At 41.2% G+C, this 72,089-nt stretch overlaps 1 long non-coding RNA gene across 1 annotated transcript; it reads left to right on the top strand.

Annotated features, from left to right (window-relative positions):
- The first annotated feature begins 31,300 nt into the window (after positions 1-31,300).
- On the top strand, positions 31,301-34,637 carry LOC117360546. The gene is made up of 3 exons (XR_004539444.1): positions 31,301-31,407; positions 32,310-32,364; positions 34,210-34,637. It is a non-coding gene; the product is annotated as an uncharacterized LOC117360546 (long non-coding RNA).
- Positions 34,638-72,089: the final 37,452 nt, after the last annotated feature.

The following is a 72,089-nucleotide window of genomic DNA, read 5'->3' as shown; positions in this document are numbered from 1 at the left end:
CCCTTTTATCACGCCGCGTTAGGGTTTTTTTTTATCACCGGCCGCTTTGGTCAAATTCCTATGATTGTTGGAGCTTTTACCACCATGGCCGGCAATAAAAAACGCTAATGCATCTTGATAAACGAGGGTCTTCCTGTTCAAGGTATTAGAACTTTAACATTTCATGAACATTATCAGTTTTAAACTTTTATTACATATGTGCCAGCGACTAATATATTACTCATAGACTTATTCTTTTTAGTTAAGTTCCGTTTTTCCAAAATTTGACCTTGAGGCTCCTACATCTTTTAAAAATGTGTTATTCAAAAGAAATCACATTGGGGTCACGTGATGAGTCTGGAGTGAGAGGACGTGTTTTTTTTGAGCTCTCTGACCTCGGGTCTCCACATACCAGCTTTACTCACTTTAAAATACTGGCTGGCTAACTTAGCCCCCACCGGATCTGTTGCCACGGTTGGGAGAGTGCGGGGGGTGTCTCGTAGGGTCGTTGGGACCCGGTATGCCGGTCCGGTTAGCAAAGACACCAAAGCAGAAGTCGGCCCTGTCGGGGTCTAAGATGGCGGCGTCCCCGACTCCAGTTTCGGCACCGGCACAGTGGGGTGAATGGGCCCAGGAGATCTCCCGCATGGTTACAGCGGCCCTGGAAGATCGGTTGCACAAACTGCAATCTGCAATGGAGGGCATAAATGAGCGCTTTGAGTCCCATGCTACCCGCATCGCAGAGGTGGAGCAACGCATATCTGATGGGGAGGACGCGGCTTCACAAGATCGGGAAAGTGTGCTCGCCCTGAAGGCTCAGGTGGCCACCCTAACCGGCCGGCTGGATGATCAAGAGAATCGCCAGCGGCGAAATAATCTGCGGGTGGTGGGTCTGCCGGAGCTTCGGGCAGACCTGGAGCTGTACAATTTTTTTCAAGTTTGGCTCCCGACGCGGCTGGGCCTCGAGCCGCCGGTGGCGGGATTTCTGTGCGAGAGGGCACATCGCCTGGGGCAGAGATCGGGAGATTCTAATCGCCCCCGAGCAGCGATAGCGAGGTACCTGAACTGGAGGGAGAAAGAACTTATTCTTCATGCTTACAGGAAGGCCGGCCTGCTGGAATATGAGGGGCGGAAGTTGCTGATCTTCAATGATTACTCCCTCCACGTGGCGTCCCTCCGCAGAGAAATGGCGCCCCTGTGCACAGCATTCCATCGGAGAGGAGTGCGCTTTGCGCTAGTCTACCCAGCGTCTTTGCGTGTCTGGAGGGAGGGAAAGCCTTACACCTTCCCTGATCGTGCGGAGGCCCAGCGCTATTTGGATTCCCTTCCTGTGGCTGACAACGGAGGAGTCCCTGCAGCGGATCGGGTGGCTTGAGTAGCATGGTCGGGGAGTCCTGCATCCGGTCTTTGCCTCTTAATTATCTGCTTGCTGACCAGGAGAAGAGTCTGTGACACCGTGCTTCCCGGTGCTCTGCTGACTGGTTTCGGCTGGTGTGAGCGGGGGAGGATGGTGGGACAGGGGACTAGCAGGGTTTGGTGTTTTTGCCGTGCTCCCTTGCTGTTGAGATGAGGGCTGGAATGGTTTCAAAGTTTCTAGCCTTCTTATTCGTTCAATATCTGGCTGTTGTTTGTTCTTCTATTTGGGGTAAAATGGGCAGTGTCGTTCCTCCTGTGGTGGGTGGGCTTTCTTGTTGTATATCTGCCAGTATTATTTCTTCTTTTGTTTAGGGGGATCCGGGGGTTTTGAGAGCTCTGTAGGGGATATTGGGTTGTTTCTGTTTTTGGGTGTGCTGTACATTGTTGTTTCCTTCACCTTGTTCTGTTTGGTTAGGGGTAGGGTTTTTGGGGATGCCTCCGGGGATGGTTTCCTATGGGGGATGGGGTGGGGCTGTTCCCTTCCTTTTCATTCTGGGCTGGGAGGCCCTGGGGATGGCTCTGGGATAGTGCTTTTTCAGGGGGTGGGCTGTGGTTGGAGGGTAGGACGGGTTGGGAGAGGGGGGGCAGGGGGGGGGCGGTTGTGTTTGCTTGTGGGGATGGATGGCTGTGGGTTGGAAGGGCTGGGGAGTAGTCTGTGTGTGTGGGGGTGCAGTGACCCCGGGGGTGGTTGCAATGGATTTTTTGCTCTGAGTTCCTGCTTGGGGAAATTTTGGTTCTCTGGATTCCAGATGGGAGGCCTAGCTGGGGGGCAGCCCGTCTCTACTACTTTCAAGTATACTGCTCTTCTGATTGGGACATTTCTTTCATCATGACTAAGTTGACCATATCTACTTTAAATGTGGACGGGATTCATTCCCCTATTAAGAGGAAAAAATTGTTATCTTGGTTCCGGAGGAGGGGGACGGACATCGCTTTTGTGCAAGAAACCCATCTTTCGGCTGCGGAGCATCTTAAGCTGCGGCGAGAATGGGTGGGCGAGGTCTGTTCGTCCTCCTTTGGCGCCCGGAAGCGAGGGGTTGCCATTCTTATTCATAAACAGTTGCCCTTCCATGTTCATAAAGTTCTCCAGGATCGGGAGGGCCGCTGGGTTATTGCATTGGGGGAACTTTGGGGTCAGAAGTGGCTATTGTGTAATGTGTATGCTCCTAATGTGTATAATCATAAATTTTTTTCAGATTTGCTAGCCAAGATAGCCATGTACCCTGAGTACCAACCGGTGGTAGGAGGGGATTTCAATATTACCGCAGATCCTGCAATGGATTGTCGACCGGCCAAGGGTGGGACCAGGGACCACGGAGCCAAGGGGGTAAATTTTTTGCTTAGCCAGTTGCAGCTGTTGGACACTTGGAGGATTCTGCATCCCGCGGAGCGCACCTACACTTTCTATTCGCACCCCCACAATGTATATGCCAGATTGGATTACTTGTTGGTGTCGCCCTCTCTGCTCTCCAGGGTGTCTGGGATTGATATTGAGGAGGTTCCCCTGTCGGACCATTCACCAGTCGTCATGGAGCTTCAGTTCACGCCGGATCCTGGGGAACGCCATTGGAAATTTCCGTGCTCTTTATATCGGGATCTTGACTTTCATAAATATCTTCGGGAACAGTGGTTGGAGTATAGTACACACAATAATACCGAGGATGTTGGTCCAGTGACATATTGGGAGGCCTCTAAGGCGGTCCTGCGAGGGTTTATTATTGCTTATCTGTCTCGTAAACGGCGATCCCTGGACGCGGAATTGTTGACTCTATCGGGGGAGCTTCGACAGCTGCGGGCGCGCCATTGTAATTCTCTTTCACTGGATGACAAACTTCGGCTCTTGAACGTTCGGCGGCAGATCGACGCCATCCTGACGCAGAGGGCTTCCCGCGATATATATTTTCAACGGTATAAATTGTATGCCTGGGGAGGTAAGACAGGGAGGCTATTGGCTAATTTGGTCCGGCCTCCGCGTACCAGGCAAGTTATCCTCTCCATTAGAGACCCCAAGGGTACCTGTTACACGCAGGAACGCCAGATTCAGCAGCAATTTGTTCACTTTTATGAATCTCTGTACGCGAATAGACCGTTCTCGGACGCTGACCGGGATGCTTTCTTTCAGGGGCTTCGGCTCCCTCGGTTGACGGATGCCCAGTTGGGACAATTGAACGCCCCTATTAGTCCAGAGGAAGTGCAGCTTGGTATCAAGCAGCTTAAGTTAACTAAGGCACCGGGCCCGGATGGGTTTGGATCTGAGTATTATAAGATTTTGTCAGATCAGATCTCTCCGGCTTTGGCGGGAGCGTTTAATGCACTCTCTGAGTCCCGCGGTTTGGGGTCTCCGAATTTGGCCCATGTGGTGCTGCTGCCTAAGCCGGGCAAAGATGCGGCCCAGGTGGGTTCCTATCGACCTATCTCCCTCCTTAATCAGGATGCCAAACTCTTTGCCGCTCTTCTGGCGCGTCGTTTGAATGTTTTTTTGCCGCTCTTGATCCACGAAGACCAGGCGGGCTTCGTGCCGGGCCGTTACGCGTCCATGAATTTAGTTAGAGCTTTGATGGCCCTCCATTCCAGGCGTGGCCTGACTGGAGAATCGGCTATTGTAGGCCTGGATATGGAAAAGGCCTTTGATAGTATCTCCTGGCAATATCTCTTTTGGATTCTGCGGCAGTTTGGCATAGACGGTACTATTCATCATTGGATAAGTAGCTTATACATCCAGCCGCAGGCCAGGCTGTTGGTTAATGGTCAGTTTACTGCGCCGTTCGCTTTGGGTAGGGGGACGCGACAGGGCTGTCCGCTGTCCCCATTGCTTTTCGTGTTAGCTATTGAGCCACTGGCGGCTAGGATTCGAGCTGATCCGGACATTCGGGGCATTCGTATTGGAGACCAGGAGAGTCGCATTAATCTCTTTGCCGATGATATTCTTCTTTATCTGGACCATCCCCGGAGGGATTTGGGGCGGGTTCTTGCTTTGGTCCGCTCCTTTGGCGATATTTCTGGGCTGCGAGTTAACTGTGATAAATCTGAACTTCTTCCATTGCAGTCTACTCGGGTGGAGGATTGGCATGCGAGCCTTGAGATTCCTCCGGTGAAGGGGCCGATGCGATATCTGGGGGTGTATTTAAGTCCTGATCTCAAGCTTCTGTATCGATATAATGTGATCCGTCATTTGGAGGAGATTCGGCGTTTGTGTGAGAAATGGAGAGAACTCCCCCTGGGGGTTTGGGGTCGCGTGGCTTTGACTAAGATGGTCCTCCTTCCCAAGATTTTGTATCCGTTGCAGGCTATACCGCTCTGGGTTAATGCTAAGGAGGTGCGTCTTTTTCGTTCGCTTGTCTCCTCTTTTGTTTGGCGTCATAAGCGAGCCCGGATTAGCTCTGCTACATTGGCCTTGGATAAATATAGGGGTGGTTTAAACCTTCCTGATCTTCGCTATTATAATGTGGCCGCTTTGTTCCGCTTTATCCATGAAGGCTGGTCGGGGTGTTACAAATTCTCGTCCCGGAGATGGGTGGAGTCGTGGTGTGCTCCGCACTCGGTCTTGTCTCTTTTGCATATCCCATCGTCGGTTATCCCGGGAGGGGGAGCTAAGTTTGCTTATCTCTTCCCTATGAGGCGGGCGTGGCGGTGGTGGAGACGGCGGCAGGGGAAATCTCCGGCTGCATCCCTTTTGTTGCAGTTATATGGGAACTCCGAATTCCCGCCGGGAGTGGGACACGCCTGGTTCCGGCAGTGGGAGCAGAGAGGGGGAAGAACACTTCATGATATTGTCTCCGTGGGGGGGGGTCGGTTTCCTTCTTTTGAACAGCTGCAGACTCACTGGCACTTGCCTCGGACTCACTTCTGGGCTTATCTCCAGGCTCGGCATTATTACTTCTCTCTTGACCGTCGCTGGGGGGAGGCTTGGCTCTGTGGTCCCTTGGATGTTCAGTTTTTTCAGGTTTCTCCAGCTTCCAATAAGTTGGCTACTTGGTATCGGATTCTGAAGGCCGCCTCGGATCTGGGATCTATTGACCGTTTGGCCTCCCGGTGGCAATCGGAGCTCGGTATTGACCTGGACCGTAAGGCCTTTCTTGATCTTTTTGCTACCGTGCACGCCATGGGGGGTTCCACAGACTTTAGGGAAATGCAATTTAAAATCTTGCATCGGGCTTATTTATCTCGGGCTCAGGGAGCTCGTATGGGCCTCTGGGGGGACGCCGTGTGCGTTAAATGTAAGCGTTTCGTGGGTACCCTAACCCACCACTTTTTGGAGTGCCCTTCTTCGGCTATCTGGCTGCAGGTTCTCCCTTTTTTGGAGCGCCTTTTTCACAGAGCTATACCATGGTCTTATGGTTTTCTGCTCTTGGGGGATCAGAGGGATTTGATTGAGGGGGGGCTCACGCTCCCTCAGCGCAGGGTTCTTTACATGGCTGTCTTGGTAGTAAAAAAGCTCTTGTTGCAGCATTGGATGGACGAGTCTGTTGCATCCTTTCAGCAGTGGCTGGCTCGTTTGGCAATGGTGGGACGCTATGAGCTTCAGCGTCTTCCTAAGGCTGGGAGTTTGATTCACCGCTGTTATCGAGATCTGTGGCAGAGGGTGTTGCAGCGCTGCTCCGGGTTGGAGTTGGAGGGCATGTCTTCATCTTCCTCTTTTTGATTTGATTTGGTTCCTAGGGGGGTGGTTGCGATATTTCCCTCTGTTTTCTTGATTTCCTTGATTTTGCTTTTGCTTTTGCTTTTGTTCTGGATCATTCTCGGGGGGCTGCACCGGTGTGGATGTTGGGGGGGAGTAGTGGGCGGTTTGGATGTTTGGCTGTCTAGTGGTATGTGTGGGGGATGATTGTTGTGGTCTGGGTTGCGTGAGTGGGATTGGCGTATGTTTGCGTGGTGGGGATTGGTATTTTAAAATGTCAATTGTGAAGGGAACCCGCACCTGGGGTTTTTTGTACTGCGATTTTTGTAGTTCTGATATCTTGTACTGTTTTTGGATGCTCTGTTTTCTGATTGTTCCACTCGTGGTTGTGTGTTCCTTTGCAGTTGTCAATAAAGATAATTTACAAAAGAAATCACATTACTTTTTCCATTCTTTTCCTATTCTAACACTTCCAGTATCGGCAATCTTGTTGTCTGAAGCACAATAAATTTTATTCAGATTTTGCCTTTTTAAATCCAGTCTTGATAATTTCATGACAAATAGAAAAGATTATGCAAAGCAAAACATTTTCACTTATTCAATCCCACATAAAGGTAACTAATGTACTTATCACTGTTATTTTTCCTCATACTAAAGAAAATCATTTCTTTTCAACAATTACGCTACTAATCCAGAAGGAAAAAAAAGAAGCTGGAAATAATAGATAGGCTGGAATCCAAGAAATCATTTTAACATTATGGGGTTATTTTACTAAAGGGCATTATGGCTAGTGATGTAGTAAGCGCATCCGCGCATTCACAGATGTGACGCAATGGAATCACACGCACGTAGATGTCCTCCTGTCCGACGCAATTTTGAGAAATCTGGACATCTGGTAACCCTACCTAAACATGCACTAATTGCATAGGGCACAGCAATGGAGCTGTGCTAACCAGTTAGCGCAGAACACACCCATTTGTTGGCCCCAGTCACACTCCTTGCACCAAAACATACCACAGGATGCCTCGAAGTACCCCCTTAGTCTGCTATTTTTTGCTGTGGTAAGCACATTTTAGTGCTTACTGCAGCTTTCTAAAGAGGTCCCTTTATGCGGAGCCCTTAGGCCTTGATTCTATAAACAGCGCACAGCTCCTAGATGCCGTTGACTGTGGCTGTCAATCACCCATAAGGTGCCATTTATAGAATCACACCTAGCAGCGCCTAAGGCATTAAAACCTTGAGTGCAATGCCATTTAGTTCAGGGTTTTCTTGGCCTAAATTACTGTGCCTACGTGAAACCACACCCCAAATCCACCCTGAATCTGCCCCAAATCCCCCCCTAACCACACGTACGTGCCAGTAGGCGCCTCAGTGTTGATGCCTACCTCAAAGTGGTAGGCGCCTACCGGCTAATTCATTTTTTATACAATGGTTTTTAATGGTGCTTTCAATTATCAGTGCTGATTAAGCCAATTAAAAAAATAATTAACCCCCCCCTTTTTACAAATGTGCGGAAGAGGATTTTAGCGCCGGCCGACATGCTGACTGTCAAAGCAGCATAGATCATTCAGTATGCCGGCCGGTGCTAAAAATCTCTTCCGTGCTTTTATAAAAAGGGGGTGGGGTTTAGTTAGATGCCTAGATGGGCTAGACACGCCGATCTTGGCACGTAACTTTAGGCATCTTTTATAGAATCAGGGCCTTAGTGCCCCCAGTTAATTTTTTTGCAAATCCTGCATACTAATAGAAAATTAGCATAAAAAGTATATTTTAAAAGGCCTAAATACTTCAACATTTGATCTGGGCTTAGCACATGTGAAACTCTTGCATTAAAACACATTAAACCAAGATTTTATCACATTTTTGTATTTTTCTTGCTTTCAATGGCATAATAGCAAGTACTGTACTCTGCCAGGAGGTGACTTAGGTTCCTATTCCTTGGACTGACTTTTATTCTTAGAGAAAGCTTGAGCTAGGAATACCATGCCAGTATCATGCAAGCCCCTAAAAGGATGCACATCACAAACAAACAGCATCACAATAAATATACCAGCCATCACTCAATAGTAACATCTAAAGGTCAGGCAAGGGTCCTTGTGATGTTCTGTAGGGAATGTTGCTCTTGATCAATGCTCGTCACTTCAACGGCTGGGCTGAGTTGGAAGAAATCCTTGGGTGGTTGAGAATGATGCTGGAATCCAGAAGAAAATAGTTATGATTGATCTACAAGCCCAAAGGAGAAGGAGGAAACTTCCAGGTCAAAAAATATATGAACTAATAGTAAAGCAAACTTTGCTGTCTAAAAGAAACTCTGAAAAAATGGGTTATACCATTCAAATAGCTTTCCTTTATAACTCAATATTTTAAGTCTGTTAGAAAGATGCCTAATAGTCTTTCTCTAACGGTTCCTAGAGCACCACCTAGCCATTCTGGTTTTCAGTATATCGATAATCCATGTATGAAATAGATTTTTATGCAACGGAGGCAATGCATACTAATGGCTCTTATGCATGTTCACTTTGGATATCCTGAAAACCTGAGTCATCAAGGAAGTGTTCGCAATCTTATAACCCTATGATTTCAGTCAAATAAATTTGTGTGATACCCCCCCTCCCCTTCAGAGATTTGGAATAATGATGTACTTATTCAGAACCCACCTTGGTTGTGACCCTAAATGTGGGTTTTGCAGAGTTAATCAAGTTCTATTGGGGCTCTAAGCCCTTAGGCCCAGATTCTCTAACTGGCACCATTGTTGGTGGCCGCCAATCATGTGCCAATCATTTCTGGTGCCTACCTTTGATTTGAATCATGCCTCCTTGGTACTTTATGGCGTATGATGCCACTTCCATCATTAGCCATGACTACAACGGCATTAGGCACTGTAAAGTGCCTATGGAGGCACGATTCCTGTGCCGGATTTTTAGACGCTGGTAGGCGCCTTGAAAATCAGTCTAAAACATCATTTAAATGGCATTTTCACTGAGCTTGGGTGCATACCAGCACCTAACAAAATGGTGCCGTTTAGAGAATCCAGGCTATAATGTGTGTTAAAGGATTCTGGCCCTAACATAGCATTATTTTGGTTTCATTGTGAATTATAGCAATGACACATAAAATATGCAAATGCGTGGAAAACAGCTAATTACAATAATACCAACCTGGCTTTGTATGAGCTTACCTGGTGGTAAGGTGGACAGTGGCGTACTTAGCTTGGTTGCCACCTGGGATAAAGCACCCGCCCTCCTCCGGTAACGGGATACAGCGAGCAATCACAGAACTGAAGCATACAGACATGTGGCTGTCAGCATTGCTGGCTCCCGCCCCCTCTGATGCCAACTTCCTGCTCTGGGGCAAGGGATTGGAAGAGCTGAGAGTTTCGTGCCTGTGTACTGTGGCTTCAGGACCCTCTTGCTCTCTGCACCTGGGGTGGACCGCACCCACGGCCCTGCCCTGGGTACGCCAATGAACTTGGGAACAACCTCACAGTAAATGAAAAACTTTATAAACTTAGGGGGTCCTTTTACCAAGGTGCGCTAACCGATTTAGCGCGTGCTAATGATTAGCGTGCGTTAAATGTTAAGGCGCCCGTAGAATATAATGGGCGCCTTAGCATTTTGTATGTGCTAATCGTTAGCATGCGCTAAATCAGTTAGCGCATCTTAGTCAAAGGACCCCTTAGTCAAAGGATCCTTTAATTCTTTTTTGAAATGCATTTAAAATACCGGGCTCCTTTTACTAAAATTCCTATGAGCATCAGAGCATTTACCTTGACGGCCCGCGCTAAAAACCTCTAGTGCTGTTTAGTAAAACCCAGCAACCATGGGCCTCTTCTATTAAACTGCGCTAGCAGTTTTTTAGCGTGGGGAACCGCGCAGGCCATTCAGCGTGTCTCTCTGCGCTAAAATCTGCTAGCGCAGTTTAATAGATGAGGGGGTATGTTTAAAGAATAATAGGACGATTATGATAATAAATATGAAATTGGAGTATTTAGTAAAGGTTCATAAACACATGTGTAGCCTTCATATAGGTGTAATATATGCATCTGTGACCTCTGTGCATTGGTACCTGTTGTAAAGCAATCTTCCTTGTGGATTTTTATGTTCTAATATTGCATTTTCTATTTTGTTTTATATTTCTTCAATAAACCTTGTAAAATATATAGTTAGTGCTCATATATGCTCCTCCAGAGGCCATCAAAAGCCTCATAAAGTCAAATTATTCATGACAATGAATACAGTAATTTATAGATGTGTCAGTGAAAGATCTCCCTTGCTTTTGAAAACAAGCAAAGCTAATGGGTACGAATTTAACAGCTGTAGCAGGTAACCCTGTCATTCAGTATTTTCCCACAACTGTGATTTCAGACAAAAAGAAACAACATTTTTGGATTTATTTTGCATGTTAGTGTGCATTATTTAAAAACACGACCCTGCCAAAACACAATAATTTATTATAAAATGATTTCAACAGCTAACCTCAGGTAACTATTTCATAATCAAGAGGAATCAATTAGCCAACCTCTTCATCTGTCCTTATTCTTTACTTTTTTTTTTTTTTTTTTCAAATTATTTAGATTTTCATAGTTTCCATCTATCATTCTTTAATTCTTTACTTTACGTACTCATCTTAATTCTTGTTGGGTAAAACGGGAACTCCCAACATGATTTCAGATTTTGCCACTGCTGTATCAAGGAATGTTCCCTGTAATAACAATAAACAGAATTCAATTTCTTATACAAAAATCTTACATATTTACCCAACCAAAAACCAAACTCAGAGAAATGTACCTTAACTGCACACTGAACATCTTCAATGAGCATTCATCATGAAGATGGCAGCGGTTTGTATTTTCAGCATTTAAATAGCCAAACAGTTGATTCCTTTTGACCAATCACATTGCACATTAATGCCAATGTCATTCACTCTATTTCTGCAATCAGACCAAAAGGGGACACAGTATTAAGTTGATATATCTAGTTTTGTTCACAATAATTTAATCTGCTTTCTAAATTGCCATCCTCCCACCCTACCTCAATCTGTTATCCACCATTTAATATCAATAATAGAATGATTCTTTTCTAACCAGTGTTGACACAAGTGCAGCCAAAATCACCTTAGTTGATATTCTAGACTTATGTTCTGTTAATTTTAAATGAATTGAATGGCCACTCCTACCAACATATATTAGGCTGCTGAGCCGAGCGGTCACACCCATCACATATCAACCCCCAGGCACCTTTGTTCTCCAGGTCTCTGTTAAAACACAACATACAGGGTTTTACATACGTACATCATACATTCCATTAAAATCTCTGACTTTACTGCACCAGGCCCTCTATCACTGCTGGTCAGCAATGGGCTTCAGGGCTTGCCGGGAGTTAGGCCAGAGGCCAGCATTTCTCCTCCCAAGGGTCATCTGAGCTCTCTGTGCTGGGACTTGTTCTTTATAGAACCGCAATCCACTCAGGGTGAGTGGACAGCTCCCAGCAGCATTTGCAGCTCTTATACAAATTAACTAGGCTCAAGATTTACTATTAAACTGTTCTTTTTACAAAGCTGCGGGTCAGTGAGGCAAATTCTGTGATGCTCTTTGAGATCAGATCATTTACCTCTCCAGCTCATGGTAAAAACCTCTACCACAGCTTTGTAAAAGCCAGCAAAATTTTGTAAAAAATTGATTCATTCAATTTTCTATGCCATTCTCCCAGGGGAGCTCAGAACAGTTTACATGAATTTATTCAAGTAGTCAAGCATTTTTCCCTGTCTGTCCTGGTGGGCTCACAATCTCTCTAATGTACCTGGAGCAATGGTACTTGCCCAGGGTCACAAGGAGCAGAATGGGTTTGAACCCACAACCTCAGGGTGCTGAGGCTGTAGCTTTAATCACTGCACCACTCTAGAAATAAAAATGTAGTAGAAGTGAGCCAAGTATAGGACAATTACGCCATAGTGACATCACTGATGAGGTTGGCTCTTAGGCATTGGTGGAATGAGACATTATGATGTCACAATACCAGCTCTGGTTATCAGAGGCTGAAACTTTTCACACTATTTATTTATTCCGTTTTGTATACTGTTCTCCTAGAGGAGCTCAGAACAGTTTACATGAATTTATTCAGCTGCTCAAGCATTTTTCCCCTATCTGTCCTGGTGGGCTCACAACCTTTCTAATGTACCTGGGGAATGGGGGGATTAATCCCCTCTTTTACAAAAGCGCAAAAGAGGTTTTTAGTGCTGGCCAGTGTGCTGAATGCTCTGTGTTGCTCCGATGGTCATAGAGTTTCAATGAGTGTTGGAGCAGCGCAAAGCATTCAGCGTGCCAGCCAGCGCTAAAAACCTCTACCACGCTTTTCTAAAATGGAGGGTAAGTGACTTGCCCAGGGTCACAAGGGAGCAGCATGGGTTTGAACCCACAACCTCAAGGTGCTGAGAGAGGCATAATCAAAAGGGACGTCTAAATCCATTTGCATCTAAGTCGCAAGTCGTCCAAAGTAAAAAACAGCCTAGGACACATTTTTTTTTGTTTTGAAAATCGTCTAATTATACCAATCTGCCAATCTGATTGTCCAAGCCGCTAAATCGTCCATCTTTATACCACATTTCCATCCAACTTTTCATCCAAGTCCAAAACGCCTAGAACAAGCCCTTTTGGATGTGGGAGGGGTCTGCAATGTGATGAGCTGAACACCCAGACATGGCACCTAAATAGTGGGGTACCTTACAGGGCACTGCTGTGAACTCCACAAAAAGGGTGCCATGGCATCATCTCACTACAGCTCCCTTAAAGGTCATGGTGAGCCCCCCAAACCACATCCAGAATCCCCTAGACCCACTTATCTACCACCCTAATAGCCCTTTTGGCTGCAGGAGCCACTTATATGCCAGTAAAAAAGGGTTTATAGGGGAGTGCACATGTTTAAGTATCAATGCAGTGATTACAGGGGCTTATGGGCATGGGTTCTCCTCTCCATAGGTCCCTAACCCACCCTCAAGACGGCTTAAGCCACCTCTGCGCTGGACGACTAGGCTTTCCTATGCCAGGCGGCCAGGTGATGATGGTCTAGAAGCTGAATTTTAAAGGTGTGATTAATATTTTTATGGGGGTGGGGGGAATCCCTGGGATAGTGTGTGGGGATCTGTTTTATGTGTTTGCAATGCTTATCTGGTGACTTAAGGTGGGTTTCTGTGACTTAGACCATGTTTTACATGATCTAAGTCACAACGTCCAATTCCATTGATCCTGGGCTGTATAACTTTCGGCTATACATGCTGTACGACTAAGTCTAAGCCGTCCCACGTCCAGCCCAATTCCCCCCTTGACACTCCTCCCGAAACGCCCCGTTTAGCTTTGGTCATTCAGCGGCACAATGAAGGCCTAGGTAGTTTAGAAATGAGTCCAAAACCTGTTTTTATTATCGGCACTTGGACGTATTTGGGAAATGTTCGTCCTAGTGCCGACTTAGGCCGGTTTTTGGACGTTTTTCTCTTTCGATTATGAGCCCCTGAGGCTGTAGCTTTAACCGCTGCGCTCCACTCTCATTTTTTTTTTCTTCTCAATTAAGCACTCAATCAGATTTACTCATAACATCTATCTCAAACATTAAAAAATATCCTGTTTGCTGCCAGTTAAATCTTTTAATCTACCAGCACAAATCTCTCCCTAAAAAGATAAATTACTGAGTAGTGCTGACTTCCTGCTAGTTACTCACCACTTCCATTTATAAATATTTCAGTAAGTTCTCATTAAAAACTCAAGCTTTGAAAATTCTACACTGTGATATTTTAAGTTTCTTAATAAAAGAATCCTTTTAAATTTCATTTCAGCCTGTCCATTTAATACATCTACTACTTACTCATTAAAAGTTTCCAAGCTTTTTTTTATTTCCAAGTTTATTTATTATTAGATATACCACCCATCAGAAATACCACCTGGACAGTTTACAACTATGCAATTTAAAATATAAAATGGGAAAGAAATTACAATGATAATTTAGAGAACAGAAAACAGAATCCTTATCTTCCTGTGTAATTACATTCCTTACTGATATGCTGTTGCCAAAGGACCGTGGCGGCAGCATGAGTCAGAAGCCAAAGGATTTAGCAAAGAAATGGGTTTTCAGACCAATTTTAAAAAACTTTTGATAGGATGCCTCCATATGCAAACAAAGCAGGAAATTATTTAATAAGGAGAGCCTAACAATGCAAAAGGTAGTGGAATGGGTGTTATCAAAACATATGAAAGGATGAAACCATAAGAAGGAATCCTCCCAAACGGGTGTTAACTGTTTGTTCCGGCTTGGAGCCGGTAGCTGCGGAGCCCCTACCCTGATATTTCTTCTTGATGGGGCTGTTGCGCTCCTTTGGCTCTTTTTCTTTTTGTTTTTCCACAGGATGGCTGCACTGGGGTGTGTGCGGGTGTGAGTCTTTGGGTGGTTGGCTGTATGGAGGTAAGCTTGGGGAGTGTTTGTTGTCTGTTAGTTGGGATTTGCTGCCGTATGTTTGAGGTCTGGGTGGTTTTGCTTGGGGGATTGGATATTTCAAAATGTCACTTGTGAAGGGCATACTCCCATTGGGTTCTTGTACGGTGCATTTTTTGATGTACTGGTTTTCCAGTGCTGTTTTTCTGGTTGATTGATCTGTTTTTATGCTTACTCTGCTCCTGGTTGTATGGTCCCTTTGCAATTGTTAATAAAGACAATTGAAAAAAAAAAAAAAAAGAAGGAATCCTCCCGATTCCATCAAAGGAAGGGCATAGCTACCCCTTCCTAATGTACCATCCATTTCTGTTCTGTCCTATTCCAATTGTAGTTCAGTCCTCCTCTTCCAGTATGTCGTGTTATGTCTTATGTCCTTGTTCTATCCCTCAAATTTTTTATATTGTAACTTTGTACACCACTTAGACAGCTATTATACGGTATATCAAATTTTAAAAACTTGAAACTTGATGGGATGATTGTAAGGAACTTGTAGGTGGGTAAGTTGTTAAAAATGAGATAAAACATGTTTTTTTAAGCACCTTCAAGGCACTCGCAAATACAAATCACCTTCTTAAAAAAAAATAATTATATTCCTCATATCCTACAATTCTACGCAGGTTACAAATTATTCAGGTACTCAAGCGTTATTCCCTAACTGTCCCAGTGGGCTCCAACTCTATCTAATGTACTTGGGGCAATGGGGATTAAGTGACTTGCCCAGGGTCACCTTTACTCATCATAAAACTATGGGCTCCTTTTACTAAGCTGTGATAGCGGTTTTAGCGCGTGCGCTAGACGCTAACACCAGCACTGAACTGGCGATAGTTCTAGCCGCGTAGCACGGGTTTAGTACACGCTAAAATTCTGTGTGCGCTAAAAACACTATTGCAGCTTAGTAAAAGGAGTCCTTTGTTAATCTTTCAACTACTGTAAATTGTAACTTGTACATAGTGCCAGATTCAACTCCAGCCACCATGTTGGGGAGCCAAGTCCTTTACCTGCCCACTACTGTTACTTTTAAACCATCTGAGCTCAACCCCATTGCTGCTTCTGCTTAATCTGCATTTTCTTAACTGATTGTATCAACAGGTGCTTACTTCAGTCTGTGCCACTCTCCCTGTATTCCCAGGCTCAGTTGTGCATGACTGTACAGGCAGTCCCCAGGTTAAGAGCGAGTTAGTTTTTAAAGCTGTTCTTAAATTGGATTTGTATGTAACTCAGAGCGTGTAGATTTTAAGATTCTTGCTGCTTACCTTTGCTCCCAGCTGACAAACGGGCCAACCGTCCCAACCAGTGTTCCCTCTAAGGTAGAGCATGCACAACCACACACTTCTTGATGTGCCATGCATCACTCCTAAATCTACTGCAGGAGAAGTGTAGGAGTCTATGCCACTGGAAATACTGCTCAGTGAAATCAAATGAAGCTGCAACCGCGTTCTTAAGTATGAGTCATACTTAGGGCGGTCTGTAACTCGGAGACTGCCTGTACATATTTTAGGCCTTGCAAACTTTCAAACACAGCTTTTCTTTGACTCTTCTGCTCATTGAAACCCAAATTCACCATATTCCATTAAAGAACATACATTCATAAATGTTCCTCCAGGTGGCTTATTGTTCACACTTCACCCTCACATACTTCCATTATTCCCTCTATTTTCCTGGTTTACATAGGCTACCGTCAGCTGTCTCTGTAGGACACATAGTGCTACCCATTATTTCACCAGGTCTCTGAAACATTTAAACTCCTCCTTAATACCTTGCCAGGGTCTCTGCTGCTCTGATCAGCTTATCAGGTCTCTCATCTTATCAGGCCTATCCAGGGCAAGCTTAGTTTGGGGTTTGGAAAAGCCCAGGCGAGGCCTATTTTCAGAAACTGCTGGACTGTGAGTGCACAGTGGTGTTTGCATACCATGAAATGCTGACAATAATATTCTGAATTTTGTACAAGTTTTTTTTTTTTTTTTTTTCTGTTTTGCTTTGGACCACTATGGAATAAAATCCTGAAGAGTAAACCTTCAAGACTTTGAAACCAGAGTTGTGTTTGTTGCTGGGTTAAAGAGTTTGGTTTTATTTTCCTTTATGAACTACTTTACCTGTAGGGCTGAACTCCATATTGAGCAGCGCACCTGTTGTAGTGTAACCTGTGGTCCACTAGGGGCGCTAACATCCTAACATGTGGCTACATCTACACATGTGTCTTTGCTCCACCAACTCACGGTACCGATGCCTGTTGAGCTCCAGATCATGTCTCCCACCAATGCAACCAAACTTCTGAGATAGTCCATCAGTTCTCCCTCTGCTCAATTTCACATTTGTGCCAATTACTTAAAAACATGGCTACTTCTAGGTTCACAGCTGTGAATGTCAAGCTCCTGCAGTCACGCCATGTTTAGATGGTGGTTTTCCTCTCTTAAAAAATTATGTTTGATCATAGAGACTGATTATACCAATTCTATGGTTATGTATTTATCTACTCAGTTATTAAGGACCCTATATACTAACACATAAACATGTTTGTGAGTTAATATCCATTTTTACAACATTTAGCTGAGAGGCACAATCAAATTAGAGGTCCCACAGGCCCCCTCACCAGTGCATCAGCCACCATGGGGATGCAATATTGTTAAACCCCTTCTCACCAAAGCCTACATATTAATTGTAGAGACGGTTGGGCCAGGTCAGTCAACCCAACTGCATCCCTCTTTTCCTATTCCTCCATCCATCAACATTCTGACTCACCCAAGGGGTCCAGAGATAATGGAGGGGGGGGGGAGAGCAAAAATCTATCACTGACTTTTACAAAGCTGCAGTAGAGATTTCTACCATGGGCTGGCGAGGTAATTGTTCTGATGCTCATAGAATTCCTATGAGTGTTGGAGCATTTACTTCACCAGCCCATGGTAGAAACCTCTACCATAGTTTTGTAAAAGGAGTCCTACGTTCTATTCCTACCTTGTAGGCATGGTGATACCATGGTAATACCACCAGGGGTCAGATTGTAAAATAAATTGTATTATGAGCCTACTGCAAATTAACTTGGCTAAATCATTTTGAAGAAGACAGCTTCCAGGGTGGAAACAAGGGGAGGTTGTTCCTGCATTCATTGCCTCTGGAAACCTAGGGGTGAATTGTGATACCATTGAGTGGGGAGGGGGCAGGTTGACCCAACCTAACTTAAGTTGACCCTTTCCATATTTGAGGGATAAGGCTCTGGGTAAGTTTTTATTTTTTAATGTTTTAGTTCTACATCAGGGCTTGGGAAGGTGGACATTGGTATGGTTCGGGGTAATGGGCCCTTTCATTTTCTGCTACCATCTCCACATGAAAGATATTTGTTTTTTTTCTAGCTCTGGCAGCTCTCTTTATAATGACTACTACTTTCTTGAATTAATGAGCCTTATTTGCATGATTTTGCTTAACAGCAGCTCATTAATGCAAATTTATGTAAAGTGTCATGAGACATGGACTTCCCATGAAGGATTACTATTGTGAAGTGATTCACAAGTGCCCTTTGTGTGAAAGATAACACAACACACTTGATCATTTATATGTTTCTGTATTTCCAGGCATTTTGTGCTATTTTCACTTGCACTTTTGTAAACTCACTTCGCACTTTAGAACATAGAGCCTAAACTAACTAAACAGTACACAAGATATCTGAAAAAAAAAACCCACAACATGTTTGGTCAAAAATTAGAACAATTTTTAGTCTAAATAGAAATGGTCAGGCCTAATAAACCAAGGGGCCTTTTTACTAAAGTGTATTATAATCTGGGCTTAATGCATTGTAACACATGATTTTACTGCAACCAAGTCCAGATTTAATGTGGCGTCTTTTGAGTGTGTTCTCTTTATTTTATTACAGATCATGAGAAGGTAAACATTAGTGCATAGTTTCTGCAGGACATTAATATCGGACTACATACCGCCTCTTATTTAGAAAACCACTAAGGGCTGAATTCAGTAAACAACACCATTACCTAATAAACAGCTGCCGATCATGTCAATCATACAACAGCACTGTTTACAGAATCACAGCTTTCGTCAAAGGTAGGCACTGGAAATGTAGGCCAGGGTTTTAAAAACCTACATTTCTGGTGCCTACTTCTGACAAGGGGTCGTGTCTATGGAGGTATCTTAGAACACTTAAGATAATTTCCGGTATTAACCTTGGTTACTTCGATCTTTGATGTTCTAAGGTGCCTCCATAGACACGATGAAGGTGCAGTTTTTCTAGGTGCCAATAGGCACCTACATTTTTCTTTTAAACAATATTTTAATAATTTTTAAATTGTTTTTACCAAAGTTAGGCACCAGTAAGGTACTTACTGGCACATAATTTAATGCAAATATATTCAAAAAATCAAGAAAAGGATGCCCAAAATAAATCACAAAAAATTGCACCCTCCAAAATACAGGACAAGAGAATCACCTTTCCTTACAAAAAGGGAGAAAAGACCTCAGTGTCTAATAGGGGCTCTTTAAGCTTCCCATATAGACAGGCTAGTTTTAAACAGAATTTAATCCTAGCAGACACATCCTTGGTCAGAAAAACTCCCAATTAGTGCGTGAATTTCTATTCTAATTTTCTTATAGTTTTATGTATTTTCTTATAGTTTTATATATTTTTTTTACTTTTCTTCAAACAGCAATTGTCAAAAATAGAAGTCACTTATCTGAGTACTTTGATATTCAGGTGTGGTCCTGGAGTAAAGAAAGCAGGAAAAACTGCTCTATGGAAAAAAGCTATCAATCAAACATTCTTCCAAAATATCCAACAGGGGCCCCTGTTTCGCAACAAGATGCTTCGTCAGGGATTTGCTGTAAAACATAAAAGACACATTGTAGAAAGTTTTCAAAAAACTTGAGAAAACAAGCAAAAAAAAGGATAGCTATACCCACAGCGATCACACACCCGCTTCCACTCCTGTCATAAAAATGGCCCCTCAGCGTTCTTACTAAATAGGCACCTCACAGCGTCACCACGTCAAAATGTGATGATGTCATATTTATGCAAATCATGCAAAAAACGTGGTGACATCATATTACTGCAAATCTTATTGTTCTCATTGCAGACTATCAAAACCAGGCTTTCCAATCCACCCCACTATTCAAACCCATAGGGGTAAAAGTTTGCAAAGAAAATATCCAGCGTTGTTCCCTTTTCAATAAAATTTGTTTAAAATCACCACCCCGTGCAGACGGTGACACTCTCTCCAAAACCCAGCAGCGCAAATCTTCAAAAACATGTTTATAGTCCATACAGTGCTGTACCATAGGAGCCTCAAGCCTTTCTCGTGCAAGGCACGAGCGATGTTCAATGAGGCGTGTTTTCAAAGCCCTTGAAGTCTGACCCACGTACAATTGCTGACACGGGCACTTGATGATATAGATAACTCCACTAGTGGCACAATCAGAAAAGTGATGTAGATAATACACTTTACGGTCTGCTGGATTCACAAAGGATGAGCACACCTCCATAATATCACAGACAGAGCAATGTCCACATTTATCATGTCCAATGTTCATATTCCCATTCATGCATTCATTCACAGGTACAATTGCCACACTACTCGTGGGACATAGCTCCTCTTGGATGGACTTGTTTCGTGAGTAAGAAAACATCATAGTACAGTCACGAAAACAGGGGTGCACTGACAAGCACTCCCAATATTTCTTCAAACTGCGACCATAAGCACTCCCCTGCTGAGAATAGGGTAGTACACAGGTAATCTTAGAGTCCATATCTTTAGATTTAGAGTATTCTAACAGATGTTCCCTTGGATTATATAGTGCCCTAGTGTAGGCATTCTTCACACATTTTTCAGAGTACCCTCTGTCATGTAGTTTTTGTTTTAACACCACTGACTGACGCTTGAATTCATCCTTAGTAGAACAAATTCGTCTATACCTCAAAAATTGAGAATGGGGTAAACTTTCTTTTAAATGTGTGGGATGGGAACTCGAATAGTGTAGAAAAGTATTTCTGTCTGTGGCTTTACAATAGACAGTAGTAAAAAAGTTAGAATCTCTAATTTCCTACTAGGACATCCAGGAATGCAATTTGCTTCAAATCAAAAGAACATGTAAATTTGATAGTCTGTGTATATCGGTTCAACTCATCCACAGCATCCATACACAGCATAAAGATATCATCAATATACCGACACCATAACTTGGTATGGAGGAACCAGTTAGATGAATACACAAATTCAGTTTCAAAGTGGGACATGAAAAGATTAGCTAGCGCGGGAGCACATGACGCCCCCATTGCAGTCCCACTGCACTGCTGATAAAAAGCATTCTGAAATACAAAAAAATTTTGTTTTAATGAAATGGATAAGAGCTGAATGATAAATGCCGAGGGGACAAAATGTGGACGAGGACGAGATTCCAAAGCAAGATTTAATACTGCCAACGCTTCATCTTGTGGAATATTAGTGTACAGAGATTGTACATCAAGCGTCACTAAAATAGTGGATACAGTCGGATGATACTGCTGCAAAATCTTTAAGAAGTGTGTGGTATCCTGAATAAAAGATTTTGAAAAGGGGACAAGCGGATTCAAAAAAAGATCAACATACTGATTCACCCGTTCCAGCAATGATCCTTTGGCAGATACAATTGGTCTGCCCGGTGGACAAGATAAATTCTTGTGGATCTTAGGAAGGGTATATAGAAAAGGGAGACGAGAATATTTGGGTGTCAAAAACAGAAATTCATTTTGGTCTTTTCTCCCTTTTTGTAAGGAAAGGTGATTCTCTTGTCCTGTATTTTGGAGGGTGCAATTTTTTGTGACATAATTTAATGCGCCATTTATAGAATATGAGGCTCATAATCAAAAAACTTAAACACATCTAAAAACCCGCCCAAGTCAGCACTTGGATGACCTAAAAGACAGGTCGTCCAAGTGCCGATAATTAAACCTATTTTTTAATGTATCCTGTGACTTTTTAGGCCTCTGAATGCCGCTATGTGCCCAGAGCTAAAAGGGGTATATTTTGAGGACTGGTTGGGGCAGGATGTAGCCAACCTAGACTTAGTTGTCCTGCAGAGATAATCAAATGTTTTACTATACTTCCTGGACAGAACTTATACGTTGTGAGTTAGACCACTGTTTTTCAACCGCCGGTCCGCGGACTGGTGCCAGTCCGCAGGAAATTTCTGCCGGTCCACGGAGGGCCGGCAAGATTGCTGCTGCTGCTGCTGCTGCTAAACCCAACAGGAAATCTTCTTTCCGACGTTGGAGAGGACGTTCTGGGCCAGCCAATTGCTGCCTGGCTGGCCCAGAACGTCCTTTTCGACGTCAGAATTGACGTCGGAAAGAAGATTTCCTGTCGGGTTTAGCAGCAGCAGCAGCAGCAGCAGTAGGGCGGTAAGAGCAAGGGAAAGGAAGGAGGGAAGCTTTTTTTTTTTTTTTTTGCTGGCAAGGAGGGAAGGAGGTAGTCAGGCAAGCAGGCTGGCTTTGGCCAGGGAGGGAGGGAGGAAGAGAGGTAGACAGGCATACAGGCTGGCTTCGGGGGTGGGGGTGGGACAAAGTGTGGAAGGCAGTGAGAGGGACATAGGAAGGAGGCACTGGGGACACTAAAGACAGGAAGGGGCACTAAGGATATGGGAAGGAGGCACTGGGGGCACTAAAGACATGGGAAGGAGGCACTGGGGGCACTAAAGACATAGGAAGGGGCACTAAGGACATGGGAATGAAGCACTGGGGGCACTAAGGACATGGGAAGGAGGCACTGGGGGCACTAAAGGCATGGGAAGGAGGCACTGGGGGCACTAAAGACATAGGAAAGGGCACTAAGGACTTGGGAAGGAAGCACTGGGGGCACTAAAGGCATGGGAAGGAAAGAGGGAGAGAATAGAAAGGGACAATTGTTGGGCCTGAGTGCAGAAAGAAAGAAATGAAAGATACACAGACAGAAGGAAACACAACCAGAGACTCATGAAATCACCAGACAGCAAAGGTAGGAAAAATGATTTATTTTCAATTTAGTGATCAAAACATGTCAGTTTTGAGAATTTATATCTGCTGTCTATATTTTGCACTATATTTGCCTATTTTTCTATAGTTACTTAGGTGACCGAGCTCGCGGAGATGGGGCGGAAACGGGGTTTTTAAATTTTAGTCCTAGTAGTGTGCCGGTCCACAAAATAATTTTTTTATTTCTGCTGATCCATGGGTGTAAAAAGGTTGAAAAACACTGAGTTAGACAATGTAAAAGCAGGTATAAGTGCCAAAAAGGTATTCAAAGAGACCAGATAACCACTGCAGAGACAAAGTAAAAAAAAACGCACACACTCCCCCAGTGTTCACTGACCCCCCTCACGCCCCCACAAAGATTGGAATAAAAATGTAGGGAGGGAAACAAGATTTTATGTATGTGGTATGGAAACCGTATAGTTGTATGCAGTATATAAATTTTTAAATAAATAAATAAATAGTATAGGAAAGCCTAGTAGAGTTGCATACAGGTCTCTTAAATAGCCTGGGGGTGGGCTAGTGAACCATAGAGAGGAGGACCCAGGCCCATAAGCCCCTCTAACCATTACATGTGGGTGGAACATGTGCGCCCCCTTCCCCAAACCCTATTGTACTTCTATATAGGTGGTACCTGCAGCCATAAGAGCTACAAGGGTTGTGGACAGGTGGGTATAGTGGGATTTGGGGGGCTTACCATAACTTATAAGGGAGTTCTGGTGTGGCACCCTTTTTGTTGCACCCTTTTTGTGAAATTCACAGCAGTGCCCTGTAAGGGACTCCACTGCTCTGTTGTCATGTCTGGATTGCCAATCCATCACAATGCTGGCCTTTCCCACATCCGTGATGTCTTGTTCTGGGCGTTTGGGACTTGGATGAAATTTTGGTCGAGGATATGGTATAAAGATAGATGACCTGGCAGTCTGAATGAACAATAGCCTGGATGTCACGATAGACGATTGGAAAAAAAAATTTTTAGGCATAGAAAAACACCCCCCCCCCAATCAAAGAAGTAAAACGGAAAAAACTATACAACGGACTACTGGCCACTCAGGCAGCGAAGATAGACAACCAAGTCTCCAACCTATTGACAACAACCCCAGACTACAAGATGTTCAGAAAGGAAATAAAAACTATACTCTTCAAGAAATCCTTTAATAAAGCTTAATACCATGATAAAGCTTAACCCCCCTCTTACCATCCCCTCCCTAACCCCAGATCCTACTTTTCCCTCTCTTGGAAACATTTTCTGATCTAACGTTGTAACCCTTCTTCCATAACTCTTTTTGTAATCCGCTTTGAACCGAAAGGTAATGGCGGAATAGAAATCTGTAATGTAATGAAATGTATTTTTCGAGAATGGACATTTTCCTGCTTCCGACTTTGGGCATCTAGCACCAAGTATCCGAATCAGACTTAGACGTATCTTTTGATAATGTCTTTCCACAGGTCTAAATGTTCTCACATTAACTCTACATTTTAGTGCATACTAAGTAAAATGTACTTGCCAGCTAATGCTTCCACACACCCTCTTCATTCATGCAACGCCCCTTCAGAGAAAAATACAGAAAAATGCTGTAACACATTTCAATGCATGGAAACAAGGAAACTACTGCACAATCTCTTAACATGTTTGTGTGGTAACCTTTTACCATGCACAAACAGTTCATTAAGTGCAAGATTCAGTAAATGATGGTCAAATTTATGTGCTGGGAAAAATCCATACTAAGCATTATTCTATAAAGGGCATTCTGGGATGAGTGTCCTTTATAGAAAAGTGCTCAAAGCAGCTTCCTGCAGTCAAATTTTGTTGTAAGAACTTACAGCTGATAAAATGTGGTGTAACATAGTAATATAACATAGTAAATGATGGCAGATAAAGACCTGAATGGTCCCTCCAATCTAGAATTTCATGATTAAATTAAAATGCCTTTTCTTTGCTATTTTTGGACCATAGACCTTAGAAGTCTACCCGTTACTGTCCTTAGGTTCCAACTACTGGAGTTGCCACTGAAACTCTCTCTAGCCTATCCAAACCATCTCTTTTGCTTAATTCAGACTGTGAAAATTTGCTCATTCATATTCTAATTATCAATCCTCTGTGTTCTTCCCACACTTTTTTGATGTCCATCACCATTTTCCTCTCTACCACTTCTCTTGGGATGTCATTCCAGGCATCCACTACCCTCTCCGTGATAAAGAATTTCCTAACATTACTCTTATGTCTACCACCTCTCAACCTCAATTTATGTTGTCTAGTTTTACCAATTTCCCTTCTCTGAAAAAGATTTGGTCCCCATATTAATACCTTTCAAATATTTAAATGTCTTTATCAAAGAAACATAGGTCTAATGGCCCATCCAGTCTGCCCTTCCCCACCATCCATTATCTTCTCTTTTCTCTAAGAGATCCTACATTCCTGTTTTATAAGTTGGGCGCACTACTCAGTTCTATAACACTGCGTTTAAAGTTTTGGAACACCCCTGACCTGCCCATATCCCTCTCATAGCCACACCAATATTTGTGTTGCATGGAAGACTCTTCAGGTGTACAGCGTTATAGAACAGTGCATGGACAGATATGCACGTAAATCCAAATTAGTGGCAATTAACTCCAATTAACATCCATAATTAGATATTAGCACTCAATTGTCTAAATAATTTACGTGTGCATCTGGGATCCCTGCCCAACTTTGGACAACCAATGTGCATAGAATCAGGAAGCAGGTGCTTAACACCCTTATGAAAAGCCTATGGAAGAAGTAGATCTCTGTACAGGGTCTTTGGAGGAAATCAGTGGAACTAACTTCTGATGCAGGCCATAGGGCATTTGAATTTGAATAATAAAGTATCACTGCCCAAATTCCATTCATGTGCACCTCCAAAGTAAAATTACATACCATGCAAACAAGATGCATACTTTTATGCTGGTCAGTATATTATAAGAGGTCATTTATGAAACTTCTGTGCCCACTCATGCATGTAAATGACTTAAATTACAACCATTTCCATGTGAAAATCAAAATTATAAAATATCAGTGTGCCAGGTAGAAAATATCCTTTGTAAATGGAAAATTTGTTACAAAACTACTCCCATAATACATATGTCCTGTATATAAGCAAAGAAGGTATCTTTGTAATGAATGCATACCATATATTTATTTAGGGCTCCTTTTAGAAAGCTGCGCTAGCAGTTTTAGCGCTAGCGCTGAGCTGGTGTTAGCTCTAGCCACTTAGTGCGGGTTTAGCGCGCGCTAAAATGCCTCGTGCACTAAAAACACTATTGCAGCTTTGTAAAAGGAGCCCTAAATGTCTTCACAAAATAAATGTTATCCTTGTTCAATAAAAATAAATTTTCCAAACTCATTTCTCAGGAAGCATCAGGAACTATCAAGGACTTGACTCATCCTTTCATCCCCCCCCCCCCCACACACACACCCACACCCACCAAAAACAGTGCTAATGGGAGGGAGTAATGGCATACCACCATTCTCTTTTTCTATTGAGGTGTTGAATATGGAGAGGGCTGGTTAGACCCCTTTTCACATTCAATTGCTCTGCCACTTCCCATTGCAATGAGATGAAGGAGAGAAATAGATGCACCTTTGACAATAAGATCTCTTGATCCAGTGAATTTTTTAAAGTAAAATTTTTAGACATTAATATTTAAACTAAACAATTTATTATTCCAAAAATGGATAAATGTTCTTTGGAGTTGAACTTCTTCCTAATGAACTGGAGAAAGAGTGATAATACACATGATTCTCAGTGTGGTTTAGAGACTGAATAACCCCATGTCAAACATAATTTTCATATTTTTAAAAAAAAAACAGTCCTATGCACGCTGCACCCAAGCATATCACAGCATTTTGTGTTCATTAAGTGACCTTTATCAAGTGATCAGGCCAAAGATATGACAGAGCCAAAAATTTGCATTTGTAAAACTCAGAAAGAGATTTAGGTGATATTGTCCATCATTTGTTTCTGTTATGAAAGGAACACTTTTTTTTCTTCTGTTATAAAATACATGACCCTTTATATTTTTCTACAGACTTCACAATGCTTCTTAAATTATATCACCTTTGTCACAGAAATGGCCTTTAAATAGCTGATGCCATGCTGACATTTAAAAGAAAAAAAAAAATCCTTGACCTTCTGAATATTTGTTTTAAATATTCAGTTCTCAAAGTTTCATTAATGTTGAACATTGGCACTTTTCTTGTTTCTACCAAAATTTGCAAGTTATAGACAAAAGTGCTTTTGGAAGCACTATTAAATATATTGATGGCATCTCCATTTCATTTCTCACTTGGGGGGGGGGGGAGTAATAATTAAGGTACCGTAAAAGTTGGGCTTCTACATTTATTTCCCATGAGAGTGACTAACCTGCAGTTGATTAAACCAAAAGGTTAGTCACTCTTGCAATATAAGAATAATACAATTTGCAGCAACAATTTAGCAATAAAGAAAAAGAAACCATACTTACCCAGGATAAAAAGATGCCTATTGCTATGCCTTAGCACTAGGGCCAATGATGGCCATAGTAATAGCTTTTAGATTTAAAGAATAGTGCAGACTATGAAGAAAAAATGAACTGCATTTCCCTTTTAAAATGGGTAACTTATCTGTTCATACAGAAAACAATGGGAACAGACAATGAACACTCCACTCTTCAGTGGAGTGTTCATTGTCCGTTTCCACTATTTTCTGTGTTTGTTTGCAACCATGAGTTCTTTGTCCTGTTAGACTTTTGGTGTTCGCCTAACTTATCTGTTCTCCAGCTCTACCCATTAAGCTTTTCCATACAAAGCATGTCTTTGCATAGTCCCTATGCTCACTCTCAAACTATTACTGCTATCATACCCACTGCTAGGCTCCGCACATTTCCCTGATACTTCTGAAGAGATTAAATAAGAACTTAAGAACATAAGATTTGCCGCTGCTGGGTCAGACCAGTGGTCCATCGTGCCCAGCAGTCCCCTCACGCGGCGGCCCTCTGGTCAAAGACCAGCGCCCTAACTGAGACTAGCCCTACCTGCTTATGTTCCGGTTCAGCAGAAACTTGTCTAACTTTGTCTTGAATCCTCGGAGGGTGTTTTCCCCTATAACAGCCTCTGGAAGAGCATTCCAGCTTTCTACAACTCTCTGGGTGAAGAAGAACTTCCTTATGTTCGTACGGAATCTATCCCCTTTCAACTTTAGCGAGCGCCCTCTCGTTCTCCCTACCTTGGAGAGGGTGAACAACCTGTCCTTATCTACTAAGTCTATTCCCTTCAGTATCTTGAATGTTTCGATCGTGTCCACTCTCAATCTCCTCTGTTTGAGGGAGAAGAGGCCCAGTTTATCTAATCTTTCGCTGTACGGCAGCTCCTCCAACCCATTAACCATCTTAGTCGCTCTTCTCTGGACCCTTTCGAGTAGTACCGTGTCCTTCTTTATGTACTGTGACCAGTGCTGGATGCAGTAATCCAGGTGAGGGCGGTACAGCAGCATGATAACCTTCTCTGATCTGTTCGTGATCCCCTTCTTTATCATTCCCAGCATTCTGTTCGCCCTTTTCGCCACTACAGCACATTGCGTAGACGGCTTCATCGACTTGTCGATCACAACTCCCAAGTCTCTTTCCTGGGAGGTCTCTCCAAGTATCGCCCCGGACATCCTGTATTCGTGCTTGAGATTTTTGTTACCGACATGCATCACTTTACACTTATTCATGTTGAACCTCATCTATCATGTCGATGCCCATTCCTCGAGCCTGATTATGTCACGTGGTAGGGGATGGATGTGGGGAAGGGCACAAATATATGTTTGCCTAGGACCCAATATAGTGTCAATCTGGCCCTGCCCAGACCACACCCCTTCATCGTTTATACACGGGCATATCCTAGCTTTATAAAATGGGGATATTTATGCAAGATAAACTTTTAGGTGGCAGTTTACAAGAACTGATCTTATAAAATGAAGGCCAGAGTGAAAAAAGGCACAAAGTGGATTAATTAGATTTAAAAAAACTGGCGGTGTTGTGAGATATAACAAATACATTATTGCTTTTTTTTTTCAATAGATGTTTTGTCCTTCACTTGCTATGATTCAAGAGCTTGGTTTTTTGTGTGTTTTTTAGGTGAGTTTTTCACTGTTAATATTAAGAGGCATATAATCGGAAGTATGGAGGTCAACCCCATCGAGGATTACAGAGATGAGGTGAGAAATTTTGTACTAGATTTTGAAAGAGATGAAGAGCTGGTGAAGGTCACTGAGTATAGGGGAAATGAGTTGCAACACATATTATGCTGTTTTTCCCTTGGGTATTTAGCAGATCAGGTCTGATGCACTTGACTATAATCCTGTTTTGTCTCAGTGCATTTCTTCACATTGATATGAATTATACTGATCTTCATTCTTATTGTTTGGGATCTAGCTCAGTTTTATACATTGCACCTTACTATTTCCTATTTATTTCAGTAGAACAAAAGAATAGACTTAAGATTTTCAGCGTATCACATTTACTAACATTGTAAACCTATGTGGCCCTGTAAATGGTTTCCTACAATGGTATTAATTATAGATGTTTACAATTCATAATAAATACAAGAGACATTACAAGACCATAGACCTCTTTCCCCTCTCTTGCCTTTTCTCCCAATTGTTCCCCACATCCCTTAAGTTAATTCAACTTGTACGTCAACTCAACTTGTACCCCACTAATCTTTTGTAAACCGCATAGAACTTAACGGTATTGCGGTATATAAACTGTTATTATTATTATTATTAGCTGCGATTAAGGAAAGAAGTATACGGTACGTTTATTAAAAATCAAAAATGTTTAGTATTGCTGGGGTACATCCATGGAATAATTTACCTGGACATCTAATAATTTACATGGAATAATTTACCTGTCTCTTTCCAACCATTTTGAAAACATCTGAAAACTTGGCTATTTTCAAAGTTGTAAATTCTGCTCCTCTCCATACTATTCCAAATCCATATTGTATCTGTTCTCCTTTCTAATTTCTTGTAAACCGTGCCAAGCTCTACTGTTATAGAGAAGATGCGGTATATAAGCCTAAGATTTAGTTTAGTTTAGATTGTGTACGAATTGTATTAACTTTAAGAAGTTCTTAAAGACACAACTTTTTGTTAAGGCCTATTTGTAACGAGGCTAACAATTTTCATTCTAACTTCCTTGATATATTGTCACCATATAAGAAGAGATTTTGAGAATGTTGGTCCTTTATGTTAATATGTTTTATGGTAAATTCATATGTGTGTTTGCTGCTGGAAACCACTTAGATATTAAACAGTCTATAAATGTTTTAAATAAATAAATAGTAACCCATAGCAACTATCTGCTTTCCTACTTTTTAAAAGAAAGGATGATTCTAGAACAGGTTGTTTAACCAGTGCAGTACAGAGTTAATTTTAGGTGCCTTTTTTCATATATAAAAAGTAGGTTTTTATTTTTAAATTAGCATATTTATTATAATTTAGAAAAGTTCGTCATATATGATTTATATGAACATACATTCAGGCCCTGATTCTATAAATGGTGTCAAGTCAATTTTTTTAAATTGGCATAAATGGCATGATATAACAATTTTAATTGAATAGTTTGGCATGATAATTGAAATGCCATTAAAAAAAAATAAACCTGATTAATTTAAGTTCCGTGTGGAAATTGGCAAGGCACCTAACCACACCTATCTGAAAGTGAGTGTTGTTAGGGATGGAGTTTGGACATGTAATAACTTAGGCTTCGATAGGTATCTGTGTTAGTCGCTGCTAAATCAGGCTAAGAAAAGCCTTAAAGCTTCTAGTGCCACTTATATGGCAGTACAGTAGGGTTTGGGTTTTTTTTGGAGGGTGCACATGTTTCACCATGCATGCAGTGGTTAGAGTGGCTTATGGGCCTGGGTCCTCCTCTCCATGATTCACTACCCCAACCCCAAGACCACTTAAGCCACCTCTGTGTAGCTCTACTAGGCTTTCCTATGCCAGGCTGCCAGGTGCTGATGTTCTGGAGTGAGCAAGGGACATCAACGCCTCTTGAAAGCTCAAGGTTTGAAAAATAATAAAACATGCAAAATGACACCAGCGCAAGGTTTTAAAAATTATAATTAAGATTTATTGAATTATTGTTTCTATTTTTCCATTATGAGATCAAAAGAATAAAGCATAATTGCTAACAGTTGCGCTAATGGGAGATCGTTATAGTTACCAAATGCTGGCCTTCTGATAACGAGCTCACCTCAGGATCTCATGACCCTCTATTATATACTTTTGGCTCAATGACATCATCAATTTGACAACCAATAACAATTCACAAAGGAGGTGTTTAAAAGTTAGACAAAAAAATTCCTCTACGGTTAATAGTTAGACAAGGTTTCAGAAAATTACTTTTGATTTCTTATATTCATAACATTTCCAATATTCCTTTATCATTCTTAAAACTTATTTCAGAGAATTTACAATTATTACCAGGGTGCTGAAAATTGGTCAGCTTGCTTGTCAGCTAAGTTTCATCCACACACACAGTGCTGAAAAGTTGTCAGCCTGAAGGAGGGGCTGCCTTCCCCTCTCTATGCTAGAGACTGTTAATTATGTCCAGATGTTGTGCCCTTTGAATTTCTTTAGGTTACAAATATATATATTATGTTCTTCTACCAATTCTTTTGTTCAATACACAGCCATACATACACTCCAGTCATATTTGCTTGATTCATACTTGCTTGGCCAAGCCTTCATTCATAATTTCATTCATAACTATATTTAATTCCTGTTATATCTTAGTTTGGAACACGTTATCTTCCTAACCAATCTAAAACAAGCACATGTGGTATTAATTAACACCACATGGCTTAGAACAAAGACTTGGATAAACAAAATGGATTCCAAAGACTGAGAAGATATAGCAAAACGAAGAACCAAAATGAAGTCCATGTATCCTTTATGATTTCCTCCATGATCTAGCCTAATAGCAAAGTACATAAACAGATATTATTATGCTTTCCCTTATATTAATCTGTAGTGTGTTTTTCTGGCTTTAGCTACATTTATATTTAGATTTTTATTCACCTTTTTTCGTATGCTTCTATTGGGCGTGGCCTTAACTAACATATATGCTTGTATCTAACTAGAATTACCCAGAATCATACGAAAAATAGGCACTTCTGTAGAAAAACTCCACAAAAATACTGCACTACCATGTTCCGACATCCATTCCATTACCATCCCATAAACATCACCCCCTACTGGCCACGAGCCACTACTCCTCAGGAGGCAGATATATAAAGTTGTTATTACAATTTTATGGCGGGTGGAGGGGGGGTCAGTGACCACTGGGGGAGTGTATAGGGGTCTGTACTTTGTTCTTGCAGTGGTTATCTGGTCACTTTGGATAGCTTCTTGTGACTTAGACCTGGTTTTAGATGGCCTAAGTCACAACGTCCAAGTTCCATCTAGGCAGTGTTGTAAAACTTTTGGTTATACATGCAGTACGACTATGTCTAGGACGGCCTACATCCCGCCAAATCCCACATTCACCACTCCTCCTAAAACACCCCTTTTAGCTCTGGGTGTACTACATCACTGTGAAGGCCTAAGTCATTTTTAGATACGTCTAAAACCCGCTTCGATTATCGGTACTTGGACGACTTGTCTCACTGATCGTCTAAATGCCGATTTAGGCCGGGTTTTAGATGTATTTCCATTTCGATTATAAGCCCCATAATGTTCTGACTGCAAATAAATTGAAGAGCTTGGAAAGTTATTTTTTTAGGGGGGGAGGGGGTGGTCTTTATGATCTTTCTAAAATGGACCTTAACACCATACACCATATACAGCTTCATAAATCAGAATATATCTCGTTTAAAGAGATTTTAATTCCACTAAGGAGAGGTGAATAGAATAAAATTTCTGGGAATAACATGATTTTTTTTATTGCCTGGTACACCAAACACCGCTGTTGCTTCCTCTTCTGGACAAGGAAATTATCTTTGTCTCGTTCTACTAGGCTTCAGCATTAAAAATCTCAGGCACATTTTAAAGGGATGTGCCATTATGCATAGCCCTGCAAGGACATTCCTCCTTTTCACAAAGACCTACATAAAGCAATATGCTAAATTACAGCTGAAAGAAAGATGAACTAACAGACACATTTTCTTGCTTCTCCTCATTGCACTAAAAGGCATTGCTCCAATCCAAAACTACTTTATGTTTATAAGGAAAAATATTTTAATCATGGAAAAAATCTACTAAGTACCAGTATCAATCCCCCAAGCATGCTTAACAATAACAGATTTATGATGCTGGTTCAAAGTCATCTATACAATAGGGGTCAGATTAATTCTCTTAATAAATATATCAGATCTTGGCTTGATGCCAGACTGATTATTCATAATAACTAGGCTCATGGATCTTCCTTGTAAAACTGTATGTCCTGCCATCTCTATAATTTGGGTATCAATCTCCCAAAATATTTATCAACGTTTGTGAATACTGACCACTTGATATTCATCTCATGTCCGTCAGTAGTTTTAAAGATGCTAACAGTCATGGGCTACATCTAACTAGAATATTCAATCCCTGGGTTATGTCTGGGGCAATGCCAATCCAGAAGTTATGTGGGTGATGATAGGAATGTCTTTTGGGTGGTCTTATCTACCCAGTTAGCTATGCTGGCTTACATTGTAGTAGACATGGCTGCTGAGCTTATTGTGGCAAGGGATCTCCCTGCTGCAATAAATTTAGCGGTCGCCCATCCCACCCAAATGATTGCCGGCAGGAAGGATGCCCAATCCTTCCTGCCGGAACCCCATCCCGTAGATTGCAGCAGGAAGGATGCCTAATCCCTCCTACTGGAACCCTACCCCCGTAGATCGCACTGTTTTTTGTGGAGTGTGTAAATCATATGTCCACCCTAATCCTGTACAAAACATGCCCCAAACATGCTCCCTTGAGATTTAGACACACTTTAGAAAAACAACAAAGAAAAGCATCTAAAAATGTGTTTTCAAAATGACAACTTGGACATTTTATCAAATAAAACATCCAAATGCCACTTTATGCCATTTTGGGAACGTTTTTCTCTTTTGAAAATGAGACTCATAGTTAATCCAACGACTTTGGTATATTTGTCATAAATTAGAGCTGAAAACTACTGTATATGAGTCCCCTGTTCATAAAATGTGTGTATCACAAAATAGATCAGAAAAATTAATTTGTTCCACTTAACTGCATACACATAAATTTCCTGCCCTTTGTGTAACCTTGGTCATATTTTTTTTATGAATTTTCAAATTACAAGCTCAAGTAGAACAGGAATATTGAGGTATGCAATACTTCCATGATCATGATTTTAAAACTTTGAATCACATGGTTTTATCAGTATCGTCTTACAAAATACCATGATAAATATCCACTTACCCTCTTATGTAATGCTGTTGTGTCAAAACTCACAAGAATGCCCTGCCATTATTCTAGGTTCAGAGAATCATGTTTTATTATCACTATAAATATGCTAATAAATATTATTTTCTTTTCTTCTGGGTAGATTTACACAAGATTCAACATTACACAGTGCCATTTCACATCTTATTTTGCACGTATAAACATTTTTTTCATTCAAATGTCAACTCAATAATGATCTGGTCTTAAAGGGCCATGGATTTGAAATGTTGCCTTTCTGTGGCACACCCAAAGGGATTTACATTTATTAATTGCAGATCATTTTTCTGTCCCTAGGAGGCTTACAACCTGTTTTGTATACCTGGAGCAACGGAGGGTTAAGTGATTAGCTCGGCATCATAAGAGACATATTGGGACTCAAACCTAGGAGAGGATTCACAAAACTTACAGTGCCTTTAACAATTTGGAAAACGCGATCCTGGTTCCCTGAAGCAGTGATCAAAACATGGCACATCAGAACCAATGAATAAGATCAGTGCTTCATGTTTAAAAACTTTTTGAGATGAGAATACTACGAGAATGATTGTTCAGGTAGTAAAAGCTGCCAAATGTGGAAGACCGTGCAATGATTGGGCGGTAAGGCGTTTGGGGGCTTGACCTCTGCTTTCACCTTCGGGTTTCTGAGCATGTTTAAAGTTTCTTTATACATTTAAGCATATGTTTTACGATTTGAGAGAGACATTATTATTTTTTTAAGATAAATCTGCCAAACATACTCCTGTTAAGCCACAGGTGTCAAAGTCGGTCCTCGAGGGCCAGAATCCAGTCGGGTTTTCAGGATTTCCCCAATGAATCTGCATGAGATCTATTTGCATGCACTGCTTTCAATGCATATTCATTGGGGAAATCCAGAAAACCCGACTGGATTCCGGCCCTCGAGGAGGGACTTTGACACCAGAGCCGGCGATCAATGTAGGTTGAGTCCCAGCCATCTGAGTTAAATTCCCGCACTGAGACAGAGAACACTAGTGTGCCTGAGAAAATGTCAGGGAGAGTGACTAGACCAGGGCTGCCCAAGTCCGGTCCTCGAGATCTACCGGCAGGCCAGGTTTTCTGGATGTCCACAATGAACATGCATGAGAGAGATTTGCATAACAAGAAGGCAGTGCAGGCAAATCTCTCTCTTGCAAATTCATTGTGGATATCCTGAAAACCTGCCCTGCCAGTAGATCTCGAGTTCCTCTCTCCTGAGATTGGTGGCTGAGCAGGGGAAGAGCTCAGCGGACCAGAGCTGCAGCCCTCCTCCATGCAGAGCTGGGTGGGGCATTCCCACACGCAGGCCGCTTGAAACCCGGGACTTGGGAGCCTCAGTTGGAGGTGAGAGAGGCAAGAGGAACGGACTTACCTGGGGTAGCTCCTGATTCTTTCCAGCCTGAGGCCATTACCATGCTGGAAGTTGATGATTCTGTGTTGCCAGAATAGGGAAATGAGGTTGCGCCCATGGGAATCATGAGTACTCTTGAGCATTGGATGTGAATTAAAGCTGTTTCTGATTTAAAGGTGGCTTTCTTTTCTGCTGTCTTGAAAACAATGCTGTGGGTTGTTGTTTTTTTTTTGGGGGGGGAAGGGGTGAAAGCTACATTTTTTTGGAATACAAAGACTGTGGAAGATGGTATAAATCAGAGAGACTAACTAACTGGGTGTGGCACAGGAACACTGCAGTTTGTGTGGGAAAACCTTTTTTTTTCCTCTCTCTCTTTTCTTCTGAAGCTTGCATGTGTTGTGGCAGTACAAGTTGTGCCTACCAGGTGAGGGAAGCTGAGAGAGATAAGGACTGTACCAGAACAAGTAGAAATCTGGCTAATGAACTACAGTGATGCCTTGGAATCTGAACTTAATCCGTTCCAGAACGCCGTTCGAGTTCCAAGACAATTTTTCCCATTGAAAATAATGGAAACTGGATTAATCCGTTGCTGGGTCCCACAAACTCAAATTTTAACAGTAAATACACTGGATTTTAGGGGCAGAAACACACACAATGTGCAGGGCATTCGGATTCCAAAGCAGAGTTCGGATTCTGGGGCAAAATTTACTACAAAAAAAAGTTTGGATTCCAAAACGTTTGAGTTCTGGGGCGTTCGGATTCCTAGGTACCACTGTATTTTGAAAGTTTGTTTTTCCTTTTTACTATGTTATGTGGGACACTCAGGAGGCTGGAGGGAATTAGGGAGGGAGGAGGGAGAATTCACCAGTTATCTTTGGTGAGGGAAAGTGGTGGTGAGTAGTTTGTGAATTGCTGAATAAAGGTGAATTCACTAGTTCTCCCTCCTGCAGCTCCCAAGAGCAAAAGGTCAGCCACACTTAACATTTGGCCAGCTGAAAAGAAAAGCCCTCAATAGGAATCCGTTTGGGGGGCATGCTAAGGACCTGAATTATTTTGCTTATTTGGACTGTTTTGGAAGCTATCGTGTTTTTGAAAGAAGCAAAGTAATGAACTGTGTGTTGGGAGGCCCTCTCTGCCCCGCATTTGAACTTTGATAATGGTGGGAGTGAAGCCTTAAGCCTTGCCGGGCTGGGGTACTAAAGCTTTGTTGCAAAGGCCCTTCTGACTGAGTTGCTATAAACTCTGTTTGGAAGATATATTCTCTTGACCACAGTGTGAAATAAAACACTCTTTTACTTTTGCTGGTACCTACCACGTCATGTCATTTTGGATTATTCAAAGCACTGGTAATTTCACCTAAGCAGGGCCTTCCTCCCTCTTGGGGAACTATGCAGGGCCTAGGAGTAGTGGTGCTGACCGGTCCCTGTCATTGCCTGAGGGACAGCCATGCTACAATATGCATGAGAAAGATTTGCATATAATAGAGACACTATGGGGCTCAAAATGTCCAAGTGGGCATTCTTAAAACAGATTTTCTAGCTGTTGTTCTGGCTGTTTTGTCTCCAGTGTGTCCAAATCTTAAGAAGAAATGTTAAAGGCATGTTTTGGGTAGGCTTAGGACTCGGACACTTGTAAAGACATAATCAAACCTTTAACAAAAGATCCTGGGCTTTTTTTTTAGACGTTTAGAGCTAGACCTGTTTTAAAAGCATCTAAATCAGGGGTGTCAAAGTCCCTCCTCGAGGGCCGCAATCCAGTAGGGTTTTCAGGATTTCCCCAATGAATATGCATGAGATCTATTTGCATGCACTGCTTTCATTGTATGCTAATAGATCTCATGCATATTCATTGGGGAAATCCTGAAAATCTGACTGGATTGCGGCCCTCGAGGAGGGACTTGACACCCCTGATCTAAATGCTATAAAACTGCCTAAACTGAACAGATGACCACTGGAGGGATTAAAGCAGGGATGTCCACACTTTTTTGGCTTGTGAGCTACTTTTAAAATGACCAAGTCAAAATGATCTACCAACAATAAAATTTTTAAAAACACAAAGCACACTGTACGCAGAGAAAATGTTAATTATCATTTGTATTTGGGTTTTTTTTTTCAGAGGTCAAGGCAGATGACTTTAAAATATGCATTGTATACAAAAAGAGACAAATATACCCCCTCTTCTTTTACTAAACTGCGATAGCGGTTTTTAGCATAGGGAGCTGCGCTGAATGCCCCTTGAAGCTCCCGATGCTCATAGGCTCCCTGCGCTAAAAACCACTATTGCGGTTTAGTAAAAGGGGGCTATAGTGCAATATATAGACAGCAGATATAAATTCTCAAAATGGACACATTTTAATCACTAAATTGAAAATAAAATCATTTTTCCTACCTATTTGTCTGGTGATTTCATGAGTCTCTAGTTGCACTTCCTTCTAACTGTGCCTCCAATCTTTCTCTCTGCCCCTCCCCTTTTCTTTGTCTCTCTTTATTTTTCTCTCCCCCTGCCCCCCTCTTTGTTTCTGCCTTTCTTTCTCTCTCTACAAATATCTCTCATGATGCTCTTGACCAACAGCATTGTGTCTTCCTGGACAGGGTCTCGGGCAGAGTTTTGTCGATTTCTGCACTTCTCTGATTCTTTTCCTACCTCCCCAAGCCACCAAGCCGATTTTGCCCTGCTTCCCCAAGCCAGGCCTGGCGCGTACAAGCACCGAGCGGTAAAGTCTTGTGGGTCCAGCGCTTGTATATGCCTGCCTGGCTGGGGGGAGGTAGGAAGAAAATGATCGCAAAGGGTTGCCTTTGTGATCTACTGGTCAATCACGATCGACCATTTGGGCACCCCTGGATTAAAGCATGACCCCACTTACCCGTCTAATTGTCACCCAAAGATGTTAATAGTCCATTGTAGCCTATATTACAAGTGGGTGCTGAAAAGCTCTCAGCCTAAGTAGCTTCAGATGTTAACACAGACATTTGAGCTCTGACACCCCGGATTTTGTGAATAACATAAAGAACGTCCTAGAAAAGCTTGATGAATGGTTTGAAATTTGGCAGCTAAAATTTAATGCTAAGAAATGCAAGGTCATACATTTGGGCTGCAAAATCCCAAAGAAACGGTACAGTTCAGGGAATGAAGAACTTATATGCATGACAGAAGAGTGGGACTTGGTTGTGATTCTATGTGATGATCTTAAGGTGACTAAATAGGTTAAAAAGGTGACGGCGAAAGCTAGAAGGATGCTAGGGTGCATATGTTATGTTATGTTATTTATTTCTTATATACCGCTAAATCCGTTAAGTTCTAAGCGGTTTACAGAGAAATATACATTAAATATACAATAAAATAAGATAAATAAATAAAGAATGGGTACTTTGAAATTCCCTTACTGTCCCGAAGGCTCACAATCTAACTAAAGTACCAAGGACAAATACATTAGCAAGTAGTAGATAAGAAAATAAAGATAGCGGAAATGAGATATAAAGCTTCTAACAAGAATACTTAAAACTCTCAATATCATACTGTTAAAAACAAAGCGTTCATATCAAAGTAATAGGAAGAGGTATGGCCAGTAGGAAAAAGGAGGAATTGATGCTCCTGTATAAGACTCTGGTGAGACCTCATTTAGAATATTGTGTACAATTCTGGAGTCTGCACCTTCAAAAAGATTTAAAAAGGATGGAGTCGGTCCATGGGAAGGCTACTAAAATGGTGCGTGGTCTTCGTCATAAGGCGTATGGGGACAGACTTAAAGTTCTCATTATGTATTCTTTGGAGGAAAGGCGGGAGAGGGGAGATATGATAGAGACGTTTAAATACCTACGTGGCGTAAATGCTCACGAGTTGAGTCTCATTTGAAAGGAAACTCTGCAACGAGAGGCCATAGGTTGAAGTTAAGAGGTGATAGGCTCAGAAGTAATCTAAGGAAACACTTTTTTTTTACAGAAAGGGTGGTAGATGCGTGGAACAGTCTCCTGGAGGAAGTGGTAGAGACAAGGCATCGGAAAGGCACATGGGATCTCGATAATGGCTACTGCGGGTGGGCGCACTGGATGGGCCATTTGGCCTTCGTGTTTCTGTTTCTATAATTGACTGAATGTGATATTTCCTTTGCAGCTATTTATTCTGCTTCATTTTCCCTTGTCATGTGATGAACATTTTTTAATGCATTATGAAACAGGATACAAATATAAAAAAGCATTCTGTATTGTTTGGGATTGATGATTGTACTCATGACCTTAACATACGGCAGTGTTTGAGTTGCTACCATTCAGTTCTATGGTTTGATAGCCCCTTAGGACTTTCTGTATGTACAAGAAAGCTATTACAGTATGCATTTTTTTTTTTTCCTGACAAAGCACCATAGGGGTGTTTGAAAGCTTTGTTTGAATAGTGCTGGATGGATTTTAGAATATAATGACAATTTTTCGACTCTGTGAGTAGAATGGTGTGAGTGTGCTTTTGTACAGTATGAAGAATATAGGTGCATTTTTTTGACATTTCACATTGGCATCCTGTCTTGAATCCCCCTCTTTCTCCCCCTCCACAAGCACATAGAGGTAGGGCAGTGCTGCAAACCATTAACTGGAAAGCAACCACTTTCGGTAAATTGGATGGTAAATTGAAAATTGGTTGGTAATTCAATAGTACTGCAGGATTTGATTTTGGCTTCTTAAGTTGGGATGAAGAATAGCTTCTTTCCATTCTTAGAAACTGGTGGAGATTAAATAATGTAGGTAGGGGAGAAAATGGGAAATAACCTGCCCAAGAGTGTTATTTGTTTATTTTAAAAAAAATTATATACTGTCTTCAACTAGGCGGTTTATAGAATCCAAACATAAAAACATCACAAAACAAAATCTTAAAATCAACTGAGTCGGCCACGTCTTAACCCACTGTGCCACTGAAAACCTTGGACATTTCACAAAAATGCTGTTTAATTGTATTTTCAATAAGAAATTAAGGTCGGGAAGGGGGGCCTATGAGGTCTTTTTCTCAAAACCTGAAAGAAATCTGAATTGACAGAACTTACTACAAGAAATTAAACATAGAAATATGACAGCAGATAAAAGGCCAAATAGCCCGTCTAGTCTGCCCATAGAGGTAAGGTTACCAGATGTCCCGATTTCGCCGGACATGTCCTCCTTTTGAGGACATCTCCGGGGGTCCGGACGGCTTTTCAAAACCCGGCACTTTGTCCCGGTTTTGATACGCTGTGTCGGGCAGGGAGGAAGCCCGCGCATACGCGGCCATCACACGATGTCATGCGCGCATGATGTCATCATGTAGCGGACTTCCTCCCTGCCCGATAAGAGCAGGGGCGGGGCTAGGGTGGGCTTAGGGGCGGGATTAGGGCAGGGATGGGCAGAACAAGGATCTCACGTATGAAGAAAGATTTAAAAAATTGCGGCTGTACTCACTTGAGGAAAGAAGAGAACGGGGAGATATGATTGAAACATATAAGTACATCATGGGACACATCGAGTCAGAAGATGATATCTTCTGGCTCATGGGACCCTCGACCACCAGAGGGCATTCGCTGAAAATCAGGGGAGGGAAGTTTCATGGCGACTCCAGGAAGTACTTCTTCACCGAAAGAGTAGTGGATCATTGGAACAGACTCCCACTCCAGGTGATAAAGGCCAGCAGCGTGACGGATTTTAAGAGAAAATGGGGTACTCACGTGGGATCTTTAAGGGGGTAAATTCAGGGGAGGGGATACTTGGAATGGGCAGACTTGGTGGGCAATAGCCCTTTTCTGCTGCTTTTTTCTATGTTTCTATGTTTCTATGTTTCTAACAAAGCAGGCCTGGTGACGGGGCTAGGGGGTCCGGATTTTCCAAAAGGAAAATCTGGCAACCCTACGTAGAGGTAAACTTGAATCTTCACAAGATTTGTAGTTTCTTAAGAGTGGCCTCGTGGTTAGAACAGCTGTGGTTGTGAGTTTAATTCCCACTGCAACTCATTGCGAATCTGGGCCTTAAAACCTCATTGCCCCACATACAAAAAATAAGTACCTTTTACTAAATGACATAAGAGGTTTTTAGTGCAGGCTGGCGAGGTAAATGCTCCGACGCTCATAGAATTCCTATGAGCATCGAAGCGTTTACCTCGCCAGCCTGCGCTAACACCCTCTAGCGCCCTTTAGTAAAACCCAGTGTAAAATATGTTAACCACTTTGGGCTCCTTTTACAAAGCCGCGTTAACGGTTTAACGCGCATAATAGCGTGTGCTAATTTGCCGGCCGCGCTAGCCGCTACCACCTCCTCTTGAGCAGGCGGTAGTTTTTCGGCTAGTGCGGGGTTTAGCATGCGCTAAAAATGTGTGTGTAATAAAGCCACTAACGCGGCTTCGTAAAAGGAGCCCTTTGTGTAAACCAAGTGTTGCTCAACAAGGTCCTGGAGTACCCCCCTGCCAATCAGGTTTTTAGGATATCCACAATGAATATGCATGAAAGAAATTTGCATGTAACGGAGGCCGTGTATGAAAATCAAGTTTGTGCATATTCACTGTGGATATTCTGAAAATCTGACTGGCAAGGGGGTACTTCGGGACTGAGTGGAGAAACACTGGTGTAAACCACACAGACAAAACAGTATATCAAGTCCCATTCCTTTACCCTTCTGATACATTTTTATAATTTCCTCTTATCATCTTTGCTTTTCATCTTTTTCAAAACTGACAATGGAAAACACAATTTCTTTCATTTCATCATCTTTATTGGTATCCTTCCCCACCCAGGTGGTAAAGTAATGAACCCTTTTGATTTTGATATAGAGATGTCACATTCTGACCTTTTATAAATAACTCTCTGCACGTAATTCATAAAAGATTTTGCTTTATCTAAGCTTCAAGTGAAAGTAATAAACATTAATATGTATAATGGGGCTAGATGTCACAGTTCTAACAAGGACTACCGGAAAATTTTTAGAGTGATTAATGGAACTTACTTTAAGATTAGTGGTCATGTTAATTAAAATATAGAGGCCTCTAGCAGAATGAACTCTATGATATCCATGATTAACTGAAACTGGAAAAGATTGACATTTTTTTTAAATCAGAGATTAAGCATCTGGTAGTGCTATAGAAACAATAAATACAGGATACTCTCAGTTAACCGGCATCCATGGGGATTGATAGATGTTGGATAAATGTAGTTCTGGTTGCTTGAGAGTTACTATTTAAAATACGTCTAACTACTATGACATGCCATAAATTGTTCCAGACAAACTATCGGACATCTGATTAGCAAAGCGTAGGTGTAATCAGGTATGGCATTCCAAGTTTACACTTAAATTTCCACTAGCCATTGGTTTTATTTTCATTTTTATTTTAAGTATTACAGTATTTATTTGATTTTTTTTGTTGTTGGTTGGTAGAGAACATTATTATGTCTGCTAGGATGATGATTTGCAAGTTAAAAAAAAAAAAGAGGCAAGCTGCCTACACTGTACGTGTTTTTTGCTGGTGCAGGGAGATGCCTAGTGTCACTTAAGCATGCACAAAGCTGGGAGTGGGCATGGTTTCAGCTGGAAGTGGCCTTGGGCGAACTTAAGCAGCCTTAGGCATCTTCCTAGAGCCATGACAGACACCTGAAATGTAGGCCAGCAAAATGCTGGCCTACATTTCAAAACCCTAAAGGTAGACGCTACCGGCTCAGCTGATCGTAGCAAGAGAATCTCCAATCAGCTCAGCCGGCAGGCCTCACTGAAGGAGTCCTGCTGGCTTAGCTAAACTGGGGAAAATACCCCTGCTGCAATCAAAATTGGCAGGAGGGATGCCCATTTCCTCTTGCTGCTGGCCTGCAATCCTCTGATACCCCCTCCCCCATGAAGCACCATTGGTAGGAGAGATACCCACTCCCTCCTGCAAACCCCCCTGAACCCTACCAACCCCCCCAGAAAGTAGCCCAGCAGGAGGGATGCCCATTCACTCTTGCCACCACCCCTGGACCCCCTCCCCCAAAACTGGTGACATCCCCAAATCTCCAGAGCCTCCCCAACACCCCCTAAATCTCTAGAACCCAATCCTGTACTCCTAAGACCACACCAACACCCTCCACCCCCCAAACCTTTAATGAAGAAAGGCTGGCTGGAGTGATGCTTATTCCCTCCGACTGGCAGGCCCGCCTCTGCAAAATGGCAGGTCTTCCCCTTCCCCCCTTCCCATAGGAGTGGCCTTAGGCACTTGGGCCTTAGGCCTTAGGCCTCCTTTCCGGTGTATCCTGGGATGGGATGGCATGGGCATGGCCAAAGACTCTGAATTGAACCTGGGTCCTGTTGTTTACTTCCACTGTATTAACCTCTAGGCTACTCTATCCGCATGCCTGCTGCTTTCTTAGGAATAGCCATAATATCTGGAGCTGTTACAGAACCTGGTATCTACTGTCATTGTCACAGCTTTGGAGAATGAGAGGGGAATCAGCGACCACTGGAGGATTGAAGAAAGGTGGGATCATGCCTTAATCCATCCAGTGGTCAGCTGGTCATTTAGGCACTTTTTTCCGACTTGTCTAGACAAAAACATACTTTTTTTTTTGCCTTGGACCTTTTTTTTTGTTACATATTTGCTGAAAAACAACCAGATTTTAAGCCTGCCCAAGGGATGTCCGAAAACACACCTCCAACACACTCTTGTGAGTTCTGAGTTTTGAAAATTCCAACAGACATTTTGGGGAGAAAAACACCCATCTGCCGCTTTGTGCTGCTTTTGAAATGTTTTCCTCTTTTGAAAATGACCGAGCTCCTTCCTGGAACCATGTACTTTTACAGTTTTTGCAATGTGCTTCATTTGGTTTTGAAAGAATGGGAAGCAAAGAATCGGCAATAGAGACAAGGACAATTATGAGCTGGATGCCATTTGCATAGATAAAGAAGGTGAGTTCAAGAGGCTGTATAAGAAGTATCAGAGGTGCTAAGAAAAAGCTAAACACCGGCTTTTATCAAGCAGCGGTAGAGAGCTTTAGCATGGGCAGGTGAGGTAAATGCTCTGACTCTAATTCAATTTCTATGAGCGTTGAAGCATTTACCTCGCTGGCCCATGGTAAATCTCTTTACCGCTGCTTGATAAAAAGAGCCCAAAGAGAATAGGCCCAAGTATGGAGCCCTGTAGTACCTCTCAGGGAAGATTGTAACATCTGGAATTTGATTGACACCATTGAACTCTAAATCTGTTTTTAAGAAAAGGGCAATAACATGCCAGGGCAGATCCAGAGATATTAAATTCAAAACCTCTGGAGAGGAGAATGTTATGATTCACATGATTAAACACGACAGTGAGATCTAAAGAGAAGAGCAGAACTTCTCATTCCCTGTCTAAGCCTAACAATATAGCTGAGGTAAGGTTTGTGCAATAAGTGGTATTTTAGGAGTAAAAACCTCTCTGGCAGTGCTGCAAATCATTAACTGGAAAGCAACCATTTGTTCACACTAGAGAAGAGAAGAATGCGTGGGGATATGATAGAGACTTTTAAAATACTAAAAGGAATTGATAAAATCCAGCAAGATGCATCTTTATTCACGTTGTCAAATGTGACCCGGACGAGAGGTCATGGACTGAAATTGAGAGGCGACAGGCCCAAGACAAATGTCAGGAAGTTCTGTTTCACACAGCGAGTGGTGGACACTTGGAACGCTCTCCCGGAGGAGGTTGTGACGGAGACCTCCATTATAAGATTCAAGGGAAAGTTGGACGCACACCTCCTTGCAAATCACATCGAGGGATACAGGTAAACAAGGTCCCATCTGGGAATACCTAGGTCTTCATCAGGAAGCACCTAGTTAAGCCTCCGCATGTGCGGGTCACCGGACTGGATGGACCAAGGATCTGATTCGGTGAAGGCATTTCTTATGTTTCTTATGTTTGGTAAATTGGATGGTAAATTGAAAATTGGTTGGTAATTCAATAGTACTGCAGGATCTGATTTTGGCTTCTGAAGTTGGGATGAATAATAGCTTCTTTCCATTCTTAGAAACTGGTGGAGATTAAATGATGTAGGAAGGGGAGAAAATGGGAAATAACCTGCCCAAGAATGTTATTTGTTTATTTTAAAAAAATTATATACTGTCTTCAACTAGGCGGTTTATAGAATCCGAACATAAAAACATCACAAAGCAAAATCTTAAAATCAACTGAGTCAGCCACGTCTTAACCCACTGTGCCACTGAAAACCTTGGACATTTCGCAAAATGTAATGTAATGTAATGTAATTTATTTCTTATATACCGCTACATCCGTTAGGTTCTAAGCGGTTTGAAGAAAGTATACATTAAGATTATAAATGAGAAGTAAGAAGGTACTTAAAAAATTCCCTTACTGTCCCGAAGGCTCACAATCTAACTAAAGTACCTGGAAATTAATAAAGAAGAGAATGCTGTTTAATTGTATTTTCAATAAGAAATTAAGGTTGGGAAGGGGGGCCTATGAGGTCTTTATCTCAAAACCTGAAAGAAATCTGAATTGACAGAACTTACTACAAGAAATGAAACATAGAAACATGACAGCAGATAAAAGGCCAAATAGCCCATCTACTCTGCCCATCCACAGTAACCATTCTCTCTTTCACTTGAATAAGGAAATGGAATAGAAATCAAGAGATGATAAAGATATGTCATAAATTGATTTTTGAATATTCACACTTGGGATGGGTGGGAAGATATTAATATTTAGAATAGGGTAAGGTTTTTATGGTAATATATGTTTTTGTGTTTTATTGAATGATTATTGGATGGGTGGGTGGGGGAAAATGGTTGATTATGAACATGTGAAAGATGAATGTGCTTTTATTGTATTATTACACTTTGCATTTGTTGTATTGCACAGTTGAAGTTTTGAAAATTAATAAAAAATTTTAAAAAAAAGAGAGAGATGATGAAGAAAGGGGTACTGCTAAGAAGAGAAATGTGAGTATTAATCGTTTTCTCTAGAAGGGCATTTGCAGTATTATCAGCAGTAAAAGATGGAGGAGGGGAGGATCCAGAAGGGAAACTTGTAAGTTGTTTTGTTAAAGCCTGTAGGATGTAGCATTTCAATGTATAAATGATGAAAAATTGTATTCCTTAGATTGAGTGATGGAAACCTTTTTTTTTTTTAGTTCAAAAATGTTTTATTAAGTTTCCAAAAACATAATACAAAAGACAACATAAATACATTAGAGAGTATATGGTCCATGTACAGGAAAACAACATTGAAGTCAAGTATCAAGTAGGCATACTATCAAAGTAAAGCAGGAGGTGACAAGAAATATCTCGTCTAAGGAAGTGCAGTTGAGAGGTATCAGATTCTAGCGGCGGAAGAGCTATATGAATTCAATAAGAATATACAATATCAATTCACTCATTCAAACAGTAATGGTGTATGGGAGACCAGACATTCTTATACTTTACTAGGGCATTATTTTTTTCTGCTATAACTCGTTCATATTTACTATGAAGACACAGTGTATTCCACCAAGTATAGTATTCAACATTTTCCAAATGTTTCCAACTAAAAAGAACATTTTGGATTGCTAACGACAGCATGATTGTCAGGAGAGAGCCTTTATGCTTGTCTAGTGGAGCGGTCAAACTATGAGACATTAAAATAAGGGTTCTGAGAGAGAGAGGTTCTGAAATGTCTAAGATAGAGCAAATTGTGCCCCACACTTTGTTCCAGTAGATTCCAAGGTGTTTACAGTTGAATAACATATGTTCTAAAGACCCATCATCATTGTCACAAGACCAGCATTTAGATGGAGTAGATGGATCTATTCGGTGTGATAATTGAGGGGTCCAGACAGCACGATGTAACAAGAAGAATAATGACTGTAGAACAGAAGCTGATCTTATGGATTTGTGGAATATTTGCCAAATCTTAGGCCAGTCGATGGCATCCGAAGGTAAGTTTAATACATGTTGCCATTTAATTTCAAAAGACAAGGGGTCTTTGTCAGAGGCTGTTTGAATCAACTTATACCATACAGAGGCTTTTTAGTTGAACACAGAGGATTTATCCAAAAGCGTACTTAGGCTCGGTATATCAACTAGGACCTGAAGATCTGGAAGGGCGGCCCGTAGGCAGTGAGTGAGTTGGAGCCATGCATAGTATTGATTGTTGGGGATGTCTCTGGCAGCTACGAGTTCGTGAAAGGACATCCATCCTTTCGCATCAGTTAAGTCCTTGATCGTCTCAATACCCCTCTGCTGCCATATAGGCCAACAAAAAGGTTTAGCTTGGATCAAAAATCTTTGGTTGTTCCAAATCGGTATTAGAGAAGAAGTTTCCCAGCTATGAGGCAGTATGCTATCTAGGGTATGTATAGCGGATTTGTAGGACATAAGTATGTAATCCGCTTTATCTAGGCGAGATAGGTTGTGTCCAGGAAGGTATTTCATGCGTGACACCCCGTACAGGGACGTTTCCAAATCAATCCAGCCAGGTCTATCTGGAGATCTGTTAGCAGCATGACCTTGAGACCAATGTCTAATGAGAAATGCACTGTGGTATTTATAAAAATCTGGAAAATTCACCCCCCCCTCCATCTTCGCTAATTTGAGTTTACATAGAGCAATTCGAGGCTGTCTCTTATTCCAGAGGTATTGCGTGAGAATAGAGTCTAGATTCTTGTAGAAGGAGCGAGGTAAATAGAATGGTAACATGTTCAGAACATAGTTGATTTTGGGAACAATCATCATGCGTATCGATTCCAGCCTGCCCCACCAAGAGAGGTTGAGAGGAGACCATTTAGATGTTGTATGTCGGGCTATGCGTAATAAGTAATCAGAATTGAGTTGTATAGTTTCTTCCAGAGTGGGTCCAAAGTAAACTCCCAAGTATTTCATTGTAGTAGCGGACCATTGGACTCCATATGATTCCACATCTGTCTTGACCTCTGGACAGTTGAGAGGCATAACCAGCGTTTTATTCATGTTTAATTTGTATCCAGACAACGCGGAGTATTGCGTGATTGTTGTGAGTAGGTGCGGAAAGGATGGAGGAGAGATATATAGAAGTATATCATCGGCATATGCCGAGATTTTGATTTCGGCTTCATTGGTTTTGAACCCTTCAATGAGACTATTGGTACGGATGGAGGTGAGCAGAGGTTCCAGCGCCAGATCGAACAGTAGTGGGGACAAGGGGCAGCCTTGTCGGGTACCACGTGTCGGGTGAAATGTGGAAGACAACGTTCCATTTATAAAAGTTCTGGTAGATGGAGATGAGTAAAGGATCTTAATCTTTTTGATGAAGTTCGCTGAGAATCCATACCAGGCTAGGACTCTGAATAGGAAAGCCCACTCCACACGATCAAAGGCCTTCTCTGCGTCCAGCCCCACCGCAATAAGATCTTGATGATGATTACGAGATTGTGCAATGATGTGTGAAAAGGTTCTGGAATTGTCAGAGGAAAACCTCCCAGTGATAAAACCACTCTGCTCCGACTTGACCAAGGAGGTTATTACATTCTGTAACCTGTTAGAAAGGAGTTTGGCATATATCTTCGCATCAACATTTATGAGAGATAAGGGTCTGTAATTCGTTATTGAGCGAGGATTTTTATCAGGTTTCGGGAGGACAATGATGTGAGCTTCAGTGAATGACCCATGCACTTGCCCTGACTCAATGACTGAGTTAAGAAATTGTAGATAATGGGGGTGAAGTACATCCTTAAATTCCTTGTAGAACTCGACTGTTAGACCATCAGGTCCGGGTGCCTTGTGGGAAGCCATGTCTTCAATCACGTGATCAAGTTCTGATACAGTCAAGGGTTCATCCAGTGGTATGTTGTCCTCTTGGGATAGGGTAGGGTGAGGTAAAGTATCCAAAAATTTTGAAGCGATCTCATTATTATCCAATTCTGAAGTGTATAACTTCTCGTAAAATGACTTGAAGGCTTGAGAGATGTCCTGGTTGGTGGTTAAAGTGACCCCATTTTCCAGCTCAATAGCAACTATATTCTTTTTATCTGCTCTCTTCTTTAAATAAGAAGCTAACAAGTGTCCACACTTGTTATTGTCGGCGAAGTATGAGGCTGATTGTTGAAACACCGACTTAGCAGCTGATTTACTGAGCATTGAGTTGTATACATAACGAGCCTTAGCTAGTCGAGTGAGAGTGGGGACATCCAACGGATCCTGTTGATGAACTTTTTCCAGATCCGTAATGTCACGTTCCATCTGAAGGGTAGCTTCCGTCTGTGATTTACGTAAACGCGCTGTGTGAGAAATGATGACCCCTCTGATGTATGCTTTGAAAGCATCCCAACAGGTAATCCAGGAGGTATGTTCCGGGGTATTGAAGGAGAAGTATTCCTCAATAGCCTTGCGCACATCAATTTTAAATTGAGGGTCTTGGAGCAAGGAGGCATTAAAGCGCCATTGTCGGTGTGGTAATTGGGGCGTACTACACTGGAGTTGGAGTAAAATGGCTGCATGATCTGATACAGATATGGGTAAAATGTCAACTGCTTTAACAGAGTCGCACAAGGCTCTATCAAGTAGGAAATAATCTATACGAGAGTATGACATATGGGGATTGGAATAGAACGTATAGCCTCTATCAGAGCCATGATTAGTTCTCCAAATGTCCACTAAGTGTAGATCCGTAATCATGTGATGAAGAGCAAACCACGCTTTAGATTTTTTGTATTTGAATTGGGAGTTTCTGTCAATTTCAGGGTTCAAAACCAGGTTAAAGTCGCCTCCCAATAACAGGTGGGAATCAGAGTCCTGTAAAATCGATGAAGAGATTCCATTAAAGAACTCGGGTGAATCTATGTTTGGTCCATATACATTAAACAGAGTTATTTTCCGACCTCCGTGTTCAATCAGAACTCTGACCCATCTGCCCTGGAGATCATGCGAGGAGGCGATAATTTTGATATTTTGATTGTTACGGATTAGAATCAACACCCCACCCTTTTTCTCTATGGCAGGGGAGTAAAATGCAGGCAAAGACCACCCGAATCTGACTTTATCAGAGGCCACACTGTCCAGATGGGTCTCTTGTAGCATAATAATATCAGGTGTTTGTTGTTCAAGGTATAGCAGTATTTTCTTTAGTTTAATCGAGTTATTAAGCCCCTTAGTATTTAAGGATATACATTTAAGGGTCATGTAAGTGTGTATATGGATTTACAGAAAATTGGAGACATACAAGCTTCATGGAGGCAGTAATATAAAATAATTGTAAATATCTGTTGCACAACCTATGGAAAAAAGACAAGTTAATATACTGCAGTGCCTGAGACAGTAAAGGACCAAAATATCTAAGAAATGACCTAAAGTCAAACATTGCGAAACACATGTGCACTGTGAGAGTGAAACAGCAGCTATGAAAGCGAAGCACCCATATGAATGAGACAGTACAATATATGCAGTGGAATAAACAAGAACAACATGATGTAATAAACAGTGAGCAATGAGAGATAAATCAGAACAAGAGACAGAACAATTAATGAACTATTGCAATCAGCAAGATACCATAATACAGACAAGATGGCTCAGAAAACAGCCCCAGTGTAGTGGTTAAACCTGGTGAATGGGGGTAGGAGACTGCAATTCAATAAAAGCTGCTAAATCCTCTGGGTTAGTGTAATCTTTGGTTTGATTGAAGAGAGTGACTCTCATCCTAGCAGGGTATAACATGCCAAATTTAGCGTTGAGCTGCTTTAATTGAGGCCGATATGAGAGCAGTTTCTTTCTCCTTGCAGCCGTGGTTTTGCTCAGGTCAGGCAGGAAAAGAATGGTGGCTCCGTCGTGTTTAATAGGTGCTCTGATTTTAGCACGCTGCATAATGTCTAAGACATGCTGGTAACGGAGGAGTTTAATAACCACCGGTCGAGGGAAGCGGTCATTCGGATTTTTAGCAGAAGGTACTCTGTGTGCCCTTTCAATTTCAAACTCACGTGTGAAGGTAAGGTCCAGCAGTTTTGGAATTAAATCCTCCAGAAATGTGACCAAATTGTTGTCATGTGATCCTTCCTTAAGCCCAAGTAGACGAATATTACAGCGACGTGACCTGTTATTATTATCTTCCAGTTCTGACTCTAGGAAGGCAATTTTCCTTGTATGAGCTTTCAGCTCAGCCATGTGCTGTGATGTGGACTCCATTTTGTCTTCCAGAGTCTGAACTCGGGTCTGGAGCAGTGAAAAGTCAGTAGTCAGGGTAGTTAGCTTTTCATTTATTTCCTCCGTTGCAGCTTTAGTGTCAGAGACTAAATTTTTTAACTCCCGAAGTTCAGCTAGTATCTCTGAAGCACTTCCGGAATCGGGACCCGGCAACGGTACTTTAGAGGGCGACGGGGGGTCCGGTTTGTGACGCTTATTTACCTTTTTGTCTGCCATTTTGCCGAGCAAAAAGTAGCGATTCTGAATGGGGACACCTGGAACTTGCCTGTTCTTAATTTTTAAAGCGGTTCTGAGCACCGACGCAGCGCTGCAAATTGTGATTTTCCATTCGGGTGCAGGAGCTCCACGTTCAAGCTGCCATCACACGTGGGCTCAACAGCGCCCCCCTTGATGGAAACCTTTTAAAGCTAATAGTGTTCCTGGTGAGTGATTATTTCTCGTAGTAGCACACCTTTCTCGTGTAGACGCAGACCTGGACGGGATCAGGGACAAGAAGATCTACGAGTAGAAGACTAGGAATGGTTCAGCAGAGAGTTCTATATGCAATTAAAATATGTTTATAATGGGTTACCTAGATTGCAGCATAGTTTATAAAAACATAATGGCAGCTATGTGTCTTTATAAAGTAAAATTCTGCAGAAATGATGGGTAAAATAAGTAGGGGTGTGCCTATATATTTATTTATTATTTATATACCACTTATAACCTAAGGGCTCCTTTTACTAAGGTGCGCTAGCGTTTTTAGCGCACGCACAAAATTACTGCATGCTAAACCACGCGGTACGCTTCTAGAATAACGCCAGCTCAATGCTGGCATTAAGGTCTAGAGCATGCGGCAATTTAGCGCGTGCTATTCCGCGCATTAAGGCCCTAACGCACCTTTTTACACCACCTAGAAGGCTTGATTGGGCGGTATAAGAAATTTTAAATAATCTTGAAACTTAGTAAAAAGAGCCCTGAAAGCTCTTTCTCTTCCCATCACCCCCCTTGCCCCCATTGCATGTATATTGTTGTAAACCCATTCTCATTACATGCATCTTCTTGTAAACTACCCCGAGCTCATGTACCCTGTTGTAAACCGCTCTGTACTTCTGTATCCGGCTGTAATCATTGGTTGCTTGTTGCATACATCTCGTATTCTCATTGCATGTATCTCCTTGCAAACCGCTCTGAACTTATGTATCTTGTTGTAAACTGTTCTAAACTTATGTATCTTGTTCTTTTAAGGTCAAAATTGTTATTGAAAATTTTGGGGAACAAAACAGCAATTTATGAACAAACATAGGGAAAGTACAGAGTGTTGAATAAGCAATATAAGAAAATTAACATAGTAATGTACAGTCCACCATATCTATAGCCCCCGAACAAAGCCAAGCCATTAGCTTCAGAACAGTAAGAGGAAGGTTCAAGGGGGTTAGAGAAGCATGATAGGAAAAGGAGAGAAGAAAGAAAATGAGAAGGGTGAAGGGGAAATATAAGAAAAATGAAACGATTCTGCAAATAAAGTATATCATCCTATGACATTATAGTACAAGAGTGGTCAATTTAACTAGAATGTATGAAGTGATCCAAAAATTTCCAGGGAGAAGAGAGAGGAGAAGAATGGATAGAGAGTTTGGAAATATCTTGTATCTTGTTCTAAACATATGCTTCTTGTGGTAATCACCGCATACTCTCATTGCATGAATCTTGTTGTAAACCGCTTTGAACTTATGGTATAGCGGTATATAAGAAATAAAATTATTATTATTATTATTACATTCAGCATTTCTCCTTATCTGCCATATAATAATTTACACGGACAAAGGATAACATATATAAATACTGTAGAGGTGCAGGTAGTTTTTTGTTTTGAATGTAATTTACCCCCTCTTCTATGAAACCACGCTAGCGGTTTTTAGCACAGAGAGCCACGCTGATTGGCCCGCGCTGCTCCCGACGCTCATAGGAACTCAATGAGCGTTGGAAGCAGTGCGGGCCATTCAGCTTGGCTCCCCATGCTAGAAACCGCTAGTGTGGTTTCGTAGAAGAGGGGTTTAATTGAGACCAAATTAATTGTTTATTAGACAACCCAGTGGCATCGTATGATACTGTGCTATTTGGTATGGCAATGAGAGCAAAAAGTCAGATTTCTACAAATAATAACAAATTATTACTTATAATGACTGGGGTTGCCATTCAACAAATTATGTATAATTGGAAAAATTGGAGTAGATTAAATTATAATTTTTGGTGGAATTCCTTATGTCATGTTTATAAAATGGAGAGATTTATTGCAATACAGCGGGGATGTTTCAGGAAATTTCAAGATGTGTGGGAGCCATTAACAAAACATTGTATTGATTAGATGACATTTTTTCCCTTAAATTTACAGGTTCAATTATGAGGGGGAGAGGGTGGATAATTTTATTATTATATATTGTACAAGATATTTGATTATATGATAGGAAAGGGTGGGAAGGGTGGGAGATAAGAGCATATCATTTGTACCATTGATGATTATTAAGTGATATATTTATTGTTAATTTGTTTGGACATATTGTCACACTTATTGTAAGTTTGAAAATGAATAAAGAATTTTAAAAAAAAGAAGAGGGGTTAATGTTCCTAGTAGGATGTTGAAAGCTTGACAAAGGGCTCCTTTTATCAAGCCGCGCTAGCGGGGTTAACGCGTGCGACTTTTCATCACGCGCTAACCCCCGCGCTGGCTAAAAACTACCGCCTGCTCAAGAGGATGCGATAGCGGCTAGCGCGGCCGGCAGTTTATCGCACGCTATTATGCGCGTTACACCGCTAACACGGCTTGATAAAAGGAGCTCAAAGTTAAAGAATGTTTACATACTGAGCATTCAAATAATTCAACTTGCATAGCCACTGTAGACTGGATAGGAAGACAGATTTCTTCAAATTCAATTAGCAATTAGATTCATGCATATTATTTTCTTTACTAGAGGATCTTCAGATTACCAATCAGGCAGCAGAACTCTGACTGGCTGCAATTGTCATAGATACCCAAAATAAGGGCTTCTTTTATGAAGCCACATTAGCGGTTTAACGCGCGTAACAGCGCATGCTAAACTGCCGGATGCGCTAGCCGCTACCGCCTCCTCTTGAGCAGACGGTAGTTTTTCGGCTAGCACGGGGGTTAGCGCATGATTAAAAGTCACGTGCGGTAAAGCCGCTAACGCGGCTTCGTAAAAGGAGCCCTAAATCTAAACGCAATATCACTTACAATATAATTTTTACTGGTTGGTAGGATATAGCTCAGAGACATGGAGGGGTTAACAAGGGGGACAAACCCCCAACCACCTCACCACCCAATCATTGCATGACCCTCCATTTTTAAATTATTGTGTAAAATAACACTTGTAATTGATAAAAAAAAACCTTGAATACTCTTCAAAAATATAGATTGAATTGTAAGAAGTGAAAAAGCTTAGCTAATAGATGGTTTCAGATGGTTTCGACGTGGCACGTTTGAGATTGTCATAGATACAGCAAGAGTATTTTAAAGTAACTTATCTTTTCTTTATGTGTACTAATTCCAAACTGGCATCGATTGTAATGGTATAAGAAGATATGCACTTATCTTACAGCACCACTTCTTCCAACACAAATCACATTTCATTATGTTCATCAGGGTTGAGGTGTGTTTAAATGCCCGTGCTATCAAGTATAATCTCCTTTGGCAGCATGCCAAACAGCCACTGTTCAGACACCATAGGGTGCATGACAGCCTGTGGTGTGTGTGAAATTTCGTTCCAAACTTGGTAATGTAGAGGGCACAAGTCTTTCTCTTAAATTACAATTCCTTGAGTATGCAATAGTGACTTTCTTTCCCTTAACGCAATCGTATCCTTCAAGAATATGCCAATGTTTCCTAATGATCTTTTGTATCCGTTGTGAGTATTGAGAGAATTTGGCGTACAGACTAATTCTGGTTGGGATTTCTCAGCTTGATCTTTGAGCAATTCATCACGGTCTATAGGTAAAGCTTTATCAACATTATTTTGTATGTACTTTGATGGATATCCCCTTTCTTTGAATCTTTCTGCCCCACAGTGTGCCTGTAATTTGAATTAATCAAAATCAGGACATGTATTTTGTGCCCTTAGGAATTGGCTAGCAGGTAAATTTGTGGTCTGTTGGTTTCTTATAAAGCGAAACAAAAAGAAAAATCCAACCGAAACTGCAGAAAAACCACCGAAACAGGAAAACCAAACAAAAACCGCAGACAATGTACACGATGCAGGCAAGAATTTATTGTACCAAAATTAAAATGCAGTAATACAAAAACTTTTTTACCAACCAAGAGACCCAACACGGTCTGTGTTTCAGACAACACGCCTTCGTCAGGGGTCCATGGTAAATAAGGTATACAATGTATACAGTGAAAGCTTGGCTGGCTCAAGAGTTGAGTGCTGGGTTAGTAACAGGAGGCTGAGGGTTCAAGTCTCAGTTCAGGAGTAGGGATGATACTGTACCAAGAGAAAAGAGTAAGAAGTTGAGGGTTCAAGTCTTTATCACTGGAACAAGCTTCCAGTGCAGGTGATCAAGGCCACCAGCGTGCTTGACTTTAAGAATAAATGGGACATCCATGTGGGATCCCTACGAGGGTCGAGTTAAGGAACTAGGTCACTAGCACTCAGACTTAATGGGGTGGGTCATTAGAGTGGGCAGACTTGATGGGCTATAGCCCTTTTCTGCCGTCATCTTTCTATGTTTCTATGTACCGCAAAAAATGTAGGCCACAACAAATGCCTGTGTATTATGCCAAAAGCCACTGCCAAAAACCAAATCACTCAAAAGCAGAAAATGTCTGCAGTTTTTGTTTGGTTTTCCGGTTTCTTGTAAAGTGTCATTTGAAAACCATAACAGGTCTTCTGAATTAAAATATTAAAAAACAAAAAAAAAAACCTGTAGTTCATCTTTAATTTTAGATTTATGTTCCTACTTTTAAGCCAATCCAAAAAGATATGAAGCTGTTCGAAGCTACCTTGCCAAAGAATAAATATATCATCTATGTATCTACTCACAATAAAAAGAAGCTTGCTTAAATCACAAATAAATATTTTCATTATTATATCAAAAATCCCTTCATATTTTTAAACCCACAATTAAGGGCTCCTTTTACGAAGGTGCGCTAGCGTTTATAGCGCACGCACCGGATTAGCGTGCGCTAGCCGACAGGGGGAGCAGGCAAGGGGTGGTAGTGGATAGCCAAGGGAAAAAAAAAAAAAAGACAGACAGAAATACAGAAAGCGACTAAGGAGAGAGAAAAAAAAATAAAAACAGACACACACATATATATTCTAGCACCCGTTAATGTAACGGGCTATAAGATTAGTCACATAATAAAGTTATTGTTGCCACTCCCTATCTTCTGTGGTACCTGTTCTTCATTTTTTGATTTATCTGTATTTAACCTTTGTTTATAATATAAGCTTCATTAATATTTTTAGGTATGTGGCAGAAAAGAAGCACTTAGTGGTATTGATACTTGTCATATTCATTATACAGCATCATTATATATGCTAACACAGTTGTAAAATTCAAGAAGTTTTGTAACAGAGTAAAAAATAATTACAGCAGCATCCTGGGTGAAACAGGCTCATGCAACCATGAAATAAATTTAGGAGTTTGACTCAGTTTTCTACAATACAGTGCAAAATGTTTGATTTTAATATAAGTAGGTGGGGGTACTGAAATGTTCTCAGTACAACCAACCAACTTCCTGAATTCTGAGTGTTATTTTGTCACTAAGAGTCATCTTATTTTGTTAAGTGCCAATTTGCAGAAACCAAATTCTCTGTTTTGACATTGTTTCAGATCATTGATTGAACCATATCCACGCCATTCTCTTCTTGGTTGTGCTGAGAACTTTTCAGCACCCCCTCGTATATACACAGTTTGGGTTTCTGCCAGGTACTTGTGACTTGGATTGGCCACTGTTAGACACAAGATACTGGGCTAGATGAACCATTGGTCTGCCCCAGTATGGCTATTATGTTCTTATGGACTGAGCAAAGGGGACTAGGCTTGATGGTTCCGTTGGTGGGGGTCAATTCTTCTAGTTTTATTTTGAATTGAAGGCTTTCCTTGCCTTTTCTGGCGGTGGTCTCAATGCAACAAGACAAGCTTAAACTCCAAACCATGATGCAATTTTAAACATTCTGATAACTTGTTGAAATATGGTATAGAAAGTATTTAATAAACATAAGTATTTTTACTTTTCAAGTTATGGACTTTCCTCTACTATTTTGCTAACATTGAAGTGGTCTCTAATCTTTTTCATGTAACATAGTAACATAGTAGATGACGGCAGATAAAGACCCGAATGGTCCATCCAGTCTGCCCAACCTGATTCAATTTAAATGTTTTGTTTTTTTTTTCTTCTTCTTAACTATTTCTGGGCAAGAATCCAAAGCTTTACCCGATACTTTGCTTGGGTTCCAACTGCCGAAATTTCTGTTAAGACTTACTCCAGCCCATCTACACCCTCCCAGCCATTGAAGCCCTCCCCAGCCCATCCTCTACCAAACGGCCATACACAGACACAGACCGTGCAAGTCTGCCCAGTAACTGGCCTAGTTCAATATTTAATATTATTTTCTGATTCTAAATCCTCTGTGTTCATCCCACGCTTCTTTGAACTCAGTCACAGTTTTACTCTCCACCACCTCTCTCGGGAGCGCATTCCAAGCATCCACTACCCTCTCCTTAAAGTAGAATTTCCTAACATTGCCCCTGAATCTACCACCCCTCAATTAAAGGGCCACACTGTGAATACGAGAAATCTCAGAGAGCCACCAGAAGATTTCAAGCTTACACATACTACTAATTTTGTAAACTGCTTTGACCCGTTTGTTCAGACTAATATTGGTTCTATATATTCTTAAAACTCACTGTATTTTGGATTGCCAACAGTAGCAAATTTTATAAATACGACACCTGACTAACACATAAAATTGTTTGTAGTTACTGTATCAAGTGGGCAAGATTGAAATTAATGCATTTACAGGATTTGAAGAACATTTCAGCCAATTATTTGAGGGCCACAGTGGGAGACTTTGGGGACAAAGCAAAAAAAAATTGAGGCAGTTTTATTATAAATATAAAATCAAATAGAAACATAGAAACATAGAAAGATGATGGAAGATAAGGGCTAAAGCCCATCAAGTCTGCCCATACCATTGACCCCCTTTTAAGTCTACTGGCCCCCTTAACTCTACTGACCTGCTCTATTAAGTCTATATCCTAGTGACCCTATTCATTGGTATGACTCTCGCAGTGATCCCATATAGGTATCCCATTTATTCTTGAAGTCTGGGATACTGCGGGCCTCGATCACTTGTACTGGAAGCTTGTTCCAATGCTCTATCACTCGTTCCGTGAAGAAGTACTTCCTGACGTCTCCACGAAACTTCCCTCCCCTGAGTTTGAGCGGATGTCCTCTTGTGTTCGAGGGTCCTTTGAGAAGAAAGATATCATCTTCCACCTCGACCCGTCTCGTGATGTACTTAAATGTCTCAATCATGTCTCCCCTCTCCCTTTGCTCCTCGAGAGTATAGAGTTGCAATTTGTTCAGTCTCTCTTCGTACGAGAGACCCTTTAGCCCTGAGTCCTTCCTGGTGGCCATCCGCTGAACCGACTCAATTCTGAGCACATTTTTACGGTAATGTGGCCTCCAAAATTGCACACAGTATTCTAGATGAGGTCTTACCATGGCTCTATATAATGGCATAATGACCTCAGGCTTCCTGTTGACGAAACTTCTTTTGATACAACCCATCATCTGCCGTGCCTTAGATGAAGCCTTCTCCACTTGAGTAGCAGTCTTCATGTCTGCACTGATGATCACTCCCAAGTCTCGTTCTGCTGTAGTCTTGGTCAAAGTTTCTCCATTCAAGGTGTAAGTTCTGCATGGATTTCCATTTCCGAGATGCATGACCTTATATTTCTTGGCGTTGAAGCCCAGCTGCCAGACAGAGGACCAACTTTCTAAAGTACGGAGGTCCTGTTCCATAGTTTTCTGCAGATTGTAGCCGTTTATGATATTGCATAGTTTGGCATCATCAGCAAATAAGGTTACCTTACCTTGAAGCCCTTGAGTCAAATCCCTAATGAATATGTTGAAGAGGAGTGGACCCAGGACTGAGCCCTGCGGCACTCCGCTGGTCACTTCCGACGTTTTGGAGAGGGTACCATTAACCATCACCCTCTGAAGTCTGCCACTTAGCCAATCTTTAACCCATGCAGTTAGTGTTACTCCTAACCCCATCGATTCCATCTTGTTCAGCAGTCTGCGGTGTGGGACGCTGTCAAAAGCCTTGCTGACCATAGACCGAAATACTAAGAGAGATTCTATTGATCTTCCACTGTTACAATCCTGTCTCCAAGTTGTGTCTCTCTGGCTTCAAAACTATCCCTTAATTCTCAACCCAGACAACTGCTACTACTATTTAGCATTTCTATAGTGCTGAAAGGCATGCACAGCGCTGTACATAAAGGATGGTTCCTGCTCAGAAGAGCTTACAATCTAAGGGGTCCTTTGCTCCTTTTACTAAGGCACGCCAGCCGTTTTAGTACGCACTAAATATTAGTTCACACTAAGGGCTCTTTTACGAAGCCGAGTTAGCAGCGCGCGTGACTTTTAACCACGCGCTAACCCCCGCGCTAGCCAAAAAACTACCGCCTGCTCAAGAGGAGGCGGTAGCGGCTAGCACGGCCGGCGGTTTAGCGTGCGCTATTACAAGCGTTAAACCGCTACCGTGCCTTCGTAAAAGGAGCCCTAAATGCTAACACATCCATAGGCTATAATGGGCGTGTTAGCGTTTAGCAGGCGCTAAAACAGCTAGTTCACCTTTGTAGAAGGACCCCCAAATATAAGACAAGGATCATTAGTTTTCAGGATCATCACTATCTCCATCTATTACACCATCTCCAGCCATTACACCATCTCCATCCATTACACCTTCTCCAACCATTACACCATCTCCATCCATTACACCATCTCCAGCCATTACACCATTTCCATCCATTACACCTTCTCCAACCATTACACCTTCTCCAACCATTACACCATCTCCAGCCATTACACCATTTCCATCTATTACACCATCTCCATCCATTACACCATCTCCATCCATTACACCTTCTCCAACCATTACACCATCTCCATCCATTACACCATCTCCATCCATTACACCATCTCCATCTATTACACCTTCTCCAACCATTACACCATCTCCAGCCATTACACCATCTCCATCCATTACACCATCTCCATCCATTACACCATCTCCAGCTATTACAGCATCTCCATCCATTACACCATCTCCAGCCATTACACCATCTCCATCCATTACACCATCTCCAGCCATTACACCATCTCCAGCTATTACACCATCTCCAGCCATTACACCATATCCATCCATTACACCATCTCCATCCATTACACCTTCTCCAACCATTACACCATCTCCAGCCATTACACCATCTCCAGCCATTACACCATCTCCAACCATTACACCATCTCCAGCTATTACAGCATCTCCAGCCATTACACCATCTCCAGCCATTACACCATCTCCATCCATTACACCATCTCCAGCCATTACACCAGTTTGATTTGATAGACCAGTTATCCCAGTTAGGGTTTTTTTATTTTGTTTTGTTGTTTCTTTGTTTTTCAATTTTTGGATATTTTATTGAATTCAAGGTTTCATGAGAACAGTCGAAAGAAAAAATTCTGGCTTTCAGCCTTGCTATCACAGTTCAGATGTCTGTCAGTTTCACTTTCTTTGTTTTGCCATGCTGATGAGTTTTAAAAGCAAATATTTTCTTTTATCAGACAAAATGATGCCTTGTTTAAGAAGCTACATTTGTAAGGAATGAAAATGCTATTTTGAAGAAATCAAAATATTTTGAACATTTTGAGACATACAGTCATGCCTATTATACTCTTACATTTTTGACACAAAGCCAATTTTTGAGTCTAAATGAAATAATTATTGTAAAACAGTGCTGAATGCTTGAATTATACTGTCACTAGTTGGTTTGTATAATTTGAGTTGTAGTTTGATAAACATATAATACGAGATTCTAGATTTCTGTTATTTGGTGTAGGTTGTAACAATTAAATGACAAATGAATGTTGCCACCAACCCACCCTGTATGACTTCTCAACTCCTTTTGGCTCTATGTCCCTAATCCCTGATCTCCAATTGAGTATCAGTTGAAGAAACAATATTCCTGAGTCTCCCCCACCCCCCACCCTACACTCTTATCCCAATCCTCAGTGAAAGTACCAGAAAACAACGGATAGAATGTCAGGCAGTAACATTTATAAAAAGGGACCTGTCAGATAGGAACAACAAGGATTATTTCTTCCCCCAATTACCTTTCAAGAAGAACCTTGTAGACACCTGAGGATCAAGGAGTGGGAGTAAGCACAGATGGGTATTTCTTCGGTTGATCTTGGATAGTGATTGGGCATCCCCTTTACCATCTTGGTCGCTCTTTTTTGAACCTTTTCTAGCGCCACTATATCTTTCTTGAGATAAGGAGACCTGAATTGAACGCAATACTCCATCTTTGCATCATTTGGTAGGAATGTGCAATATTCTGTTATCTGATACTTGATACTATAGTACTCAGGAGATGGCCTTTTCTCTTCAACAGTTTTCCAAACTCAAACAATATATGACGTTTTTTTTTAACTTAATTCTGCTTCCTTCATGTCACAAATTATTATTTTTATTATCCCCTTTATAAAATTACCTGCAAATATGAGCTAAAGATAGAAACTTTCCTGCATTAGGCTGGTATCAATGAGACCTTTTCTCTAACAGTTTGGAGATTTAAAACAAGATTTGTGATTCATGGAGGAACATTAGCAACTCCACTCTTAAAGCTACAGGATTCTATTTTCAACCACTAAGATTGCATTAACCTGGTTTACACTGTTATAACGTAAGAGTTCTCTTTTATACCGCCAGTGACCAGGTAAAAAAAAAAAGTACTGTATTTTTTCTTATAGCAGTATTCTTTATTCAGACTAAATTCATCAAAGGGATCAAATTGCCACAGTCACCTTGAAGCACTGCAGGAGATGAAACAAAGTCAAATATGATTTACAAGATAATCAAACCAGACAAAAATGAAACAGTAAAATATTATTATGAAAATTCTAGAGAGCTCTTATTCATATTTGACATGGGCACTGTCAATGGCTTGTTTCTGATTTTATCTAAGATGTGTAAAATGTAACATTCCTTTGAGACCTCTTCCAAGTATACCATTGATTCAGTGAAGGGATGACTAATTATTTGTAACAAAAGCAAGAGCTGAAATAATTATCTCTAGCCAGGCATGATTGAAAGAACATACAGGACAGGATTATTTGCAGTAGCTGTGTTAAAATAGAGTTAATGAGCCAATGCTTCCAATATGATAGGATTATTACTGACAAGATATATGATTTTAGAAACTACAAGCAGCGATGTGCAATCCTTTATTTTTAAGTCTCCAAACTAGTTAAATGAACTTACAAAAAGTTTTCAGGATTGTTACTTTTTTTTTGGTCAAACTCTATAAATTGTCAAATCAGCATCACAGTTCACCAGATATGTGAAGGGTGTAGCAGCTGTTGCTCACTGGCTCTGTGGGAGGAAGGAAGAGAGGAAGAGAGGAAGAGAGGAAGGAAGAGAGGAAGGAAGGAAGGAAGGAAGGCTCCACCACCTCTTCTGGGAGACTGTTCCATGCATCTACCACCCTTTCCGTAACACATGTGAGTCAATCTGCCAAGCATTAGCACACATTAAAAATGTTTGGAGACAAAATATATGAAAACTGGTAAAACAGCTCAACCAACCAAATGTTTTTAAAGTGCTCAAATCCCTCCAGTGCTGCTGTTATTTAAAAACTAAATGGTTTACATAATTTATATGATTCATGAAAATACCATAATGTGGATAGTAGAGGTCATAGATAATTCATCAATTTTAGCTGAAGTAACTAAGGGCTCCTTTTACGAAGCCCCGTTAGCGGCTTTATCACACGCAACCTTTTAGCGCGTGCTAACCCCCGCACTAGCTGAAAAACTACTGCCTGCTCAAGTGGAGGCGGTAGCAGCTAGTGCGGCCGGCAAATTAGCGCACGCTATTACACGCGTTAAACCGCTAACGCGGCTTTGTAAAAGGAGCCCTAAAAAAAGGGCATCTACGAACAGCTGCATCTTTAGTAGCTTTCTGAACCTACCCTTTCCACAGCAATTTCGTATCTGACCCACCAAGGAGTTCCCTAACGTAACTCCCGCACAACAGAAAGTCCTTTTACCAGCCTCAACGAGTCTTAGATTCATGGACGTCTTCAGTAACGCTAAACTCTCAGAACGCAAAGATCTTTTTGGTGCATAACTGAGCATATTACTTTTAAGTAATTCTGGGATGTTTCCAGACAGAAATTGATGGCAAATCATCACCGCTTTATATTGGACTCTGAAGGCGACTGGAAGCCAATGTAATTTTTTGAGATATGGTGAAATATGATCATATTTAGACACACCCATTATCAGACGTGTTGCTGCATTTTGTACTATTAATTGTTTCTAGACTGCTACCAGACGTACGCAGTGCGTACATAATCACAAAAGAGACTGTCCCTGCGCGAATGAGCTCATAACACTGAACAAAGTTTTTGCTTCTTCAACACTTTTGGGTGTACCTTACAGATTTTTGGCTGTTGATCACGAAAATCACATTTAAAGTGACATATTGTGTACCGTTTTATCAAAAAAAGTATATTTTTACAATTTATTGTTATACTTTCAGGCTAATGTAATTAATAACCTTAGCAGGCTCCTCATCAATTTACCTATCTGATTACCTTGAAATTGCAGGCCCCTCCCGCACTCGAAATACCTACCTGTTTTCTTTTCCCTCCCCGAAGGGCTGCCTCTACAAAAAATTCCTCAACCGATCCCTAGCATTCCAAGCGGGCAAATGGAACAAATGCCTCTCCACTCTCATCTCCAATTCCCCCCCCCCCCTATCAAACTTTCAGGAAGTTAACCAAAACCTACCTTTTTGACAAATTCCTCTGAATGTTCCGATCCCCTCCCTCCTCCACCTCTGACCTCGACTCTCCCCCTGACTCTTTACTGCCGTAGGTTACACTTCTATTTGTAACACTGCTGTATGTAACTCATAGCAAACATAACTACTCCGAATATATTACCTACCTGCAAAAATTAACTTCTCTGTCAATGTACCGTCTAAAATGTAAATGTAACTTGATTGAAAAATGCATTGTCTAAAATGTTAATGTAACATTAACGAAATTGTAACTTTGCTGTAATTGTACAGTCTCTTCATCTGTTAACCGCATAGAACTTCCATGGTAATGCGGTATACAAGAATAAAGTTATTATTATTATTATTAATAACTGACACCAAGATTAAGGAAGGCAGTTTTGACAGTCCACGTCATCAATGACGAGAGATTTGAAGATCTGTTAGTCGGGCCAGAGAAAATTGCCTGGAAAGTATTTAAGGGTGATGTTGAGAATTTTCTTGGCAGTTACAGAGCAACAAACTATATTCAACCCGCAGACTCGCACTGCAGGGAATGTGCAAAAAGCAGGGCATGACCAGCTGAGTGTCGGCAAAGGAGGCTGCTGCCACTGTCACCACTGGGGATAGCAAAGGCAGGAGAGTTGGGCCTGAAAAAAAAAAACAGACACAAAACACATGCGCAGACCATCTGCAGATGGTCTGCGCATGCGTGGGATCGCCCCATCTGCATATTTTAGTTTGCTGCACGGATCGAGCCTGGATCAGGCCTGGATCAGGCCTGATCGGGCAGGTTGGTGAATCTGGCTCTATATTTCTTTCAGATTTATAGTTCCACTGATGTGGTACTTTGCAGTAAGTACCAACTTGCATGGTATCCAAATTGTATGTACAATTTTGCATTCAAACCATCATGAAAAATGCTAAGAAGATAAGAACATAAGATTTGCCGCTGATGGGTCAGAGCAGTGGTCCATCGTTCCCAGCAGTCCGCTCATGTGGCGGCCCTATTTGAGTCTAGCCTTACCTGCGTATGTTCTGTTCCAGCAGGAACTTATCCAACCTTTTCTTGAATCCCTGAAGGGTGCTTTCCCCTATAACAGCCTCTGGAAGAGCATTCCAGATTTCTACCATTCTCTGGGTGAAGAGGAACTTCCTTATGTTTGTACAGAATCTATCCCCTTTTAACTGTAGCGAGTGCCCTCTCGTTCTCTCCACCTTGGAGAAGGTGAACAATCTCTCTTTCTCTACTAAGCCAATGCCCTTCAATATCTTGAATGTTATCTTTTTTAGTGAAAACAGTTTATGGAGACTTTTTAACAAGCCCATTTTTTTTCTTCATTTTATATTAATGAGTTGCTTTGCCTGACTTTGCATTGCTGCAACTCATTAATTTTTAATAAAGCTGTGCGCATAATGGATTATGTGCAACCATTTATTAAAGGGGATGAAAAAAACTGGGTAAGTTAAAAAAAAAAAAATGTTTGGCTCACTAAAATGAATAAAAAGCTGGAAATCCAGGGTTTATGTGTTTTAGCATGCAACCCCGTTTACAGCATCAGCATCTTAACAAATGCCTTCTAAGGTAAGCAAATACCTCCATTTCATTGTATTGACTTATTTTTTAAATTTTATTTTATTATTTTTTAATTTAACTACATTTCTTTTCATTATGCAAATAGATTCAAGGGTCCTTTTACTAAGGCCCTCTTTTACTAAAGGGCGCTAACCAATTAGCGTGCGCTAAACGCTAACGCGTGCATGATAGTCTATGGATGTGTTCGCGTTTAGCACGCACTAATTTGATTAGCGCACCTTGATAAAAGAAGGGGGTCAGTTTTGAATCATATAAGTCATTTTGGCCCCGATTCTATAAATTGTGCTAAAGAATGCAGCTCTTACCGTATGCCAATCTTAAATTAGATATCGCTTATAGAATCGCACTCAGTGGCACCTAAAGTCGATTTAGGCGCTGGTATGTGTTCTTATCTTAGGCACTCCCTATTTATTCCAGGGGTTTTTTGGCCTAAATACTGGTGCCTAATTCCCCCCCCCCTTTAATGAAGCTGAATTAGGCTTTTTTATTGTCGGTTGCAATTGTAAAAGCTCCGATGCTCATAGAATTCCTACAAACATTGAAGCTAATACTGCCGCAGCCGGCAATAAAAAAGTCTAATATGGCTTCTTAAAGGGGGGGGGGCCTAAGGCCCTCTTTTACAAAGGCGCGCTAAGCGTTTTAGCGTGGATTTAGCATGCGCTAAATCAACGTGTGCGCTAACTGCTAACATGTCCATATGATAATATGCATGCATTAGCGTTTAGCGTATGATTAGCATGCACTAATAAGCTTAGCGCACCTTTGTAAAAGAGGGGGTAAGTTAAGTGTCTATCACGCCAAACATACCCACAATCCATCCCTAACCATGCCTACTTTCTGGTTTTGGCTAGCCAATATAGGTGCCTAACTTCAGGCAATGTTTATTGAATTTGGACATTTATGTATAACTATCCCCCTGTTTTACTAAGGTGCGCTAACTGATTAGCGCACGCTAAACGCTAATGCGCCCATAGACTAACATGCACGCGTTAGCGTTTAGCACGTGCTAATCAGTTAGCGCACCTTAGTAAAACAGGGCCTAGGTTTACCATATGGCTCCAGAAAAAGGAGGATGTCTTAAAACATCCGAGTTTTACTTTCATTGCTTTCAATGGAAGGAAAACCTGGATGTCTTAATCCTTCCTCCTTTTTGTGGAACCATATGGTGTATAACCAAACTCAGATGCAAATTCAAATGTATGCAAGTAAAAACATTTGCAGGCCTAAAAGCTGAGACAGAATTTGTTATTTAAGAGTAGGGCTTAAGCCCTAGTGAAGTTCAAGGCAGGGAATTAAAATAAAGTTACAAGCTGAATTGCTCAGCACCAGACCACGTTTTGAGAGAATAAGTGAAGTACGAGAGAGCCACAGCTGAGTTTCATGGACATAAAAACGGGACATGTGATTGAGAGATGAAATGAGTTGCCCTAGGCAAAGATTTTATAGAGGGAACGGTATTAGCTGAAGTGGCAGGGGCAAATAGAGAGTATTAGTGGGTCCAAGATAGAATCGGGAAGTCTATTACAATAATATATTTTATGAGCAGATCAGAATTTAAGACATATCAAACTTCTTATAGCTCATGAATGAGTAATTAGAATGTGAGAGCACATAATATTAGAACTTTTTAACCAGCTGTCCTGTCAGAAAATATTAAATGTCTTTACAACCGTACATTTCTGAGTAGCTGATGCATGACAAAAAAAAATTAATCTTTCCTTGTTCCATATCACAAGGAGGATGAACACCTTCAGGAAACTATGAAAAATCCTTTGCTGTAAAGTACTTTGTGTGAAGTTCATTATCACTATCTTAAAGAGCAACTGATAATTAATAGTGTAGAACAGTTTGCTAAGAAAGATACTAACAAACCGTGATTGATTAAAGTAATTTAAGTTTCCTACAAGCAAAGTACTATACTTAAGTTAATTAGTAATGAGGCTGCAATGGTGCAAAGCTAATTTCCTTCAAAAGCTACAGAACTTCGAATTAACTGTTAAACACCCCCCCCTCCCTGAATTTTTACTTTGTATAGTACCGGTAACTGGATTTGATCACTTAAGGGTCATAAGAACATAAGAACATAAGCAATGCCACCACTGGGTCAGACCCGAGGTCCATCGTGCCCAGCAGTCCGCTCATGCGGCGGCCCAACAGGTCCAGGACCTGCGCAGTAGCCCCCTACCTATACCCCTCTATCGCTTTTTCCAGCAGGAAATTGTCCAATCCTTTCTTGAACTCTGTCCTATTACGTCCTCTGGAAGTGCATTCCAGGTGTCCACCACACGCTGGGTAAAGAAAAACTTCCTAGCATTTGTTTTGAATCTGTCCCCTTCCAATTTTTCCGAATGCCCTCTTGTTCTTATATGTTTTGAAAGTTTGAAGAATCTATCCCTCTCTACTTTCTCTATGCCCTTCATGATCTTGTAAGTCTCTATCATGTTTCCTCTGAGTCTCCACTTTTCCAGGGAGAAGAGCCCCAGTCTCTCCAATCTTTCAGTGTATGTAAGGTTTTCCATGCCCTTAATCATTCGTGTCACTCTCCTCTGGACCCTCTCAAGTATTACCATATCCTTCTTAAGGTACGGTGACCAATACTGAACACAGTATTCCAGGTGCGGGCGCACCATTGCCCGATACAACGGCAGGATGACTTCTTTTGTTCTGGTCGTAATACCCTTCTTAATAATACCCAACATTCTGTTTGCCTTCTTCGTGGCTGCTGCACATTGTGCTTTTGCTAAGGTGCACGCTAATGATTAGTACGGGCTAACTGCTAACGCATCCATAGAATATAATGGGCACGTTAGCATTTAGCATGTGCTAATTTTTAGCATGCCCTAAATCGATTAGCGCACGCTAAATCGGTTAGCGTGCCATAGTAAAATAAAGGGTTACTTATCTAAATATGAAGATAAAGGAAACTAAAAATTCCAGTTCAGTTAAGTAATAATAATAATAACTTTATTTTTCTATACCGCCAACACCCAAAGAATTCTAGGTGGTTCACAAAATAAGATAAACTGAACAATTTAGTGATGAAATACAGAACATATGAGAAGCAACAGTACAATATACAGTTTTATATTATTATAGTGTGAATACTATGATGTAGTCACTAATCAAGTAACAAATTTCTTGAACAAATAGGTCTTTACTAATCTCCTGAAAGCGCAATAAGATACAGTTGGTCGAATCATAGCATCTAACCAAGCTTGGACTTTATCTGCTTGATAGGCCGAGGTTCCCCAGCTAGTTTACATGCTAGCGGCCTTATTGACTATGGGCTCCTTTTACGAAGGTGCGCTAGCATTTTTAGCGCACGCTAGCTGAAAAACTACCGCCTGCTCAAGAGGAGGCGGTAGCGGCTAGCGCGCGGGGCATTTTAGCGCACTTTATTCCGTGCGTTAAGGCCCTAACGCGCCTTCATGAACAGAGCCCTAAAACTTCATTAGCACGTTAACCTGTGTGAATGCATGTCATGTGACCCCAGGCCTCCACTGCCTTATCTACTACCCCTGCCCCACTTATGCAATGCATGAAGATGGCACAAGGAGCGGCACTAGCAACAGGAACTACAGGCCATACAAAGTCTTGCACATCAATGCGTACTTAAAGATTCTTTTTTTTTTTTTTTAGTTCAATAATTTGTGTTGATATTTAAATAGATCATACATAAATGAATGCAACAATAGCATGAGTCAATTGTATGAGAAAAGAAAAGGTAGAGAAGAAAAAAAAAAAGCAAAACAATATAACGATATAATGGCAATGAACAATGAATCAATAATGATATCATAGATACAACGAAAAGGACAGTATGGATGTACACCTTGTTCAGCTGAATCATCATGGTTTTAACAGGCGCGAGATTCTAAGATTTCAATGGCTCCCATATTTTATTAAATTTATTTAAACCATTTAATATTTCTGCAGCAACACGTTCATATTTGGCAGTATTCCACCAGATTATATATTCCACCCTTGAAGCATCCTTCCAGTGTTGCAAAATTATTTTGATGGTCAAATTGAGTAAAATTCTTAGCAATTTAGAATGGTATTCAGATATTGGCTGCTGAAGTCCTAAATGGCCCAGTACTATAACATCTAATGTAAGTGATTCCTTAATTTCTAGTAAAGTACAGATGGTAGCCCATATATGTTGCCAATAAACACGTATAGGATCACAGAAGTATAACAAATGTGTTAGTGTACCAACCTTCTTTGAACATGACCAGCATTTATTAGAGTTATCTCTTTTAGAATTCTTAAAGTTGATTGAGGGGCCTAAAATTCCCGAGCATGAAGAAAGAAATACAATCTGCATTGAAGTCCCTTAGAGTTGGATCTGCTCCAGGTGGTGATGGATATACGGTAGAATTTTATACATCATTTCAAAACATATTGTTACCTCATCTACTAAATTTATATCAAGATCAACTGAAAAAAGATTTGTATAACAGGTACTATGGCAGAATCATTAACTATTGCTTTTCCCAAGCCAAATAAAGATCCCATGTTGGTTTCTAATTACAGGCCAGTTTCTTTGATTAATGTAGATGGGAAAATATTAGCTAAGTTATTAGCTTTATGTTTGGCCAAAGCTCTTCCTTATATTATTGGTATTCACCAAACGGGGTTCGTTGCTCATAGACATTCTTCAAACAACACTAGATTGACCTTTCGTATGCTAAAATTGACAAAAAATTTGGATGATCCGGTATTTTCTGTGTCCTTAGATGCAGAGAAGGCTTTTGATCGAGTAGAATGGTCTTTCATGTATCAGACTATGGATTGGTTTGGTATTGGTTATGGATTTATACAAATGATTCAAACTTTGTATAGCCCCCCTTCTGCTAGATTATCTCCATTGCTATTTGATATTGTTTTGGAACCCTTGTTATTGGCTATCAAACAAGCGAGGGAGATAAGTAGTATTCCTTATGCAGGTTGGGAATACAAAGTTTCTGCATATGCAGATGATATATTGCTTCATTTGAGAAATCCTGAAACTACCATCCCAAGTTTATTGGATTTGATTAATAGATTTGGAAAATTCTCTGGTTCCAAAATAAACTGGAGTAAATCAGAGGTTCTTCCATTAAATGTACATTGTGCAAAAGGACTATTTGATGAATTTCCTTTTATTTGGAATGATGATGGTATTAAATATTTAGGTATTTTGATTAAAAGTACATTGGAAAAAACAATGAAGATAAATGAAAAATCTCTATTATTAAAGTCACAGAGATGTGTGAGCAATGGAACCCTCTACACTTGTCTTGGTGGGGGAGAGTTCAAATGGTCAAAATGATGATCTTGCCTGTAGTTTGTTACCAAATGGATATGTTACCAGTTTATTTTCAGGGGTCATTTTACAAAAAGCTAAATATTATTTTGACAAAATTTATTTGGCTGGGGAAAAAAGCAAGAATTGCTTTAATATCTCTACAAAAATCAATTGCGGAGGGTGGAGTAAATTTTCCCAACTTTTATAGATATCATCAAGCCTATATAATGTGTCAAGGTATGTATTGGATCCTCCCTGAGCTTTTGGAACATCAACCAGATTGGTTATATCTGGAGTGGAAAATCATGTCCCCGATGTGACTTTCTCAAATATTAAATATCAGAATACCTAGTTATGCTAAGGAAAATGTGATTTTATTGGACACATGGAAAACAATCAAATTTACTGATAAATTAACGGATGTTCCTATAATGAAATCTACTTTGCAATCCTTATGGTTAAACTCCAAGATTCAAATAGGCGGTGCTGAGATCGCTTGGAAGAATTTGATGCAGGCGAGTATTCGGATATTAGATGATGTTATATCTAATGGAAAACTGCTTGATTTTTCACAGCTGCAACAATCATTTGGCATTTTAAAGTCTTGACAATATAGGTGGTTGCAGTTGAAGCAAGCTATTCAGAGTGGATTCCCTGAATGGAAACATTTAAAAACTTATTTTAGCCTGCAAATCCTTTGCTACCAAACTGATTTAGTAGGACATCAGGCTGCCCAGTGGTACAAATTGATTTCTGGATTTTTGAATAAAAA

This window comes from Geotrypetes seraphini, chromosome 5 (genome assembly GCF_902459505.1).
Source record: "Geotrypetes seraphini chromosome 5, aGeoSer1.1, whole genome shotgun sequence".
Lineage (NCBI taxonomy): Eukaryota > Metazoa > Chordata > Amphibia > Gymnophiona > Dermophiidae > Geotrypetes > Geotrypetes seraphini.
The sequence above is the reverse complement of the archived record's forward strand: the minus strand, read 5'-3'. Positions and strand labels throughout refer to the sequence as shown.